The sequence below is a fragment of the Lissotriton helveticus genome, chromosome 12, assembly GCF_964261635.1.
Source record: "Lissotriton helveticus chromosome 12, aLisHel1.1, whole genome shotgun sequence".
NCBI lineage: Eukaryota > Metazoa > Chordata > Amphibia > Caudata > Salamandridae > Lissotriton > Lissotriton helveticus.
Window position 1 is genome coordinate 133,696,406 of NC_136073.1, and position 71,245 is coordinate 133,767,650.

The 71,245-nt window shown below is 46.0% G+C and overlaps 13 non-coding genes across 13 annotated transcripts; all 13 read left to right on the top strand.

The window, feature by feature from the left end:
* The first annotated feature begins 9,728 nt into the window (after nucleotides 1-9,728).
* TRNAS-AGA (transfer RNA serine (anticodon AGA)) lies at nucleotides 9,729-9,809 on the top strand. Its single transcript has one exon. It is a non-coding gene; the product is annotated as a tRNA-Ser (tRNA).
* Nucleotides 9,810-11,462: 1,653 nt separating this feature from the next.
* Nucleotides 11,463-11,544, top strand: TRNAS-AGA (transfer RNA serine (anticodon AGA)). The gene has a single exon. It is a non-coding gene; the product is annotated as a tRNA-Ser (tRNA).
* A 4,591-nt stretch (nucleotides 11,545-16,135) lies between these two features.
* TRNAS-AGA (transfer RNA serine (anticodon AGA)) lies at nucleotides 16,136-16,217 on the top strand. The gene has a single exon. It is a non-coding gene; the product is annotated as a tRNA-Ser (tRNA).
* A 1,286-nt stretch (nucleotides 16,218-17,503) lies between these two features.
* On the top strand, nucleotides 17,504-17,575 carry TRNAH-GUG (transfer RNA histidin (anticodon GUG)). Its single transcript has one exon. It is a non-coding gene; the product is annotated as a tRNA-His (tRNA).
* Nucleotides 17,576-19,073: 1,498 nt separating this feature from the next.
* On the top strand, nucleotides 19,074-19,155 carry TRNAS-AGA (transfer RNA serine (anticodon AGA)). The gene has a single exon. It is a non-coding gene; the product is annotated as a tRNA-Ser (tRNA).
* Nucleotides 19,156-20,808: 1,653 nt separating this feature from the next.
* Nucleotides 20,809-20,890, top strand: TRNAS-AGA (transfer RNA serine (anticodon AGA)). Its single transcript has one exon. It is a non-coding gene; the product is annotated as a tRNA-Ser (tRNA).
* Nucleotides 20,891-33,375: 12,485 nt separating this feature from the next.
* Nucleotides 33,376-33,447, top strand: TRNAH-GUG (transfer RNA histidin (anticodon GUG)). The gene has a single exon. It is a non-coding gene; the product is annotated as a tRNA-His (tRNA).
* A 5,350-nt stretch (nucleotides 33,448-38,797) lies between these two features.
* Nucleotides 38,798-38,879, top strand: TRNAS-AGA (transfer RNA serine (anticodon AGA)). The gene has a single exon. It is a non-coding gene; the product is annotated as a tRNA-Ser (tRNA).
* A 1,286-nt stretch (nucleotides 38,880-40,165) lies between these two features.
* On the top strand, nucleotides 40,166-40,237 carry TRNAH-GUG (transfer RNA histidin (anticodon GUG)). Its single transcript has one exon. It is a non-coding gene; the product is annotated as a tRNA-His (tRNA).
* Nucleotides 40,238-40,532: 295 nt separating this feature from the next.
* Nucleotides 40,533-40,614, top strand: TRNAS-AGA (transfer RNA serine (anticodon AGA)). The gene has a single exon. It is a non-coding gene; the product is annotated as a tRNA-Ser (tRNA).
* Nucleotides 40,615-55,608: 14,994 nt separating this feature from the next.
* TRNAS-AGA (transfer RNA serine (anticodon AGA)) lies at nucleotides 55,609-55,690 on the top strand. The gene has a single exon. It is a non-coding gene; the product is annotated as a tRNA-Ser (tRNA).
* A 4,207-nt stretch (nucleotides 55,691-59,897) lies between these two features.
* On the top strand, nucleotides 59,898-59,969 carry TRNAH-GUG (transfer RNA histidin (anticodon GUG)). The gene has a single exon. It is a non-coding gene; the product is annotated as a tRNA-His (tRNA).
* Nucleotides 59,970-60,252: 283 nt separating this feature from the next.
* On the top strand, nucleotides 60,253-60,334 carry TRNAS-AGA (transfer RNA serine (anticodon AGA)). The gene has a single exon. It is a non-coding gene; the product is annotated as a tRNA-Ser (tRNA).
* Nucleotides 60,335-71,245: the final 10,911 nt, after the last annotated feature.

Consider the following 71,245-nt stretch of genomic DNA (forward strand, 5'->3'; position numbering starts at 1 on the left):
GCTTGCCAGACTGGTGTGTGGGATTACTATCTTTGAATGGCTTGGTGTAGCATTTGAGAGCCGTCATTACAGATGCTTATGAGCCTGCTGGTAGATGCAAGGTTGGGATGCTTGCGGTGACAAGGTGGTAAACATTGCTGAATACTTTCCAGGGGTTGTTTGCAGTTGTGAAGTTATTAGTTGTGGATTTGGGGGGTGGTGCCCAGGAAAGCAACACCCACCTAAAGTAGAGCAGCTGCAGCCTAGCAGAAACACACATGCAGGGCGACTGAGCAAACGTATCCTACTCCTAAGAAAGATCCATGGGAAACTCCAGCAGGCTCCTACCCAGTTGAATCCATTCCATCTTGTTACCCTTAATCCAACAGGACTCCAGTAAACAGCAATCGCACAACCAAGTACTGTGTCATCAGACCACGCTGGATTCCGGCAATGTTCCAGATCCATACAATTGGGCAGGTGCTGTGCATACTCCCTGTTATCAAGGTTATAAAGATGGTTCTAGGCAGTGAATCATTGTTGATATACAGGGCCATCCTCTAGGGACAATAGCAGGGAGGAGGAGTGGTGGGCACTGTTAGTTTGCTTGTTGGTTTGGCCGGCCAACCTAGGACGCTCAAACCAACATGCACACTTACAGTTCTCTAACCCAGCTGTGTTGTATTCCCAGGTAGATAAGAGCCACAGACTCATATGCCTTAGTGAGCGTTAAACTAGTCCGTGCAGACCAATCCAGGTAATGCTGTCATCCTGGGTAATAGCATGAGAGCAACATCTGGACTGGGTGTGCAGTCTGGGAGCTGGACTATGCTCGCGGAAGAAGCTGGACAGCGGCAGGTAAGTCCTTTTTTCTTTTTTTAAATATCCGCTGCCCTACCACTTTCTATTGAAAGCAGCCACTACTCAAGTAGAGGCTTCTACATAGAAAGTTCTAACACCAAATATTATTGAGTTTAAATAGATGAACCAATAAAAGACGTGTGTATGCTAACTCATACTGTCCCTCAGCTGCTAGCATTCTCATTTACTTAATTATTCCTGATGGTCCTATCAGAAAGATTGGAAATGTTTACATGGGTGTGGAGTCACTCATGCTTTCATTTACACCTACAGTTTTCACATAACAAGGTCTCTCACCACTGCAGTGTCCAGTTATCCATGCACTCCCACTCCTGCTTGCTGCTCTCATGCTCTCCTGTTTCAAACCCTCTCCCAGGCGGTGTCATTCTCACCCAGTTGTCTCCTGCAGTCTACCCAAAGGACTCGCGTCCACTTCTCCCAGAACTACTAATTGGAGAACTGCTGCTGTCCACGTGAGGGTAAAAGCAAGGCAGCCTGGAGCACCATTTGGCGTCGTGACAGCAGTAAAAGCAAGGCAGCCTGGAGCACCATTTGGCGTCGTGACAGCAGTAAAAGGTAATCTAGAAAAACATTTAAGTCTCTGTGAGTGCCTGAGGGATTAGTGTTGCTCCCATTGCCAACACTGGTGATATGCTGACCCTCGCGTAATGGTTTTCCTTGGCAACTAGGTAACCATTGCATGATACCCAACCTTTGTAAAACATTGGTCCAGTCACAAAAAGGTCATTCTTAGCCGTATGTGAGCATGCATGATATGTTGGCTACCTCTGATAAAATTCTGGGTTGGGTATAATGGTAGGAATTCCTGTCCTGTTGTTGGCTACCATATAATGGTTCAGAAAAGGGGGTGGTGATGAACAGAGTGTCTGAATTAAGCAGACCACTCTTACCCAGTCCAAAGATCAGGGCTTGATCCATCACCGTTATTTATCTCACTGCCCCATTCCAGCTCAGAACCTGGCTATATGCAAATTAGTCTGTCCCTGGCCCAGTGCATCATGGGAACAGGGCAGACCAAACTACCAAGCCAATTCTTCACCAGAAAGGAGACAAGCTACCGAGGACCGGTTTCTGGCATTTCAGCCTCTTTGGCCCGGCTTGCTTGAATCCTGATGGAGCAGTGAGAAAGGGACTCATGTCTGAGTATTCCCTGCCACACCTATAGTGGCCAAAAACGATTCAGAAAAGGGGGTGGTGATGAACAGAGTGTCTGAATTAAGCAGACCACTCTTACCCAGTCCAAAGATCAGGGCTTGATCCATCACCGTTATTTATCTCACTGCCCCATCCCAGCTCAGAACCTGGCTATATGCAAATTAGTCTGTCCCTGGCCCAGTGCATCATGGGAACAGGGCAGACCAAAATACCAAGCCAATTCTTCACCAGAAAGGAGACAAGCTACCGGGGACCGGTTTCTGGCATTTCAGCCTCTTCGGCCCGGCTTGCTTGAATCCTGATGGAGCAGTGAGAAAGGGACTCATGTCTGAGTATACCCTGCCACACCTATAGTGGCCAAAAACGATTCAGAAAAGGGGGTGGTGATGAACAGAGTGTCTGAATTAAGCAGACCACTCTTACCCAGTCCAAAGATCAGGGCGTGATCCATCACCGTTATTTATCTCACTGCCCCATCCCAGCTCAGAACCTGGCTATATGCAAATTAGTCTGTCCCTGGCCCAGTGCATCATGGGAACAGGGCAGACCAAACTACCAAGCCAATTCTTCACCAGAAAGGAGACAAGCTACCGGGGACCGGTTTCTGGCATTTCAGCCTCTTCGGCCCGGCTTGCTTGAATCCTGATGGAGCAGTGAGAAAGGGACTCATGTCTGAGTATACCCTGCCACACCTATAGTGGCCAAAAACGATTCAGAAAAGGGGGTGGTGATGAACAGAGTGTCTGAATTAAGCAGACCACTCTTACCCAGTCCAAAGATCAGGGCTTGATCCATCACCGTTATTTATCTCACTGCCCCATCCCAGCTCAGAACCTGGCTATATGCAAATTAGTCTGTCCCTGGCCCAGTGCATCATGGGAACAGGGCAGACCAAACTACCAAGCCAATTCTTCACCAGAAAGGAGACAAGCTACCGGGGACCGGTTTCTGGCATTTCAGCCTCTTCGGCCCGGCTTGCTTGAATCCTGATGGAGCAGTGAGAAAGGGACTCATGTCTGAGTATACCCTGCCACACCTATAGTGGCCAAAAACGATTCAGAAAAGGGGGTGGTGATGAACAGAGTGTCTGAATTAAGCAGACCACTCTTACCCAGTCCAAAGATCAGGGCTTGATCCATCACCGTTATTTATCTCACTGCCCCATCCCAGCTCAGAACCTGGCTATATGCAAATTAGTCTGTCCCTGGCCCAGTGCATCATGGGAACAGGGCAGACCAAACTACCAAGCCAATTCTTCACCAGAAAGGAGACAAGCTACCGGGGACCGGTTTCTGGCATTTCAGCCTCTTCGGCCCGGCTTGCTTGAATCCTGATGGAGCAGTGAGAAAGGGACTCATGTCTGAGTATACCCTGCCACACCTATAGTGGCCAAAAACGATTCAGAAAAGGGGGTGGTGATGAACAGAGTGTCTGAATTAAGCAGACCACTCTTACCCAGTCCAAAGATCAGGGCTTGATCCATCACCGTTATTTATCTCACTGCCCCATCCCAGCTCAGAACCTGGCTATATGCAAATTAGTCTGTCCCTGGCCCAGTGCATCATGGGAACAGGGCAGACCAAACTACCAAGCCAATTCTTCACCAGAAAGGAGACAAGCTACCGGGGACCAGTTTCTGGCATTTCAGCCTCTTTGGCCCGGCTTGCTTGAATCCTGATGGAGCAGTGAGAAAGGGACTCATGTCTGAGTATACCCTGCCACACCTATAGTGGCCAAAAACGATTCAGAAAAGGGGGTGGTGATGAACAGAGTGTCTGAATTAAGCAGACCACTCTTACCCAGTCCAAAGATCAGGGCTTGATCCATCACCGTTATTTATCTCACTGCCCCATCCCATCTCAGAACCTGGCTATATGCAAATTAGTCTGTCCCTGGCCCAGTGCATCATGGGAACAGGGCAGACCAAACTACCAAGCCAATTCTTCACCAGAAAGGAGACAAGCTACCGGGGACCGGTTTCTGGCATTTCAGCCTCTTCGGCCCGGCTTGCTTGAATCCTGATGGAGCAGTGAGAAAGGGACTCATGTCTGAGTATACCCTGCCACACCTATAGTGGCCAAAAACGATTCAGAAAAGGGGGTGGTGATGAACAGAGTGTCTGAATTAAGCAGACCACTCTTACCCAGTCCATCACCACCCCTTGTTGTAAATAATTTTGTCCACCTTAAGCGTGGAAGGGTATACTCAGATGTGAGTCCCTTGCTCATTGCACCATCAGGATTCAAGCAAGCCGGGCCGAAGACGGCTGTAATGCCAGAAACCGGTCCCCGGAAGCTTGTTTCCTTCCCAGTGTAAGAATTGGCTTTTGTAGTCTGGTCTGCCCTGTTCCCATGATGCACTGGGCCAGGGACAGACTAATTTGCATACAGCCAGGTTCTGAAACTGGGATGGTGCAATGAGCTAAAAAACGGTGTTGGATCTAGCCCTGATCTCTTGACTGGGTGAGAGTACTCTGCTTAATTCAGAGACTCTGTCCATCACCACCCCTTGTTGTAAATCATTTTGTCCACCTTAAGCGTGGAAGGGTATACTCAGATGTGAGTCCCTTGCTCATTGCACCATCAGGATTCAAGCAAGCCGGGCCGAAGACGGTTGTAATGCCAGAAACCGGTCCCCGGAAGCTTGTTTCCTTCCCAGTGTAAGAATTGGCTTTTGTAGTCTGGTCTGCCCTGTTCCCATGATGCACTGGGCCAGGGACAGACTAATTTGCATACAGCCAGGTTCTGAAACTGGGATGGTGCAATGAGCTAAAAAACGGTGTTGGATCTAGCCCTGATCTCTTGACTGGGTGAGAGTACTCTGCTTAATTCAGAGACTCTGTCCATCACCACCCCTTGTTGTAAATAATTTTGTCCACCTTAAGCGTGGAAGGGTATACTCAGATGTGAGTCCCTTGCTCATTGCACCATCAGGATTCAAGCAAGCCGGGCCGAAGACGGCTGTAATGCCAGAAACCGGTCCCCGGAAGCTTGTTTCCTTCCCAGTGTAAGAATTGGCTTTTGTAGTCTGGTCTGCCCTGTTCCCATGATGCACTGGGCCAGGGACAGACTAATTTGCATACAGCCAGGTTCTGAAACTGGGATGGTGCAATGAGCTAAAAAACGGTGTTGGATCTAGCCCTGATCTCTTGACTGGGTGAGAGTACTCTGCTTAATTCAGAGACTCTGTCCATCACCACCCCTTGTTGTAAATAATTTTGTCCACCTTAAGCGTGGAAGGGTATACTCAGATGTGAGTCCCTTGCTCATTGCACCATCAGGATTCAAGCAAGCCGGGCCGAAGACGGCTGTAATGCCAGAAACCGGTCCCCGGAAGCTTGTTTCCTTCCCAGTGTAAGAATTGGCTTTTGTAGTCTGGTCTGCCCTGTTCCCATGATGCACTGGGCCAGGGACAGACTAATTTGCATACAGCCAGGTTCTGAAACTGGGATGGTGCAATGAGCTAAAAAACGGTGTTGGATCTAGCCCTGATCTCTTGACTGGGTGAGAGTACTCTGCTTAATTCAGAGACTCTGTCCATCACCACCCCTTGTTGTAAATAATTTTGTCCACCTTAAGCGTGGAAGGGTATACTCAGATGTGAGTCCCTTGCTCATTGCACCATCAGGATTCAAGCAAGCCGGGCCGAAGACGGCTGTAATGCCAGAAACCGGTCCCCGGAAGCTTGTTTCCTTCCCAGTGTAAGAATTGGCTTTTGTAGTCTGGTCTGCCCTGTTCCCATGATGCACTGGGCCAGGGACAGACTAATTTGCATACAGCCAGGTTCTGAAACTGGGATGGTGCAATGAGCTAAAAAACGGTGTTGGATCTAGCCCTGATCTCTTGACTGGGTGAGAGTACTCTGCTTAATTCAGAGACTCTGTCCATCACCACCCCTTGTTGTAAATACCATATGATGGTGGCTGTCTTTCGCATGTGCAAAGTGGTGATTGTCCGTAGGGTTTTGTATTTAATTTTTTCATGTTTTATTGGTACCACAGTGGCTACTGTGCTTGGTACCCTAGTACCAGGCACTGATACCGGGGTACCTGCGACCCAATCTTCTTATTTTTCAGTTTTTACCTGTTTTCAATTAAAGTGGGGTGTCGCAAAGGCATGCCTATCCTGACCCCTATGTGGCCATTGTGATTTTTTCCCTCCTTCAGGACTAGAGGATTGAGATGGCTGACCCAACATTTTTATGGCCAGCCAATCGGGGTCCACCCTTCCACTTTGAATTGGCCAATAGCAGATTATTTGGCACCAATGGCTCAGTTATTTTTAAGTTTTAACTGGTGTTTACCTTAACATGTACATTTCTAATGCACACATTCAGTGAAAATGTATCTTGTTGCTGATTAATGGATGTTTTTACCCAACTCCATGGTACTTATTTTATCAACCTCAGGATAAAAGGCTGAGTGGATTGGGATTTGAACCCGTTGCAGTGAGGTCATGTATAGACTCCTACAGTGGATGCATTAGTCCACGAAGACAGGAGAGCAGCTCATCATGATCTCCATTTGGATGCTAATTTCTAAAAAATGGCTGAAGAGATTTACACCAAATAACCAAAAACAGGTTTTCTCTATAAAGTTCTAACATTTTCCAGATCAATTTTGGTATAATTTCTGAATAACTTTCTGTGATGAAGCCAAAGTGATTGTTTTTTTTTCTTCAATCTTTTTAATGAAATAGTACCAAGGCTATTAAAGAAAGGAAATACATGTTTTTCCTATGAAAACTCTGGTCAAACTAGAACTAAACTGTGGTATCTGTGTAATAAAGTTATGATATTCACCACTCAATATGCCATAATATGGTGTATGGTTAGTGAAACTCAACCACACACGCCTGTCTGTTTATGCTTAAGAAGTTGAATACACAATGTTATGTGCCTATTTACAAAATACTTTTTAACATTAGTAAATCACTTATATCTCCTAGTCAATTATTACAGCTATTTGTCAGATTGCCCTGCTACTGGTCTGAAAAATTAGAACTTTTCAAGGTAAGAATGATTGTTAGAAAGGTACTTGACGGTCATTGCAATTAGTCTTCAGATATTGCTCACAAAGCTACCACTAATCTTCAATTAGCGGTCACAATAAATGAGACTAGCCTTAATTTTGCCCTTGAAATAGCACAATAGTGTTCAATTAACTTTCACTTTAAATTCTGCTAGTCTTACTTGAGGCTTCACAATCATTGCCGTTAGTATTCAGATATTGCTCGCAAAGAATACCACTAGTCTTCAAATAGTGGTCTGTTAGTATTCAGATATTGCTCACAAAGAATACCACTAGTCTTCAAATAGTGGTCCGTTAGTATTCATATATTGCTCACAAAGAATACCACTAGTCTTCAAATAGTGGTCCGTTAGTATTCAGATATTGCTCACAAAGAATACCACTAGTCTTCAAATAGTGGTCACAATCAATGAGACTAGCCTTCATTTTGCTCTTGAAATAGCACAAGAGCTGCAAATAAACACTAACAGAATACTACTAAGCTTCAAATACTATTCTTCTAGAATACTACTAGTCTTCTTTTAGCAATCAATTGAAGTGTTCATCATGTATTTGAAGGGTAGTTGAGTAGAACTAGTATTCCCTCATTAGCATATTTCGGCTTGTGGGCATACTACTTAGTCTTCATGCATACTAAATGAATACTATGTTTTAATGGTAAATGAATACCACTGTAAACACTGAAATCACACTAAATGAAGAGCTTCCATTTTGGTGAGGGTGATTAGCTGGGAGGAGCTCACGGCAGCATCCTCCCTATAAAAGTGTAGATGGACCGCTCCTTAACTCTTTCTTGCTTCACATACAGATGGCTTGAGGAGGTACAGGGGAGATGCAGTTCTACTAGACAGAATAGAAGATCTGCGCCAGGTGTGTTTCTCTGAATTGGTGTCCCATCACAGGCCTACAAGTGTATGTGTGATCTTTGACTCCTGGCAGTTCACAAGCAGGCGGCCAGGAAACGGTTTCAGCCTATTAACCACTGAGGAGACAAAGCCTTTGTATAAGGAATGAGGAAGCAATGAACACATTCAGCCTATCACAGGAGTTCCCTGAGTGTTCCGAATTATAAATTCTCCATGTCACTGTATGTTATTGAGCCCAAGTAGCTCGCCGTGATCGTATAGTGGTTAGTACTCTGCGTTGTGGCCGCAGCAACCTCGGTTCGTATCCGAGTCACGGCATTGTGGTTGGCAAAGTCATGGCAGTTGGGTTTTTCTGTTACAGAATTACCAAATGTACCAGTTGTTTTTGTAAAATGTCTATTAAAAACAGATCCTTTAAAATATTTAAACGATCTAACGACAAATTATTTAAACACACATGATTATAAGATGTAGCTATATTGTACCTACTGACATAAATTATCGTTCTTGAACCTATTTGCGGTGGGGGGAATGGAGCTCTCCCCCATGCCAATTAGAATGCAGATGAATGCAGTTGCAGTTGAGTGACCTGTGTTGTGGCTGTCTAGAGGGAATGCACAAATGTAGCTGTCTCGCAGCCTAATCCAGACGTCAATTGGAGACAGGTTTTCAGGCAAATAGAGCAGTAAGTGCAGAGAAATGCTCACTCTCTAAAAATGGCATTTATAAAATAGTAAAGTTAAATCCAACCTCACCAGTAAATAGGATTTATCAATAAATAAATAAAGCTTCTCCTCTCTGATATGGAATTACCCCCCAAAAAGTATAAGGGAATACCCAATGCTAACCAATGAGAGGGGCAGACCTCACAGTAGTGAAACATGTAATAGACTGTTTGGTACTACCAGGACATGCAAACTACCACAGTACATGTCTTACCTTTTACTTACATAGCATGATGCCCCTAGGACTACCTAGGGCATACCTTACGGGTTAATTATATGTAATAAAATTGGAGTTTAGGACTTGGCAAGTAGTTTTAAATGGCAAGTCGAAGTGGCAGTACACTGCAGCACAGGCACTGCAGTAGCAGGCTTGAGACAGGTTTGAAATGCTACTTCTTTGGGCGGCACAATCAGTCCCTGGGTATATGGTATACCACTTTACAAGGGGCTTTCAAGTACATTAAATCTGTCAGTCAGGTATACTCCAATTACACACATGATTAGGGAAGAAGCACGTGCACTTCAGCACTGATTAGTAGCGATACAGTGATCAGAGTCCTAAGGCCAACAAAAAGATACAGCAAAATGCGTAGGTGAAAAGCAATAAGGTAGGGTTGAGACCACCTTAAGAATGCAAGGTCTAACAAAAACGAACTAAGGATAACATGAGTAAAACATCAGGTTTCTCTACGGCATTTGGTGAGACAAGTGTGCCTTCTTTTATCTTCCATAAATGCAATCTTTCCCTGACCCCTTTATTATATAGCTCTTCAAGTAAAAAAGATAAAGCACTTACAAAGGAGCCTCAAATACTCAAAGATGGTAGACTTCTGTAATATGGGCCATAGACTAAAAGCAGCACGAAAACAGAGTGCAATAGGGTCCCAAAAACTTGAATGCCTCATGAGAGTTTGCATGAAAGCCTATCCATTTCCGAACTAGAGATATACTCATGCAATTTTTGTTTTTAGGAGAGAATGTGCCTGCTGAAAAAAACATTATTTTTAAAAAGTGCATTGCAGAATATCAGAAATTTGCTGTGGGACACCTTGAAAACTTTCATACAGATTATTTGCACAAAACTTACAGTCAGTTGTTGTGGCCGAGTGGTTAAGGCGATGGACTAGAAATCCATTGGGGTCTCCCCCGCTGGTTTGAATCCTGCCAACAACGAGAAACTTTTTAACATCGGCTACAATTTCAGAAGTTAACCTTTAGAATTTCTTCCATGTCAGTTTTATAAATAGGTGGCTTATTTTGGTGTCACTATTGCCCTTTCACATATTTATTATCGCTACCCCTTTCATATCTTTGCTATAACTCTCGTCCTACATTAGCCCTGGTGCAAACACTTCAAATTATTATACCCTGGCTCTCTCAGTCATACCATTCATGCACTTGAAACTTACTTTACCAATAAAAGAAGCAAATAGAAAAATAAAACAAAAGTGCTTGCTGGATTAGGCAAACACACTTCATAAAACTGCATTTTCTTTTCTGTTCTCGCCGTGTTACAAGCTTAACTGCTCCCTGTTTAATTTCTCTTAGCCTGCTGTCCCAGGAAGATAATTTTATCTAAAGGCTCTTTCCGTGTTTTTTTCCTAGTCTTTCTTTCCCTTTTCTTAGATTTGTAACTGTTCCTTTATGTGCTCTATTTAGGCGCCATTAATCTCATTTGAGATCCTTGTACCTGCTGCTGTTTTCTCCACACCTCATACTGCCTTTTCCCTCTTTCTCTCTTTCTCTGAGGTTGGTGGCTACTTTCCAAAGCTTCTGATGCCCCAATGTTCCTTCATCTTGTTGTCAGACGTGAATTGGAAAAGCAACCAAATTAACAAGCCTTTACCACTCATACATGGCAGAGGTTTATACTTTAATTCAATGAGGTAAGAAAAGCGTGTTGTGGGGCCCCTACGAGCCATGGTGCTTGCTTCATCATAATTAGGCACGCAGTCATTAGCCACAGCTCTGATCATGGGTCACTGAGGTCAGTTTCAATAATTCCTCAAAAACCTAACCATGCAGTCCCCCCTAACTGTGTAGTTATCTTGCTTTACTGCTGTTTGTGTGATTAGCTGGGAGGAGCTCACTGCAGCATCCTCCCTATAAAAGTGTAGATGGACCGCTCCATAACTTTTTCTTGCTTCACATACAGATGGCTTGAGGAGGTACAGGGGAGATGCAGATCTAATAGACAGAATAGAAGATCTGTGCCAGGTGTGTTTCTCTGCATTGGTGTCCCATCACAGGCCCACAAGTGTATGTGTGATCTTTGACTTCTGGCAGTTCACAAGCAGGCGGCCAGGAAACGGTTTCAGCCTATCAACCACTGAGGAGACAAAGCCTTTGTATAAGGAATGAGGAAGCAATGAACACATTCAGCCTATCACAGGAGTTCCCTGAGTGTTCCGAATTATAAATTCTCCATGTCACTGTATGTTAATGAGCCCAAGTAGCTCGCCGTGATCGTATAGTGGTTAGTACTCTGCGTTGTGGCCGCAGCAACCTCGGTTCGAATCCGAGTAACGGCATTGTGGTTGTCAATGTCACGGCAGTTGGGTTTTTCTTTTACAGAATTACCAAATGTACTAGTTGTTTTTGTAAAATGTCTATTAAAAACAGATCCTTTAAAATATTTAAACGATCTAACGACAAATTATTTAAACACACATGATTATAAGATGTAGCCTTATTTTTGTTTTTAGGAGAGAATGTGCCTGCTGAAAAAAACATTATTTTTAAAAAGTGCATTGCAGAATATCAGGAATTTGCTGTGGGACACCTTGAAAACTTTCTTACAGATTATTTGCACAAAAATTACAGTCAGGTGTTGTGGCCGAGTGGTTAAGGCGATGGACTAGAAATTCATTGGGGTCCCCCCGCGCAGGTTCGAATCCTGCCAACAACGAGAAACTTTTTAACATCGGCTACAATTTCAGAAGTTAACCTCTAGAATTTCTTCCATGTCAGTTTTATAAATAGGTGGCTTATTTTGGTGTCACTATTGCCCTTTCACATATTTATTATCGCTACCCCTTTCATATCTTTGCTATAACTCTCGTCCTACATTAGCGCTGGTGCAAACACTTCAAATTATTATACCCTGGCTCTCGCAGTCATACCATTCATGCACTTGAAACTTACTTTACCAATAAAAGAAGCAAATAGAAAAATAATACAAAAGTGCTTGCAGGATTAGGCAAACACACTTCATAAAACTGCATTTTCTTTTCTATTCTCCCCGTGTTGCAAGCTTAACTGCTCCCTGTGTAATTTCTCTTAGCCTGCTGTCCCAGGAAGAGAATTTTATCTACAGGCTCTTTCCGTGTTTTTTACTAGTCTTTCTTTCCCTTTTCTTAGATTTGTAACTGTTCCTTTACGTGCTCTATTTAGGCGCCATTAATCTCATTTGAGCTCCTTGTACCTGCTGCTGTTTTCTCCACACCTCATACTGCCTTTTCCCTCTTTCTCTCTTTCTCTGAGGTTGGTGGCTACTTTCCAAAGCTTCTGATGCCCCAATGTTCCTTCATCTTGTTGTCAGACGTGAATTGGAAAAGCAACCAAATTAACAAGCCTTTACCACTCATACATGGCAGAGGTTTATACTTTAATTCAATGAGCTAAGAAAAGCGTGTTGTGGGGCCCTACGAGCCATGGTGCTTGCTTCATCATAATTAGGCACGCAGTCATTAGCCACCGCTCTGATCATGGGTCACTGAGGTCAGTCTCAATAATTCCTCAAAAACCTAACCATGCAGTCCCCCCCTAACTGTGTAGTTATCTTGCTTTACTGCTGTTTGTGTGATTAGCTGGGAGGAGCTCACGGCAGCATCCTCCCTATAAAAGTGTAGATGGACCGCTCCTTAACTCTTTCTTGCTTCACATACAGATGGCTTGAGGAGGTACAAGGGAGATGCAGGTCTACTAGACAGAATAGAAGATCTGCGCCAGGTGTGTTTCTCTGCATTGGTGTCCCATCACAGGCCCACAAGTGTATGTGTCATCTTTGACTCCTGGCATTTCACAAGCAGGCGGCCAGGAAACGGTTTCAGCCTATCAACCACTGAAGAGACAAAGCCTTTGTATAAGGAAAGAGGAAGCAATGAACACAATCAGCCTATCAAAGGAGTTCCCTTAGTGTTCCGAATTATAAATTCTCCATGTCACTGAACGTTATTGAGCCCAAGTAGCTCGCCGTGATCGTATAGTGGTTAGTACTCTGCGTTGTGGCCGCAGCAACCTTGGTTCGAATCCGAGTCACAGCATTGTGGTTGGCAATGTCACGGCAGTTGGCTTTTTCTTTTACAGAATTACCAAATGTACCAGTTGTTTTTGTAAAATGTCTATTAAAAACAGATCCTTTAAAATATTTAAACGATCTAACGACAAATTATTTAAACACACATGATTATAAGATGTAGCTGTATTGTACCTACTGACATAAATTATCGTTCTTGAACCTATTTGCGGTGGGGGGAATGGAGCTCTCCCCCATGCCAATCAGAATGCAGATGAATGCAGTTGCAGTTGAGTGACCTGTGTTGTGGCTGTCTAGAGGGAATGCACAAATGTAGCTGTCTCGCAGCCCAATCCAGACGTCAATTGGAGACAGGTTTTCAGGCAAATAGAGCCGTAAGTGCAGAGAAATGCTCACTCTCTAAAAATGGCATTTATAAAATAGTAAAGTTAAATCCAACCTCACCAGTAAATAGGATTTATCAATAAATAAATAAAGCTTCTCCTCTCTGATATGGAATTACCCCCAAAAAAGTATAAGGGAATACCCAATGCTAACCTATAAGAGGGGCAGACCTCACAGTAGTGAAAAATGTAATAGACTGTTTGGTACTACCAGGACATGCAAACTACCACAGTTCATGTCTTACCTTTTACTTACATAGCATGATGCCCCTAGGACTACCTAGGGCCTACCTTAGGGGTTAATTATATGTAATAAAATTGGAGTTTAAGGCTTGGCAAGTAGTTTTAAATGGCAAGTCGAAGTGGCAGCACACTGCAGCACAGGCACTGCAGTAGCAGGCTTGAGACAGGTTTGAAATGCTACTTCTTTGGGCGGCACAATCAGTCCCAAGGTATATGGTATACCACTTTACAAGGGGCTTTCAAGTAAATTAAATCTGTCTGTCAGGTATACTCCAATTACACACATGATTAGGGAAGAAGCACGTGCACTTCAGCACTGATTAGTAGCGATAAAGTGATCAGAGTCCTAAAGCCAACAAAAAGATACAGCAAAATGCGTAGGTGAAAAGCAATAAGGTAGGGTTGAGGCCACCTTAAGAATGCAAGGTCTAACAAAAACAAACTAAGGATAACATGAGTAAAACATCAGGTTTCTCTACGGCATTTGGTGAGACAAGTGTGCCTTCTTTTATCTTCCATAAATGCAATCTTTCCCTGACCCCTTTATTATATAGCTCTTCAAGTAAAAAAGATAAAGCACTTACAAAGGAGCCTCAAATACTCAAAGATGGTAGACTTCTGTAATATGGGCCATAGACTAAAAGCAGCACGAAAACAGAGTGCAATAGGGTCCCAAAAACTCGAGTGCCACATGAGAGTATGCATGAAAGCCTATCCTTTTCCAAACTAGAGATATACTCATGCAATTTTTGTTTTTATGAGAGAATGTGCCTGCTGAAAAAAACATTATTTTTAAAAAGTGCATTGCAGAATACCAGGAATTTGCTGTGGGACACCTTGATAACTTTCATACAGATTATTTGCACAATACTTACAGTCAGTTGTTGTGGCCGAGTGTTTAAGGCGATGGACTAGAAATACATTGGGGTCTACCCGCGCATGTTCGAATCCTGCCAACAACGAGAAACTTTTTAACATCGGCTACAATTTCAGAAGTTAACCTTTAGAATTTCTTCCATGTCAGTTTTATAAATAGGTGGCTTATTTTGGTGTCACTATTGCCCTTTCACATATTTATTATCGCTACCCCTTTCATATAGTTGCTATAACTCTCGTCCTACATTAGCGCTGGTGCAAACACTTCAAATTATTATACCCTGGCTCTCTCAGTCATACCATTCATACACTTGAAACTTACTTTACCAATAAAAGAAGCAAATAGAAAAATAAAACAAAAGTGCTTGCTGGATTAGGGAAACACACTTCATAAAACTGCATTTTCTTTTCTATTCTCCCCGTGTTACAAGCTTAACTGCTCCCTGTGTAATTTCTCTTAGCCTGCTGTCCCAGGAAGAGAATTTTATCTACAGGCTCTTTCCGTGTTTTTTTCCTAGTCTTTCTTTCCCTTTTCTTAGATTTGTAACTGTTCCTTTACGTGCTCTATTTAGGTGCCATTAATCTCATTTGAGCTCCTTGTACCTGCTGCTGTTTTCTCCACACCTCATACTGCCTTTTCCCTCTTTCTCTCTTTCTCTGAGGTTGGTGGCTACTTTCCAAAGCTTCTGATGCCCCAATGTTCCTTCATCTTGTTGTCAGACGTGAATTGGAAAAGCAACCAAATTAACAAGCCTTTACCACTCATACATGGCAGAGGTTTATACTTTAATTCAATGAGCTAAGAAAAGCGTGTTGTGGGGCCCCTACGAGCCATGGTGCTTGCTTCATCATAATTAGGCACGCAGTCATTAGCCACAGCTCTGATCATGGGTCACTGAGGTCAGTTTCAATAATTCCTCAAAAACCTAACCATGCAGTCCCCCCTAACTGTGTAGTTATCTTGCTTTACTGCTGTTTGTGTGATTAGCTGGGAGGAGCTCACTGCCGCATCCTCCCTATAAAAGTCTAGATGGACCGCTCCTTAACTTTTTCTTGCTTCACATACAGATGGCTTGAGGAGGTACAGGGGAGATGCAGATCTAATAGACAGAATAGAAGATCTGTGCCAGGTGTGTTTCTCTGCATTGGTGTCCCATCACAGGCCCACAAGTGTATGTGTGATCTTTGACTTCTGGCAGTTCACAAGCAGGCGGCCAGGAAACGGTTTCAGCCTATCAACCACTGAGGAGACAAAGCCTTTGTATAAGGAATGAGGAAGCAATGAACACATTCAGCCTATCACAGGAGTTCCCTGAGTGTTCCGAATTATAAATTCTCCATGTCACTGTATGTTATTGAGCCCAAGTAGCTCGCCGTGATCGAATAGTGATTAGTACTCTGCGTTGTGGCTGCAGCAACCTCGGTTCGAATCCGAGTCACGGCATTGTGGTTGTCAATGTCACGGCAGTTGGGTTTTTCTTTTACAGAATTACCAAATGTACTAGTTGTTTTTGTAAAATGTCTATTAAAAACAGATCCTTTAAAATATTTAAACGATCTAACGACAAATTATTTAAACACACATGATTATAAGATGTAGCCTTATTTTTGTTTTTAGGAGAGAATGTGCCTGCTGAAAAAAACATTATTTTTAAAAAGTGCATTGCAGAATATCAGGAATTTGCTGTGGGACACCTTGAAAACTTTCTTACAGATTATTTGCACAAAAATTACAGTCAGGTGTTGTGGCCGAGTGGTTAAGGCGATGGACTAGAAATTCATTGGGGTCCCCCCGCGCAGGTTCGAATCCTGCCAACAACGAGAAACTTTTTAACATCGGCTACAATTTCAGAAGTTAACCTTTAGAATTTCTTCCATGTCAGTTTTATAAATAGGTGGCTTATTTTGGTGTCACTATTGCCCTTTCACATATTTATTATCGCTACCCCTTTCATATCTTTGCTATAACTCTCGTCCTACATTAGCGCTGGTGCAAACACTTCAAATTATTATACCCTGGCTCTCGCAGTCATACCATTCATGCACTTGAAACTTACTTTACCAATAAAAGAAGCAAATAGAAAAATAATACAAAAGTGCTTGCTGGATTAGGCAAACACACTTCATAAAACTGCATTTTCTTTTCTATTCTCCCCGTGTTGCAAGCTTAACTGCTCCCTGTGTAATTTCTCTTAGCCTGCTGTCCCAGGAAGAGAATTTTATCTACAGGCTCTTTCCGTGTTTTTTTACTAGTCTTTCCTTCCCTTTTCTTAGATTTGTAACTGTTCCTTTACGTGCTCTATTTAGGCGCCATTAATCTCATTTGAGCTCCTTGTACCTGCTGCTGTTTTCTCCACACCTCATACTGCCTTTTCCCTCTTTCTCTCTTTCTCTGAGGTTGGTGGCTACTTTCCAAAGCTTCTGATGCCCCAATGTTCCTTCATCTTGTTGTCAGACGTGAATTGGAAAAGCAACCAAATTAACAAGCCTTTACCACTCATACATGGCAGAGGTTTATACTTTAATTCAATGAGCTAAGAAAAGCGTGTTGTGGGGCCCCTACGAGCCATGGTGCTTGCTTCATCATAATTAGGCACGCAGTCATTAGCCACCGCTCTGATCATGGGTCACTGAGGTCAGTCTCAATAATTCCTCAAAAACCTAACCATGCAGTCCCCCCCTAACTGTGTAGTTATCTTGCTTTACTGCTGTTTGTGTGATTAGCTGGGAGGAGCTCACGGCAGCATCCTCCCTATAAAAGTGTAGATGGACCGCTCCTTAACTCTTTCTTGCTTCACATACAGATGGCTTGAGGAGGTACAAGGGAGATGCAGGTCTACTAGACAGTATAGAAGATCTGCGCCAGGTGTGTTTCTCTGCATTGGTTTCCCATCACAGGCCCACAAGTGTATGTGTGATCTTTGACTCCTGGCAGTTCACAAGCAGGCGCCAGGAAACAGTTTCAGCCTATCAACCACTGAGGAGACAAAGCCTTTGTATAAGGAATGAGGAAGCAATTAACACATTCAGCCTATCACAGGAGTTCCCTGAGTGTACCGAATTATAAATTCTCCATGTCACTGTACGTTATTGACCCCAAGTAGCTCGCCGTGATCGTATAGTGGTTAGTACTCTGCGTTGTGGCCGCAGCAACCTCGGTTCGAATCCGAGTCACGGCATTGTGGTTGGCAATGTCACGGCAGTTGGGTTTTTCTTTTACAGAATTACCAAATGTACCAGTTGTTTTTGTAAAATGTCTATTAAAAACAGATCCTTTAAAATATTTAAACGATCTAACGACAAATTATTTTAACACACATGATTATAAGATGTAGCTATATTGTACCTACTGACATAAATTATCGTTCTTGAACCTATTTGCGGTGGGGTAATGGAGCTCTCCCCCATGCCAATCAGAATGCAGATGAATGCAGTTGCAGTTGAGTGACCTGTATTGTGGCTGTCTAGAGGGAATGCACAAATGTAGCTGTCTCGCAGCCCAATCCAGACGTCAATTGGAGACAGGTTTTCAGGCAAATAGAGCAGTAAGTGCAGAGAAATGCTCACTCTCTAAAAATGGCATTTATAAAGTAGTAAAGTTAAATCCAACCTCACCAGTAAATAGGATTTATCAATAAATAAATAAAGCTTCTCCTCTCTGATATGGAATTACCCCCCAAAAAGTATAAGGGAATACCCAATGTTAACCTACGAGAGGGGCAGACCTCACAGTAGTGAAAAATGTAATAGACTGTTTTGTACTACCAGGACATGCAAACTACCACAGTACATGTCTTACCTTTTACTTACATAGCATGATGCCCCTAGGACTACCTAGGGCCTACCTTTTGGTTAATTATATGTAATAAAATTGGAGTTTAAGGCTTGGCAAGTAGTTTTAAATGGCAAGTCGAAGTGGCAGTACACTGCAGCACAGGCACTGCAGTAGCAGGCTTGAGACAGGTTTGAAATGATACTTTTTTGGGCGGCACAATCAGTTCCTGGGTATATGGTATACCACTTTACAAGGGGCTTTCAAGTCAATGAAATCTGTCAGTCAGGTATACTCCAATTACACACATGATTAGGGAAGAAGCACGTTCACTTCAGCACTGATTAGTAGCAATAAAGTGATCAGAGTCCTAAGGCCAACAAAAAGATACAGCAAAATGCGTAGGTGAAAAGCAATAAGGTAGGGTTGAGGCCACCTTAAGAATGCAAGGTCTAACAAAAACAAACTAAGGATAACATGAGTTAAAACATCAGGTTTCTCTACGGCATTTGGTGAGACAAGTGTGCCTTCTTTTATCTTCCATAAATGCAATCTTTCCCTGACCCCTTTATTATATAGCTCTTCAAGTAAAAAAGATAAAGCACTTACAAAGGAGCCTCAAATACTCAAAGATGGTAGACTTCTGTAATATGGGCCATAGACTAAAAGCAGCAGGAAAACAGAGTGCAATAGGGTCCCAAAAACTTGAGTGCCACATGAGAGTATGCATGAAAGCCTATCCTTTTCCAAACTAGAGATATACTCATGCAATTTTTGTTTTTAGGAGAGAATGTGCCCGCTGAAAAATACATTATTTTAAAAAAGTGCATTGCAGAATGCCAGGAATTTGCTGTGGGACACCTTGAAAACTTCAATACAGATTATTTGCACAAAACTTACGGTCAGTTGTTGTGGCCGAGTGGTTAAGGCGATGGACTAGAAATCCATTGGGGTCTCCCCGCGCAGGTTCGAATCCTGCCAACAACGAGAAACCTTTTAACATCGGCTACAATTTCAGAAGTTAACTTTTAGAATTTCTTCCATGTCAGTTTTATAAATAAGTGGCTTATTTTGGTGTCACTATTGCCCTTTCACATATTTATTATCGCTACCCCTTTCATATCTTTGCTATAACTCTCGTCCTACATTAGCGCTGGTGCAAACACTTCAAATTATTATACCCTGGCTCTCTCAGTCATACCATTCATGCACTTGAAACTTACTTTACCAATAAAAGAAGCAAATAGAAAAATAAAATAAAAGTGCTTGCTGGATTAGGCAAACACACTTCATAAAACTGCATTTTCTTTTCTATTCTCCCCGTGTTACAAGCTTAACTGCTCCCTGTGTAATTTCTCTTAGCCTGCTGTCCCAGGAAGAGAATTTTATCTACAGGCTCTTTCCGTGTTTTTTTCCTCGTCTTTCTTTCCCTTTTCTTAGATTTGTAACTGTTCCTTTATGTGCTCTATTTAGGCGCCATTAATCTCCTTTGAGCTCCTTGTACCTGCTGCTGTTTTCTCCACACCTCATACTGCCTTTTCCCTCTTTCTCTCTTTCTCTGAGGTTGGTGGCTACTTTCCAAAGCTTCTGATGCCCCAATGTTCCTTCATCTTGTTGTCAGACGTGAATTGGAAAAGCAACCAAATTAACAAGCCTTTACCACTCATACATGGCAGAGGTTTATACTTTAATTCAATGAGCTAAGAAAAGCGTGTTGTGGGGCCCCTACGAGCCATGGTGCTTGCTTCATCATAATTAGGCACGCAGTCATTAGCCACAGCTCTGATCATGGGTCACTGAGGTCAGTTTCAATAATTCCTCAAAAACCTAACCGTGCAGTCCCCCCTAACTGTATAGTTATCTTGCTTTACTGCTGTTTGTGTGATTAGCTGGGAGGAGCTCACGGCAGCATCCTCCCTATAAAAGTATAGATGGACCGCTCCTTAACTTTTTCTTGCTTCACATACAGATGGCTTGAGGAGGTACAGGGGAGATGCAGGTCTAATAGACAGAATAGAAGATCTGCGCCAGGTGTGTTTCTCTGCATTGGTGTCCCATCACAGGCCAACAAGTGTATGTGTGATCTTTGACTTCTGGCAGTTCACAAGCAGGCAACCAGGAAACGGTTTCAGCCTATCAACCACTGAGGAGACAAAGCCTTTGTATAAGGAATGAGGAAGCAATGACCACATTCAGCCTATCACTGGAGTTCCCTGAGTGTTTCGAATTATAAATTCTCCATGTCACTGTATGTTATTGAGCCCAAGTAGCTCACCGTGATCGTATAGTGGTTAGTACTCTGTGTTGTGGCTGCAGCAACCTCGGTTCGAATCTGAGTCACGGCATTGTGGTTGGCAATGTCACGGCAGTTGGGTTTCTCTTTTACAGAATTACCAAATGTACCAGTTGTTTTTGTAAAATGTCTATTAAAAACAGATCCTTTAAAATATTTAAACGATTTAACGACAAATTATTTAAACACACATGATTATAAGATGTAGCCTTATTTTTGTTTTTAGGAGAGAATGTGCCTGCTGAAAAAAACATTATTTTTAAAAAGTGCATTGCAGGATATCAGGAATTTGCTGTGGCACACCTTGAAAACTTTCATGCAGATTATTTGCACAAAACTTACAGTCAGTTGTTGTGGCCGAGTGGTTAAGGCGATGGACTAGAAATCCATTGGGGTCTCCCCGCGCAGGTTCGAATCCTGCCAACAACGAGAAACTTTTTAACATCGGCTACAATTTCAGAAGTTAACCTTTAGAATTTCTTCCATGTCAGTTTTATAAATAGGTGGCTTATTTTGGTGTCACTATTGCCCTTTCACATATTTATTATCGCTACCCCTTTCATATCTTTGCTATAACTCTCGTCCTACATTAGCGCTGGTGCAAACACTTCAAATTATTATACCCTGGCTCTCTCAGTCATACCATTCATGCACTTGAAACTTACTTTACCAATAAAAGAAGCAAATAGAAAAATAAAACAAAAGTGCTTGCTGGATTAGGCAAACACACTTCATAAAACTGCATTTTCTTTTCTATTCTCCCCGTGTTACAAGCTTAACTGCTCCCTGTGTGGAAAAGTAAATTTTGCCATGTTCTGTGTCCCTACGTGTCATCCATCATATGTTATGTGTGCATGATTAAATATGCATATGTATTCCCTATGTTCGATTCAAGACGCAATTATAGTTGTGTCCACCTCTAGTATGCCAGTTTCCAGTTCTCGTGAATACTACGAATATCAGGTCTATGTAAAGCTACGTTGCCACGTTTCTCAGTGTGCACGTTATTCCATTATAAAGTCCCCGTTTCTAGGCCTCAAAAGGGCCTGGACACCAGATTCAGCTCCTGTCTCCTGAAACCTCGCTGAGGAGTGATACAGCCCCCACCTGTATCCTCGACCCTTCACTTACTTCCTGCCTCACAGTGCCCGGTTCAGCCTGGCTCTGCCTCTGAGTCTGCCAAAAGTATGTTATGATTCCAGTTATCAGTTCAGTCCTCCTTCTCTGCATTCCTAAAGCTACTGAATCGCATCGATAGTTTCCGTCATTGTCTAGCCTTCACGTCTCCACGTTAGAGAAATACTGTATTAATGGTCATTTAATATTCTTCATCACGCACTACATGTAGAATAATGCATGGTCCAGTCTTAGAATCAAGTTAGCCTTTCCCCTCCTGACTTCTAGTTTATATCAACATGTTCTCTAAACATCAGATACTAGATACTGTTTAGGTACATGTCGCCCTGACTCTCCAGACTTCAGTCTCTGCTCCTAGCACAGAGTTCATAGCCCCCAGCTTCTCCTAGTGATACGTCATTGCTAGTTTGCGCGCACCATCAGGTTAGAGGTCCCGGCTCCTTAGGTAGCCCCCTCCATGGTTTCCGCCCCATTCATGACATATTCTGTTACGTTTGCATCACATGTCTATGTATACGCCCTGTTACACCTCTTTTCACCCTTATCTTTCGCGACTGCTACGCGTCACACCTTCTGCTCCACCCACTGCTACGCCTATTGCAATGTAATGCTATGTGTTTGCGTTATGTATATATGCTCATGCACTGTTATCAAAAAGTTGTTCCCCTTGTCCCGATCCTGTCCCCAGCAGCGCTGCTGGGCCTTACCATCCTGTTCCTGCCCTTTATGCTGTAATAAACCTGCAAACTCCTACTACCTCGAATCTTGACTCTTATTTATTGAGCTATCTGTTATTCATTTATACATTCAAAAATAGGGTATTATTTATTTATTTACCACATAATGGCGCCCGAACAGGGACTTGCCCTTTCCCCACGCGTCGGTGAAGCCACGCCGACCCCCTGACCCTCTGCAGTCGTGACGGAACTCTTCTGCGCACCGGCAGATATTTCTGCTTCAAGTATCCCTCAGGCCCACGGAGGAGACGGAGGAGGCGGTCCAGCATCCAAACGAGACGGTGGAGGAACGCGGCGAGTCCCGACCAGAGCCCAAGCCGAGAGTTCAAGGTCCGAGGTATCCGGAGGCCCACCCGTAACAGAAGTCCGAAGTTCGTCCGTCCGACGTCGAGGCAGTCCAGTCCAGTCTGAGGCTTTCCGTTCTTGCTGCCCGGTGAGTACCGTTACTGGGGTGGTATCTAGACAGGGTCAATCTAATTGACTCTGGTCCGTGGGTTGGTGGTACACAGACCCACAAACGAAGTGTCCACTTCGGTGGATGCGGGTCCTGACGTGTCTCTTTATGAGACCGGTAAGTTTCGTACTGTTTCAGCAGTGCATCTAGTTCCTGTTCTAGTCAGTTCTGTTCTCGAGAAAATTCATGTATTCTGTGTTCCGTATTCCAGGTAGTATTCTGTTCGAACTGTTATTTTTAAATGTTCTTCATGTATTTTAATGTCGTGGTATGAATGGGGAATAAGTGTCGTGTTTATTGTGTATTGTATTGTGTCTAGATTATAGTTCAGTCATGCCGCTCTTTTCGAAATTACGTCAGTTAAAAACCAGAAAGGGTCTGCTGGAAGCAGCAGTTCCAGTTCCGCCTAGGGACAGTCCAGGTCATTTTATGTATCAGAAGCATGGCATAAGCGCCGTACTGTATCTAGATTTATGGGTAGAGTATACCAAACAGTTAGAAGAAAAGTATAGATGGCCCGTATCGGGTACATGGGATGCCGAATGCATCATGCGAGTAGAAGAAGCATTATGGAAAAAGAAAGCCAGACAGTCACAGAAAGATGCCATCGAGTTATGGCGCAAAGAAGCTCATAAAAGAACTGAAAAGGAAATCAGAAAGTCAGAATTAAGTAGAGAATCCTTAGAACGAGCACAAGAAAAAGAACTAATCGAGATAGGTGAACAAGTCAAAGCCGAACAGTCAGACAGACAGAGGCATGCCCTTATTAGGGGTATGTATCCTCTCTTTGCCGAGGGCTTGCCAAAAGCGACCCCAGAGGCATCCAGTAATTTCCCGCCACCATTAGTTCCGACTAAGCTACGTCACAAACAGACCGCAGCTGATATTTTTATTTCGTCCTATTTGGACGACACAGTCCCAGAATATGCAAATCCTGTTCGCGCTCCGCCAGTCCCTGTAAATCAGGCACTTCCCGCTCCTCCAGACACCGGAGTACCTGCTACGGTCCCCCCGGTCCAGCCCGCCATACAAGTCCAGCCTGCATTTCCATTTCCCACTCTGCCAGGACGAAGAGCCTCAGTAGACGACTCTAGTTTAGGGGCCGCAGGGGGAGGTACTCCTCAAACCCCGCCGCCACCAAGCGTTTAACGACAGCCGAATTACATGCACAAGCGTCACAGCGTACGCCCAGACATCAGACTGTAGCAGAAATAAGAAAATCCCTTGCTGAATGCGGCTATGATCCAGTCCCAGGCGAGGATAATATGGTTTTATATTCATTCCGCGTAAGAAAGGTGGCCGAGTATCTAGTCACCTTACCGAATATGAAAGAAGATCTAGACAGAATATATCGTTTCATCCGTACAGGGGATGATCCAGAAAGCATTAGCGAGGCCATGTCTCAAAGGAAAGCCGAGATCCAGCTCATGATATTAAAGTTTCTGATCAATTGTCTAATAAGAGAACAAGATTACCCGTCTAAAGATCCGGCTGAAATGAGAACCCTGACAAGGTGGAGTGATAATATAGCCGAGGGTAAGCACAAGACCGTCGGTGCTATGGAGAGTATGTACAAGAAAATCCGTAAAGAAATAATAAAGTTACACGAACAGCGTAAAGCAGCACAAGTAAGCGAGAAAGAAAGTAACTCTGATCCGGAAGAGGTTGAGGACGAGAATCCCGACAGAATAGCGTATGTAGGAAAATCTAGATTTCCAGATCGCCATTTACGCCTAGAACACAAGTCTATTTTTCATTCTCCAGCACCAGAACAAGGTTCACTAGAACAAGTGTTTCAAGCTACCGATCACATTCTGAAATCACGAATCGGTTACAGTGAGTTAAGTACCATGCATGAACAAGAACTAGCCCGATCAGCAGTCCGATGGATTACTGATTCTACCACTTTTCCAGACGAAATAGTGGCACAAATGTTTCTGAAAATGCCCCCAGCCGAACAACGACTGGTGGGTATGTATATGATTCAGCACCTCATTACTTTGTATGAGGGTCAACACTCTGATCCAGGTCCGTTACATGATATCCTGAACGAGTTACTCCAGTATAGATGGAGAGGTCTAGGTACCGATTTAATTAGTGTCATTCTAGAACAGCGCCACAAATATAGAACGTTTCTGAACCCGCATTTTGTTCATGTCTCACCCCCAGAAAGTAAACCATTTTACATGGAGAGACAGAATCCGTTACGAGAAGTCCACCCAGTTAGAGGAACGGGTGGCGAAATGCAGCGAGTGTTTGTATACACTCCGATCACAAAGATGGAACTTCTGGAGATGAAGAAATTAATTCCCTGTCATGATAAAGATCCAGCAGGGTTCCATAGAGAATTAAAAGACATGCTCCGTATGGGAGAATACACGTATCCAGATATAATTAAAATGTTAAAGGTTCTGCTGCCCGCAGGGGTGTATGAAAAGCTCAAGGAAAAAGAATGGGAGGTGGGAGAGAAAAAGATCGATTGGGCAGTTCTAGAAGCTGAAGATAAGGCACGAGTACCAGGTACCGGTCTTGGAGATAAATGTAAAGAATTACCGGAATTATTAATACAAGTTTTACCCAGATTATTGACAACTAGAAAAGAAGACTGGGATGCAATCTCAGCCTGTAAACAGAAACAAGACGAAGATATTAGTGATTTTTATTCTAGATTTGAAAAATGTTTTAGCATCAACAGTGGCCTCAAGACGAGTAGTGAGTCATACCCTCACCTTTTTGTTACTAAATTAGTCGAGAATTCAAGTCCACAAATTAAAAATCGAGTTTTGAAAGTCGAAAGTACCTGGCAAGCTAATACCCCGTCCCAGATGTTGCAGATGCTTCAATACCACCAGAATAGAATCAGAGAAGAACAAGAACACGAAAGAAAACGTATGAAAGACACGAAGATGAAAGTACTAGTTGCACAATCCGTTCCTCAAGACAGTCAGAAGAGGGGTCCGAATCAAGCCAGTCATCCTGCAGCTCCCGTTAAAGGGAACTGCAATTATTGTAAACAGCCAGGTCATTTTATAAATGAGTGTGCAGTTCTGAAACACAACATAGCTACTGGTAAGACTAAAGAAAGACCACGTCCGCCTAGACAAGAACAAGTTTCACAGATTCCTCAGCCACAGAATGCACCACAGACAGTTACCGCACCGCAGCCTATTGCTGCAACACAGCACGTTACACAGCAGATGTACCAGTATGCACAGTCTGAGTATCCAGAGTATCAGCAGTATTCATGAAACAGCCTAGAGAGGGAGGTAGGCTTGCCTCTCATCGAGATACCTGTAGATCAAGAAGGTCCCTATGTTCACAGTCAAGTATTAGGGAAAGACAGAAAGTTTTTATTGATACAGGGGCAAGTAGGACCACAATTAGTCACGCCGAAGTTCCAGGGGCTCCGCTCTCAGGCTCAAGAAATGTTTCCCTTGGATTTTCAGGAAAACCTATCGTAAATGAGATTTCAAAGCCAGTTTCTCTAGAAGTAGGTCCATTGTCCCGCACTACTGATCTGTTACTTACTAAGTCATGTCCAGAAAATCTATTAGGCATTAAAACACTGAAAGAGTTAGGTGCAGTTATATGCTGTTCCCCAGAGGGAATACGATTGTTCCTACGTGACTTTAAGGGTCACTATGTATTACGAGATTTTGATTCAAGACTGACTAATGTTCCACAGCATCTATGGGCGCAAGGTCCAACTGATGTTGGTTATATGCAAATCACACCCTATCGTGTGACTCTCAAGCCAGGTGTAGTGTTACCACGAATCAGACAGTACAGATTGCCACCTGAGGCTGTAGCAGCCTTATCCAAAATTATTGACGAGCTCATGGCTCAAGGAGTGGTTGTAGAAACTGACTCCAATGTATGTAATTCTCCGATCATTCCAGTCATGAAACGTACTGATCCAAATGCACCCCCAGTATATCGATTAGTGATTGACCTACGAGAGCTTAATAAGTGTATTATTCCTCAGTACCCAGTTGTCCCAGACATCTCTTCCCTATTAACGGCCATTGATTCCGAAGCCACGTTCTTCACTGTCATAGACCTCAAGAACGCGTTTTTCAGTGTCCCTATTCATCCAGACAGCCAGTTCCTTTTCGGATTTTGTTTAAATGGAAGGAGCTATATGTTCACACGAGCTCCTTAAGGTTTCACAGAAAGTCCTAGTATTTACAGTCAAGCACTTAAGAGACAACTAGACAACATTCACATGCCAACTGACACTGCCCTGCTCCAGTATGTCGATGATCTCCTGATCACAGCCCGTTCTGAACGTGCTTGCGAGCGAGCATCCCTTACAGTCTTGTATTTCCTAGCAGAGATGGGGCACAAGGTGTCCCCTTCTAAGCTTCAATTCTGTGTCCAGCAAGTGGTCTACTTAGGACACTTACTGTCCAAGAGGGGTAGGCAGTTGACACCAGACCGTATCCAGTTAATAGCGAGTCTTCCTCAGCCAAAGACCCAGAAGGAGGTACGTGCTTTTATTGGCCTTACTTCTTACTGCAGACAATGGATTCCTCAGTATGCATTTCTAGCCAAACCACTGATACAGTTAACGACACAGGAGGCAGCCGTATCGACTGTCCTCCCTTGGACATCTGAACATACACTTAGTTTCAATGAGTTAAAGAAAGCTCTATGCCAAGCTCCAGTTCTAGCGACACCGAACTACAGTAAGCCTTTTACACTTTTCGTCACTGAACGGGAAGGTACAGCATTATCTGTTCTCACACAAGATCAAGCAGGACAATACAAGCCCTGTGCTTATTTTTCGAGCACATTAGATCCTGTAGCCCAGGCTCTGCCTGCGTGCCTCAAGTCAGTTGCAGCCACAGCACTAGCTATCAGACAAAGTGATTCCATAGTCTTAGGACACTCCTTGACAGTACAAGTTCCACATTCCGTGGAAGTTCTTTTAAACCGAACACAGACTCAGCACTTGACAATTGCACGTTTAACAGGTTATGAATTGACACTGTTCCAGCCACACATAGAAATCAGACGCTGCAACATTTTAAATCCTGCTACACTGTTACCATCAGTTACTCCGAATTCTGCCACACATGACTGTGTGGAAGTAGTTAACATTACGACAAAGCCAAGACAAGATCTGACAGATATTCCGTTACCAGACCCCGACCTGACACTTTATGTGGATGGTTCATGTATGAGAACAAGTACAGGAGAACTAGTCGCCGCGTATGCAGTGACTACTGATACTGAAGTTATTGAGACACACCGCATTGACACCCTGTCCGCTCAAGCAGCAGAGCTAGTTGCTCTGACCCAAGCCTGCATACACGCCAAGAACTTGAAAGTTAATGTTTATACAGATTCACGCTACGCATTTGGAGTTGTACACGACTTCGGAGTGCTCTGGCAGGAGAGAGGTTTCATGACTTCTCATGGAACCAAGATTCAGCATGGTCTGTTAGATGCCATACATTTACCGACATCTATTGCTATCATGAAATGTAAAGCACATACGAAAGTTACTGACATTATTTCCCAAGGTAATGATCTAGCAGATCGCACAGCCAAGTTTACAGCACAGACTCCAGACATTCCAGTTAATCAGACACATACTCCAGATCCGACCACATGTATGACAGTTAAGGACCCTACACAAGATGTCATAGACATACAGTTACATGCTACTCCTGATGAAATCAAGAAATGTTCCGAACAAGGAGGGGTCCAGACAGATCAAGGATGGTTAACGAAGGGTAGAGCCACCTTGTTTCTCCCCGACTCTATGGTTCAAGTCATTATTAATACCGCACATAGTCCAGCACATTTAGGAGAAAAAGCTATGTTAGACAGTATCCAGAACATTTGGTTCAACAAGCATTTACGAGCTGCAGCCAAGCAGAAAGTCCGTACCTGTATGATATGTTGTCAGTTTAATCCAGGTAAAAGTGTCCCGGTGGAACAAGGTGGATTCCAGCCCCCTGACCACCCTTTTGAAGTCCTCCAGATGGATTATATTCAGATGGAGCAATGTCGAGGTTTCAAGTATGTCCTTGTAGTTGTATGCGCTTTGTCCAGGTGGACAGAAGCATATCCAGTCCCAGATTACACAGCCGCGACCACTGCTAAGCAGTTGGTCCGTGAGTTCTTCCCCCGTTATGGACTCCCTAGAGTCGTATATTCTGACAACGGCCAGCCATTCTCATCTGAGTTGATGAAACATGTTTCCCTTTTGTTGGGGTACCAGTGGAAGTTCCATTGTGTACGCCATCCTGAAGCAGCCGGTCTCGTAGAGAGACATAACCAGACCCTGAAAATCCGAATTGCCAAAGTGTGTAAAGAGAAAGGTGTGGACTGGCTAGTAGCTCTGCCAGTCGCTTTATTTTATATGCGCATGGTCGCACATTCCAGATCAGGTCTGTCCCCGTATGAGGTCGTTTTCGGCCGCCCCCCTAACATGTGGGGTACTCCTAGACCCCGAAGTATTACCGATGTTTCAAGTAATATGCTGACAGATTACCTAGCTTCCTTGATGTCTGCCCTCAACTCATGTCGTTCACAGGTTGCCGCCGCATTTCCAGACAATACCGAGGTGGCACCGCATGAAATCGTTCCAGGATCCATGGTGTTGGTGAGGAATTTTGACAGATCAAGTCCGCTGGAGCCTCGCTGGAAAGAGCCCCGACAGGTCCTCCTCACCACCCGTACAGCCGTGAAGTTGGAAGGTCGCAAAGGCTGGGTGCACCTTTCTCATGTAAAACAGTTTAATGGACTGAAACCCGTCCCAAAGAACATTTCCCAGGATTTGAAGGATTGCCAAAGCATTGTTCTCAAGGACTGTCCCGCAAATGACAATGTTACTACACCCCCCCTGTTAGAGAAAACTCCGCAACAGGAGTATAAACTCAAGTTAAGGTCTAGTAAAATAAGTCAGTCAGTTTGATTGTCTAAGTCCTCCCCTAGGTGAAACGGTTAGACTGTTTCTGACATGTATAAAATAGACCCCCATAGTGAGAGAGTTAGTCAAAACTCAATCCGATGTATCATTTTTCTATGTTTCATATTATTTCTCAGTATTATGATTTCCTGCACCAGTTATGCGTTTTACCTGTACTTTCCAGTTTCTCATGTAAATATGTCTGCTAATGCTACAGTAGAGCACACGTTTAGTGATCTGCCTCCTCATGAACTCTCTTACCGCCTCGCTATGCGAAATAATTCTTTTATCCGCATGTTACATTACTCACACCAGACCAGCAATGCCACTAATTGTTGGGTGTGTGGTCGACTCCCCCCTTTCCAGACACCGAAGGGAGTTCTGCCACTTTTTCCTTATCCATTTTCATATAATGGTTCGTGCGGAGCATGGTCCACGTTAACGTCATCCTCAACAGATATGTCTTTTCTTAACAGTACATGCTTTCCAGACAAGCAAGGTCTCCCCCACAGAACAGGTTTAGATCTAGAAAATGAAGTGTATAATTTAGGTAACTATTCTTCGAATTTCATGGTCCTGAATGTTCAGTCTGATTCCACTCCAGACTTACCTGCTATTTCAGTACTGCCAGTCAGAGGTGAATTATGTGTCCGAAATAATGGTTCCGTTCACATAGGACATAGTGATTGTACTACTATTGTCAAGTATAGTGACAGTGGGAAATCTATTTTCAAAGCTTCACGTCATTCTTATTTTATTTGTGGTCAAACTGCATATGTTCGTCTGCCCCTCGATTGGGAGGGAACCTGTTACATTGCCTTCCTACTGCCACCAGTTTTCCTAGCCCCATCTGATTATCATAGAAACACACATCTAGTACACATTAGACATAGAAGGGAGTCCCCAATTGTCGATTATACTGAAACTGCTCTAGAACAGTATACAGATTTCAACAGAGGTTTCTTTTTCTTTATCGGACCTATCCAGAATAGTAAGCTAATCCGTAGGTTAACCAGAACCCTTGAAGCAGTAGTCAATGAGACTGCCTCTGCTCTAGGTAATTTAACTGAAGAGCAATCCGCTATGAGATTTGTCGTTTTACAGAATCGTCTCGTCCTTGACGTCATACTGGCCGATAGGGGCGGGGCCTGTAGAGTCATCGGATCTAGTTGCTGCATTTTCATTCCAAATAACGCACCGTCTGTTTATTCAGCTATAACCAGACTCCATAAAATTGCCCATCTGATACACCAAGATCCAGGCACCTGGACATGGTCCGGTTGGTTCTGGAATATAATTTCCGCCTGGGGATGGAAAATATTGTCCTTCCTAGGTATTGCAGTAGCGATCATATTCAGCTGCTGTCTCTGTATACAATGTGGCCCTGCGATTTGCGGCATTTGTGCTACCTCTTGTATTCCTAGTCCCAAGCCCCGTTCTAAATCCCGTTCCAGGATAATTCGAGACGAGCAAATGATACTGTATGAAATGATAGATGGTATCATGAATATTGATGTTTCCTGATGGAAACGTAGTGACAAGGAGGGAATGTGGAAAAGTAAATTTTGCCATGTTCTGTGTCCCTACGTGTCATCCATCATATGTTATGTGTGCATGATTAAATATGCATATGTATTCCCTATGTTCGATTCAAGACGCAATTATAGTTGTGTCCACCTCTAGTATGCCAGTTTCCAGTTCTCGTGAATACTACGAATATCAGGTCTATGTAAAGCTACGTTGCCACGTTTCTCAGTGTGCACGTTATTCCATTATAAAGTCCCCGTTTCTAGGCCTCAAAAGGGCCTGGACACCAGATTCAGCTCCTGTCTCCTGAAACCTCGCTGAGGAGCGATACAGCCCCCACCTGTATCCTCGACCCTTCACTTACTTCCTGCCTCACAGTGCCCGGTTCAGCCTGGCTCTGCCTCTGAGTCTGCCAAAAGTATGTTATGATTCCAGTTATCAGTTCAGTCCTCCTTCTCTGCATTCCTAAAGCTACTGAATCGCATCGATAGTTTCCGTCATTGTCTAGCCTTCACGTCTCCACGTTAGAGAAATACTGTATTAATGGTCATTTAATATTCTTCATCACGCACTACATGTAGAATAATGCATGGTCCAGTCTTAGAATCAAGTTAGCCTTTCCCCTCCTGACTTCTAGTTTATATCAACATGTTCTCTAAACATCAGATACTAGATACTGTTTAGGTACATGTCGCCCTGACTCTCCAGACTTCAGTCTCTGCTCCTAGCACAGAGTTCATAGCCCCCAGCTTCTCCTAGTGATACGTCATTGCTAGTTTGCGCGCACCATCAGGTTAGAGGTCCCGGCTCCTTAGGTAGCCCCCTCCATGGTTTCCGCCCCATTCATGACATATTCTTTTACGTTTGCATCACATGTCTATGTATACGCCCTGTTACACCTCTTTTCACCCTTATCTTTCGTGACTGCTACGCGTCACACCTTCTGCTCCACCCACTGCTACGCCTATTGCAATGTAATGCTATGTGTTTGCGTTATGTATATATGCTCATGCACTGTTATCAAAAAGTTGTTCCCCTTGTCCCGATCCTGTCCCCAGCAGCGCTGCTGGGCCTTACCATCCTGTTCCTGCCCTTTATGCTGTAATAAACCTGCAAACTCCTACTACCTCGAATCTTGACTCTTATTTATTGAGCTATCTGTTATTCATTTATACATTCAAAAATAGGGTATTATTTATTTATTTACCACACCTGTGTAATTTCTCTTAGCCTGCTGTCCCAGGAAGAGAAATTTATCTACAGGCTCTTTCCGTGTTTTTTTCCTAGTCTTTCTTTCCTTTTTCATAGATTTGTAACTGTTCCTTTACGTGCTCTATTTAGGCGCCATTAATCTCATTTGAGCTCCTTGTACCTGCTGCTGTTTTCTCCACACCTCATACTGCCTTTTCCCTCTTTCTCTCTTTCTCTGAGGTTGGTGGCTACTTTCCAAAGCTTCTGATGCCCCAATGTTCCTTCATCTTGTTGTCAGACGTGAATTGGAAAAGCAACCAAATTAACAAGCCTTTACCACTCATATATGGCAGAGGTTTATACTTTAATTGAGCTAAGAAAAGCGTGTTGTGGGGCCCCTACGAGCCATGGTGCTTGCTTCATCATAATTAGGCATGCAGTCTTTAGCCACAGCTCTGATCATGGGTCACTGAGGTCAGTTTCAATAATTCCTCAAAAACCTAACCATGCAGTCCCCCCTAACTGTGTAGTTATCTTGCTTTACTGCTGTTTGTGTGATTAGCTGGGAGGAGCTCATGGCAGCATCCTCCCTATAAAAGTGTAGATGGACCGCTCCTTAACTCTTTCTTGCTTCACATACAGATGGCTTGAGGAGGTACAGGGGAGATGCAGGTCTACTAGACAGTATAGAAGATCTGCGCCAGGTGTGTTTCTCTGCATTGGTATCCCATCACAGGCCCACAAGTGTATGTGTGATCTTTGACTCCTGGCAGTTCACAAGCAGGCGGCCAGGAAACAGTTTCAGCCTATCAACCACTGAGGAGACAAAGCCTTTGTATAAGGAATGAGGAAGCAATTAACACATTCAGCCTATCACAGGAGTTCCCTGAGTGTACCGAATTATAAATTCTCCATGTCACTGTATGTTATTGAGCCCAAGTAGCTCGCCGTGATCGTATAGTGGTTAGTACTCTGCGTTGTGGCTGCAGCAACCTCGGTTCGAATCCGAGTCACGGCATTGTGGTTGGCAATGTCACGGCAGTTGGGTTTTTCTTTTACAGAATTACAAAATGTACCAGTTGTTTTTGTAAAATGTCTATTAAAAACAGATCCTTTAAAATATTTAAACGATCTAACGACAAATTATTTTAACACACATGATTATAAGATGTAGCTATATTGTACCTACTGACATAAATTATCGAAAACAATATCCTCTGAGCACACCCACAGTTCAATCAAGTAATTCCAACGTGTATATGGCAAGTAACTCCAATCCTCAGGAGTCGGTTCAAATTAATATAATCTCCAAAGTCAATGCAAACAAAAGTCCACTTTCTGTATAAGAAGTCCTTATAATTTATTTCACAAGTTGATTACACCAGCCAACACGTGTTTCGTCGTGTATATATTGTACCTCGACTTCTTCAGGGCTGTAATCAAACAAAACATTTCCTACTATCAGTAAAAAATATTTTCATGTAACTAAAATTAGATGTGAAATAGTACCAATCGCCAACCATTAAGATAAAAGGCCTGCAGAGTGAAGAGTTTGAAGTGAGAAAAATGAAATAACAGAAAGCCATTCCAGTCTTAATAAGCACCCAGTGTAAAACGAAAGAGAAAGAACCCTATTACCAAGATATATAAGCAAGGTGGGGGTAAATAATCACCTCTGTATCTTTCCGTAATCTCTCTTTTATATTATAGTCCTCATAACACGAACAAGTCAATCAATCTGTAACAACAGAGGCGTAACATATAATATATACCTTATATCCTGTCACTTCTATCCAAAAGGCACCTGTTTGACCCACTAGTGAATCCAAACAGAAATAATATGCCAGCTAAAATTAAGCGATCACCCCCTATGTTATGAATCAATCGGGTTTACCTTCAAAATTCTCCTCGTAACTCATCCAGCAATATGTCAACAGTGTCTGTCTCTCCAAACACCTATAATTATCTACCAAAATCAAAATTAATTATGTTGCAAACCAAGTATATATTGCTGGATAGAATTAAACCTAACGCGTATCCTACAAAACTCACCCAGTAAAAATCATCTGGTGTGTTCTAATATATTATCATTTAGACTCCAAACATCCAAAGTATCCTAAACAATAGAAATAGCACATGTCACACCTCAATTCACGGTCCATATGCCATAAATGAAATTATTAAACCATCCTGTGAGTACAAACATCTGTGTCAATGTATATTCCTGTAAACAATATACCAAGTTTAAATAAACTTATTTCACATAACCCTTTTTATGTACAATGTTGCCCTAAGTCATCCCCACTATCAATATCACATTCACTTCTATGCAAGTGAGGGAGATCAGTAAGTGTCAAAACACCAAATATTAATGCGCTAATCCATTCTCTCCTCCCATAATTAAGATAGAATTACATATACTCACCAACGGTAACTATAAATTATATATTATGCACAGGGTCGTCTTCTCTTGGTCAATATACGGTTATCTGTATCAAAATAATGACTAAAGTAAGATAACCCGTATCAAGTCTCTAGTTACATAGAGTAGATAAATTTTGCCCACACTCACCAAACGTCGTTATCTTCAAATATCTCGACTGCCTGAAATATATGTAAAAGGAAACGGATATAAATATCAATACCGTTTCAGAATATAGTGTTTACCATAAAACTACCGCCAACTCGACTCGAAATATACCTGTGTTCTGCTTATAAGCATTTCCTTCTAAGTCAAACGTTCACATCCAAGTATTGGCGTCTAACTTGGGCGCCATCTTAGAGTGTCCTTAAATATGCTGTTTCAGCGCGCGCCATCTTGTAACATGTTACTATTAGTTCTAAAATCCCAAGCAAGAAATTAAATATGCACTCAAGCCAAATGAATATCAATACTCCAGAATCATACAATTACCTATAATCGTACTATATAGTATTTTAAGTACGCTAACTAAACTAAAATACGAAATCTCGGCATTACACATGGGCGCCATCTTGGAATGGGCTAAGATGCGATAGTATGTAAGCGCCATCTTTCAGTATGTTCGTAACATTATTAAGAGTAAACACACGTTACTCCATATATATTTCTGGTCTAAACTAATATCACTGATACGTTAACAGGCATCATAGTGTAATGATGCATATAATATCCATACACGTTGGCGATCCATTCAATTATCCGATTACGATCGGATTTCCAGAGTAATTCATAGATCTAATTCAGACCCTATGCTTATCAACCGTAAACTCCGGGATAATGTACTAATCCATTCATATATCTATACATACCTAAGTAGCCAGATCACAGAAATAAAACCATATTAAGTATCCATATTGTACCATGGTAGAGGGTGAGTAGAGTTAATGAAGGGTAAATGTTAGCCAGTTATCCAAACGTAAGGCAACCGAGGGTGCAATATCATCTTAACTACTCAATCACATTTCATCATCTTACATATAATATTTAGAAGGGAAGCAAAGTTAAATCCTAGGGACTGTGCGTCCCTGTACAGTCTAGTTCCAGAAATCTGCTAGGTGTCGACAGCAGTCATTAATATATTTACAGAAAATTGCAAAAGAAACAACACATAGGTCAAAGATCAGCCCAATTTCTACTCATTGCCCAAGAAGTACTGGTATTCATTATCAATATTAAGCCCATACTGGACCGATTTCAGTTTCATTATCCACAGTACCTCCCTACGTCTGAGTTTCAGAGTTCTGTTACCTCCCCTGGGATCCTGAAGTACATGCTCTATTGCATGATAACAAAATTGGTGATTTTCCTGATTATCAATGTTCTGGACATAATGAGCAGCTATTGGGTATCTAGTGTCCCCATTTTTCCAAGCCCTGATATGCTCCATCATTCTGTCTCTTAGTCTTCTTATCGTGCTGCCCACGTAAATCTGTCCACATGAACAGACTATAACATACACCACAAAGGAGGTTTCACAGTTCATGAAAGTATCTATTTCATACATTACTGAATTATTGTAGCTGAAACTCACAATCTTTTTACAGGCCCATCTGCAGCAATTACAACGCCCACATTTGTAAAATCCCTTAGTCACACTCCTGGGCCAAATTTCTCTATTTCTAATTGGATAACTTGGGCTTAAGTCACTCGCCAAGGTTCTCCCTTTCCTGAAGGTCACAGCCGGTCTCTGTCCAATGTGTTCTAATAAATCCTTATCAGAAGATAACAGGTGCCAGTGTCGATTTAGAATAGAGTACAATTTATTGGACTCTGTATTGTAATTAGTCACTAGGCGTACCTCTCGTTCTTTCTTCTCTGTAATTTCCTTATCTTTTAATGTTTGATATCGTTCAAGTTTATGGACACGTATTTTTGCCTTCTCAATAACAGCCCGTTGGTAACCCCTAGCATGAAATCTGGAAGACATATCCTGTACTGTATCCTTAAATTCATCGTCCTCCGAACAGTTCCTCCTAGCTCTGACCATCTCTCCATACGGGATGGATTTTATCTGAGAATTGGGGTGGCAACTCTTAGCGTGTAATAGTGAGTTACAACTAGTCTCCTTCCTATACATCTTGGAACACAACTTATTTCCTTTTATATATAACTCAACATCGAGAAAATAAATCCTCTCTTTATCATATTGGGTTGTGAACCTCAAATTAACATCATTACTGTTAAGGTATTCAAAAAAACACAGAAGGTCCTCCAGACTGCCGGTCCAGATCATGAGACAGTCGTCTATGAAACGACCCCAATATTGAATATATTCAGTCCACCTGACCCCACGACGACCCCAGATCCACTCCGCCTCGAACCATCCCATGAACAGGTTGGCAAAAGACGGAGCAAACCTGGAGCCCATCGCGGTCCCAAGGCGCTGTCTATACCAATTACGGTTAAACACAAATACATTGTTACTAAGCACTATCTGTGTCATATCTAGTATCATCTTTGTGTGCTCATAGTACTCAGCTGGTCTTTAAAATATTTAAACAATCTAACGACAAATTATTTTAACACACATGATTATAAGATGTAGCTATATTGTACCTACTGACATAAATTATCGTTCTTGAACCTATTTGCGGTGGGGGAATGGAGCTCTCCCCCATGCCAATCAGAATGCAGATGAATGCAGTTGCAGTTGAGTGACCTGTATTGTGGCTGTCTAGAGGGAATGCACAAATGTAGCTGTCTCGCAGCCCAATCCAGACGTCAATTGGAGACAGGTTTTCAGGCAAATAGAGCAGTAAGTGCAGAGAAATGCTCACTCTCTAAAAATGGCATTTATAAAGTAGTAAAGTTAAATCCTACCTCACCAGTAAATAGGATTTATCAATAAATAAATAAAGCTTCTCCTCTCTGATATGGAATTACTCCCCAAAAAGTATAAGGGAATACCCAATGCTAACCTACGAGAGGGGCAGACCTCACAGTAGTGAAAAATGTAATAGACTGTTTTGTACTACCAGGACATGCAAACTACCACAGTACATGTCTTACCTTTTACTTACATAGCATGATGCCCCTAGGACTACCTAGGGCCTACCTTTTGGTTAATTATATGTAATAAAATTGGAGTTTAAGGCTTGGCAAGTAGTTTTAAATGGCAAGTCGAAGTGGCAGTACACTGCAGCACAGGCACTGCAGTAGCAGGCTTGAGACAGGTTTGAAATGATACTTTTTTGGGCGGCACAATCAGTTCCTGGGTATATGGTATACCACTTTACAAGGGGCTTTCAAGTCAATGAAATCTGTCAGTCAGGTATGCTCCAATTACACACATGATTAGGGAAGAAGCACGTTCACTTCAGCACTGATTAGTAGCAATAAAGTGATCAGAGTCCTAAGGCCAACAAAAAGATACAGCAAAATGCGTAGGTGAAAAGCAATAAGGTAGGGTTGAGGCCAACTTAAGAATGCAAGGTCTAACAAAAACAAACTAAGGATAACATGAGTAAAACATCAGGTTTCTCTACGGCATTTGGTGAGACAAGTGTGCCTTCTTTTATGTTCCATAAATGCAATCTTTCCCTGACCCCTTTATTATATAGCTCTTCAAGTAAAAAAGATAAAGCACTTACAAAGGAGCCTCAAATACTCAAAGATGGTAGACTTCTGTAATATGGGCCATAGACTAAAAGCAGCACGAAAACAGAGTGCAATAGGGTCCCAAAAACTTGAGTGCCACATGAGAGTATGCATGAAAGCCTATCCTTTTCCAAACTAGAGATATACTCATGCAATTTTTGTTTTTAGGAGAGAATGTGCCTGCTGAAAAATACATTATTTTAAAAAAGTGCATAGCAGAATACCAGGAATTTGCTGTGGGACACCTTGAAAACTTTCATACAGATTATTTGCACAAAACTTACAGTCAGTTGTTGTGGCCGAGTGGTTAAGGTGATGGACTAGAAATCCATTGTGGTCTCCCCGCGCAGGTTTGAATCCTGCCAACAACGAGAAACTTTTTAACCTCGGCTACAATTTCAGAAGTTAACCTTTAGAATTTCTTCCATGTCAGTTTTATAAATAGGTGGCTTATTTTGGTGTCACTATTGCCCTTTCACATATTTATTATCGCTACCCCTTTCATATCTTTGCTATAACTCTCGTCCTACATTAGCGCTGGTGCAAACACTTCAAATTATTATACCCTGGCTCTCTCAGTCATACCATTCATGCACTTGAAACTTACTTTACCAATAAAAGAAGCAAATAGAAAAATAAAATAAAAGTGCTTGCTGGATTAGGCAAACACACTTCATAAAACTGCATTTTCTTTTCTATTCTCCCCGTGTTACAAGCTTAACTGCTCCCTGTGTAATTTCTCTTAGCCTGCTGTCCCAGGAAGAGAATTTTATCTACAGGCTCTTTCCGTGTTTTTTTCCTAGTCTTTCTTTCCCTTTTCTTAGATTTGTAACTGTTCCTTTATGTGCTCTATTTAGGCGCCATTAATCTCATTTGAGCTCCTTGTACCTGCTGCTGTTTTCTCCACACCTCATACTGCCTTTTCCCTCTTTCTCTCTTTCTCTGAGGTTGGTGGCTACTTTCCAAAGCTTCTGATGCCCCAATGTTCCTTCATCTTGTTGTCAGACGTGAATTGGAAAAGCAACCAAATTAACAAGCCTTTACCACTCATAGATGGCAGAGGTTTATACTTTAATTCAATGAGCTAAGAAAAGCGTGTTGTGGGGCCCATACGAGCCATTGTGCTTGCTTCATCATAATTGGGCGCGCAGTCATTAGCCACAGCTCTGATCATGGGTCACTGAGGTCAGTTTCAATAATTCCTCAAAAACCTAACCATGCAGTCCCCCCTAACTGTATAGTTATCTTGCTTTACTGCTGTTTGTGTGATTAGCTGGGAGGAGCTCACGGCAGCATCCTCCCTATAAAAGTATAGATGGACCGCTCCTTAATTTTTTCTTGCTTCACATACAGATGGCTTGAGGAGGTACAGGGGAGATGCAGGTCTAATAGACAGAATAGAAGATCTGCGCCAGGTGTGTTTCTCTGCATTGGTGTCCCATCACAGGCGAACAAGTGTATGTGTGATCTTTGACTTCTGGCAGTTCACAAGCAGGCAACCAGGAAACGGTTTCAGCCTATCAACCACTGAGGAGACAAAGCCTTTGTATAAGCAATGAGGAAGCAATGAACACATTCAGCCTATCACAGGAGTTCCCTGAGTGTTCCGAATTATAAATTCTCCATGTCACTGTATGTTATTGAGCCCAAGTAGCTTGCCGTGATCGTATAGTGGTTAGTACTCTGCGTTGTGGCCGCAGCAACCTCGGTTCGAATCCGAGTCACGGCATTGTGGTTGGCAATGTCACGGCAGTTGGGTTTTTCTTTTACAGAATTACCAAATGTACCAGTTGTTTTTGTAAAATGTCTATTAAACACAGATCCTTTAAAATATTTAAACGATCTTACGACAAATTATTTAAACACACATGATTATAAGATGTAGCCTTATTTTTGTTTTTAGGAGAGAATGTGCCTGCTGAAAAAAACATTATTTTTAAAAAGTGCATTGCAGGATATCAGGAATTTGCTGTGGCACACCTTGAAAACTTTCATGCAGATTATTTGCACAAAACTTACAGTCAGTTGTTGTGGCCGAGTGGTTAAGGGGATGGACTAGAAATCCATTGGGGTCTCCCCACGCAGGTTCGAATCCTGCCAACAACGAGAAACTTTTTAACATAGGCTACAATTTCAGAAGCTAACCTTTAGAATTTCTTCCATGTCAGTTTTATAAATAGGTGGCTTATTTTGGTGTCACTATTGCCCTTTCACATATTTATTATCGCTACCCCTTTCATATCTTTGCTATAACTCTCGTCCTACATTAGCGCTGGTGCAAACACTTCAAATTATTATACCCTGGCTCTCTCAGTCATACCATTCATGCACTTGAAACTTACTTTACCAATAAAAGAAGCAAATAGAAAAATAAAACAAAAGTGCTTGCTGGATTAGGCAACACACTTCATAAAACTGCATTTTCTTTTCTATTCTCCCCGTGTTACAAGCTTAACTGCTCCCTGTGTAATTTCTCTTAGCCTGCTGTCCCAGGAAGAGAATTTTATCTACAGGCTCTTTCCGTGTTTTTTTCCTAGTCTTTCTTTCCTTTTTCTTAGATTTGTAACTGTTCCTTTACGTGCTCTATTTAGGCGCCATTAATCTCATTTGAGCTCTGTAGGAAGGTAGATCCCTGACTATGGTTGCCCCCAACTTTTTGCCTGGTGTTTTGCTGGTTTTCTGACTTAGTTGACCTGGGACCCTGCTATTCAGGGCCCCAGGCCTACTGCTCTCTCTGTAAAATGGATTCCATGTACCTTAGGTACATATCTAAATTGGATACTGAGTCACCTTATCAGTCCCTGTACAGTGTACCTTAGGTACCCAGGGCATAGGTGTACCCAGGGCCTACCAGGGGCTGCAGCATGTATTATGCCACCCCTGGCTGGCCATCCAAATCTGACACAACTGGCTGCTTGACAGCTGGGGCAAGGTGGTGTAATCACCCTTTGCTTTAGATATAGTATACCTATATCTAACCCTAAAATGGACACACAGATCTCCTATCAGTCACTCCTATGGCAGGCCTTAACAATCCTGAAGGCAGAGTGCTTGGAATCGTGTGAGATGGTGCTCTGGCATGAGCTGAGCCTGTCTGCGGCTTTCGGGATCTATCCCTTAGCCGTTTCCATGATATCGCATACCATATACTCTTAAGTGCATTATAATCCTCGCGGTTATATGCCAACTCTGGTATCGCTTTATCAAAACATGTCGAGTAAGGTGTCATACGAATTGGAATACTAACCCCTCGCCAATTCTGGCGACAGGGTTAGCATTCCACCCTTCTAGAGGGACACGACATGTATGTAACCCCTAACCCCGGTTAAAGTCAAACAGAGCCTCAGCTCCACAAAATGGATGCTGCCACCGAGACACAAGTCTGCCCTCCTGCTGCTGGGAGTCCTCCCAGAGCAGGAGATAAGGACAAAGGGTTTCCTGCCAGGGGCGGTGCCAGCACCGTCCCAGACAGGGTTTTGTGTATTGTAGGTAGGCAGGGCTTTAGAGGAAGGTGACTGCACGTGGCACCCCGGTGCTCACTGTGCATAGGCTGGCTGGAACCAGTTCCAGGGTCACTCCAGACCCTGTGCTGGGGAAAAGCCCGCCAAGGAAGTGGGTGTAACCACCCCCCTCCTAGTCCCACCCCTAGGGCAGGACTTAGTCGCGTGCCAGCCCCTTTTTACAGGATAAAGGTAGGAACTGGCCCCCTTCCAAATCAGATCATCTTTGAATCCTGAAACTACTTTCCACGAAAGGAACTCAAGACTTCTTCCTAAGATTTCTCCCTTGTGACTAAGGAGTAGTCACCCTGCATCCGCAGGCACCATCTTAAGAACACTGCGGTCTGCTGCAAGTCTCTCCTCCGGATCAAGACTGCCCAGCTCGACGAGAACCGGCTTCCCTGGCACCTCTGACCTCTACCTACATCATCAGTCACGCTGAGATTCGTGGGTGTGACGAGACCTCGAGGGACCGGCCATCTTCAAGACTGCACGACTTCTGCACAGCAAGCCCGCCGAGTAATTTCCTGGTGAGTGCTTTGGGGTCCGAGAAGCCCCGACCCTGAGCAGCTCCAGCACCGAAGAGTAGCCCCCCAGCATCTCCACGATCGGCGTGTGGCCCTTCTGCTTTTTGCTGCTCACCGCGTTGTTTGGCTACTAGCCCGCTGGCTTGTGGCCTCCTGAACGACGCCCGATGACATCACTGCTGCTAGTCTGGTTGCTCCAGACTGGCCCTTGCTCCCTTCCAGAAGAGGAGCACTCCGGACCCTCCTGGTCCACTCAAGACGCCATTTTTAGTCCACCGCGTGGGCTTGAATTAGCCAAGGCTTGTTGCCCAATCCTGGGTAACTTCGACGCCGACAGCTTCATCCATCGTGGGACAGCTCGCCTCTCCATCCTGGTCACCGACAACGCCTCCTGGTCCGTGAGATCTGCAGAGCCAGCGTCGCCCACTCACCTAGTCGAGGTGACTTCGCCCGGTGCCATCCTGGTGCCCACTTAATCACTGGCTAGTGATTCAAGAACTTGGTCCCCTCTGCTTTCAGGTTTTCTTCTTCCTTGATCCAGGCTTGGATCCATCGAACTTTTCTTCACTGGTCGCCTGCCAGCAACTTCCTTCTTCCAGGCTCCTGGTCCGGCAACGAGATTCCCGACGTCTTTTCAGACCTATGCAGCTGCAGCCCCTGGGCTAGGTAACTTCGGCACTTCGGTGTCCCAGCATAGCCTCACTATCCTAGGGTCAGGATCCACTGTCGTTTTCTTCCTACCAGGTCGGGTTCGCCCGTGAACACTAACTTTAGCGTTACTAGCTTCCATAGACTTTGTCCCGCATCCCGCGTGAGAGTGCACACTCTGCACCCGAGTCCCCTAGGCCTCCTAGAAGTAATCTAACGATTCCCTAGTCAAGTCCTAGCGATTCCAAAGCCTATTAGTACTGTACTTACCTGCTAGTAATTTCGCATTCCACTTTTAGAGTATATGGTTTTTCGTGCCCCTCGGGCATTTGTGTATACTGTGCTAACTTAAGTATTTTCGTAAGAGTTTTGTTGTGTGCCTAGCACCCTGTCCTCATAAAGAGTACAGGGTTGTTGTGATTCTAATAAATACACTGTTTATTTTCATAACACTTGTGTGGTGTCCTTTCACTGGGTGTTCAAGGGGTAATGTGATGGTAAAACAGCTGGCTTAACACGCCCTCTAGAGTCTTAGCCTTAGACTGCTCGTATCCATGCTACTAGGATAGCTGGTCTATAAGGTTGACTTACAACCAATCATCAATAAGGGTTGTTTGGACTGATATATAGTGATCACTAGAATAGTGAGCACTGCACATCAGGCCAACTTCTCACATTGGTGAGCAGCGGTTGGGATTTGAGCTTGCTGTTGTTTTACCACACATGCCCTAAGAATATCTTGTGAAAGATCACATAAGTACTAAAGGTACATATAACTTAGCTTAGAATACTCTGAGTTCTACTGAACCAGCTGTTGTAGCTCCTAGGGCCTAGCACACCCTAAACTACAACTCTAGCAAGGGATCAGTAGGCAAACATATAGTGTAGGTAAGTGCACCACTTACACCTCACTAGAAAAGCATGTCTACCCAGGGAGAATCTACTGAGACTCCCCTGGTCAGTGTTGACCCTCCACAGGTCACTTCAAGATATGCAGCTCTCAGTTTCCAGGAGATGAGACAAATCTGTGTCTCCAGAAAACTGAAGCAGGGGTCTAACCCCACCATTCCCTTTCTGATAGGTCTCTTAGAGACATATGATGCCAGAAAGCTTTCTCAGTTACATGAGAACATGCCAGCCTTAGAGGGAACCTCTGGGGATCCAGATCTCCCCAACATTGCTACTGCAGTTGAGGAGGAGGATCAAGAGGAACTCTCTGGGGATGAGGTAGACAAAGGTCTTGAGGTAGTCAGAAGGCTAACTAGGGCCAACTTAGACCTACTTGGGGAAGGATCTGGGGGACCCCCAGTACTGACCCTAATGAGGCCTAACCTTGGAGTTAGGAGAGATAGATCTCCTTCTAGGGACTCCATTAGATCTCTGCACTCTAATGCCTCTTCTCAGGGGAGAAGGAACTCTCCCCAGAGGAGATTGACTTCCCCTCAGAGAAGAGAGCATGAAGCAAGGATGAGACAAGCTAAACTGAGGATTGAAAGGGAAGAACTTGCCCTGGCCAAGGAAAAGCTTGCATTTGCTAGAGAGCAGCAGATGAGTGGGTTAGCTCCCACTGGTGGCAGCAATCTCCCAAGAGATAGAGAGAAGGGTTTAGATACTAAACACCTGACTAAGATAGTGCCCCCCTTTAAACAAGGGGATGACATCCAGAAATGGATGGCTGCTTTGGAGAGGGCCTGCACTGTGCAGTGCATTCCCCAGAGTCAGTGGGCAGCTATACTGTGGCTCTCCTTTGATGGTAAAGGTAGAGATAAGCTCCTCACTACAAGAGTGGAGGATGCTAATGATTACCAGGTCCTGAAAAATGCACTGGTTGATGGGTTTGGCTTAACCACTGAGCAGTACAGGTTGCTGTTCAGAGACACCCAGAAAACTCAGTCTCAGGACTGGTCTGACTTTGTTGATTGTGCCACTAAGGCTTTGGAAGGCTGGCTACTGGGTAGCAAGGTTACTGACTTCACAGGATTGTATAATCTTATTATGAGAGAGCAAGTCTTAAATAATTGTCAGAACCAGTTATTACACCAGCACCTGGTAGACTCTGATCTGACCTCTCCACAAGAATTGGGTAAGAGGGCAGACAAATGGGTCAGAACCAGGATTAGGCCCAAGAACCAAGGTGGTGACCAGAAAAAGGAATCAACCAAGCCTCAAGAGAAGGGTGGGAATAAATCTACAGATCAAACCACATCAGGGCCCCAAAAATCCTCTGAGGGGGGTGGGTCCCAGAATCCTTCCAACAACCAGAAGAAACCTTATTGTTATCCCTGTAAACAGGTGGGTCATTTAAAAACTGACAGCAGTTGCCCAAAGAATAACAATAAGGAACACATACCCCCAAGTAACATTCCCAAACCTCCTGTTACTACTAGTAGTAATCCCCCAGGTGGTGGGAGTGCCCCCAAGAATTTGGGTGCATTTACTTTGGGAGTTCCTGGGGACTCTGGCCTAACCAGGTCCCCTGACTTAGATACTCTTGTCTGTGAGACTGGCATGGGGTTTGCCAACTTCACAACTTGTCCCAACACTTTGGGCAAGTACAGACAGGAGCCCCTCATCAATGGTATAAAAGTTGAGGCCTATAGAGATACAGGGGCTAGCATCACTATGGTGACTGAGAGTCTAGTCCCCTCAAGGCAACTTTTACCTGGTGCCACATACCAGGTGACCAATATTGATGGAGTACAGAGAGATCATCCCATGGCAGTGGTCAATCTCAGCTGGGGAGTTGTCACTGGCCACAAGAGAGTGGCAGTGTCACCAAACTTGCCTGTAGATTGCCTACTGGGGAATGATTTAGAGCTCTCAGCCTGGGCTGAAGTTGAGCAAGAAACCCATTCTAAAATGGTAAATACCCATGGTAAGGTTAGTGGGGCAGTGATAGCCACAGCCCCAGTCCAAGATGTCCTCCCTGAACAGGTCAGGAGGGTTGTACCAGTCACAACCCAATCTCAGATAACTTCCTTCCCAGAACAGGTTGTCAAGGCTGTCATGGTAACAGCCCACACCCAAACTGAGCCCCCTCCTGAAAAGGTCGGGAGAGTTGTGATGGCCACAGCTCAAACTCAGACAGATGATAGTGTTGTGAAGCCTGAAACTATGGATCACTCAACTCAGACAGAGAGCATTGAGGAGGAAGAGAAATCTCCCTCCCACCAGACTTTAGGAAAAGATCAGCCTCCTCAGGGAACTGATCTGACCCCTTGTGAAGAAACTGCCACAGAGGTAGTCAGGCCTAGCCTGGCAGAACCCCTGATGTCAGTGGACCCTTCCAAGATGGGACCCAGTCTGGAGCAGGTAACCTGCCCCTCTCTACCCTGCCTCAGTCAGCCCAGGGCGGTAGAGGTCAGGGAGGCCAGTGGTGGACCCCAAAGGGCCCCCTGTCCAAAAGAATTCCCCAATCAGCAGATTAAGGGCACTGAAGCTAGTAGTCCTAGCCAAGTGAAAATAAAACCAACTCCTGAGGGATCCCCCTTAAATTTAGTTAGGGACCTCCCACAGATGGACACTGTTGGGCACAGCCAAACCTGGGACCTGAGGGTCCCAAACCTGACCTGTCCCTCCAGTAAGCCAAACAGAGGGACCCAACCTCCAGCTGTAGGTAGCCAGAGGTTGACCCTGAGAGCCCAAAACAACTCAGTCTTGGAAAGAAAGGCCTCTATGGTGGAAAATGATTGGAGGAAGCTGAGCCCAAAATTAGTGGAGCCTCACTTCAGTACTCCATTTCAGCACCAGCCTTTTACTTTGCCAAAACACACCACAGGTAGAGATTCCCTATGGTGGAGACCCTCAGACACCCTTAGGGTGAGGGATTGCTTAGTGGACCATGAGATAGGGGGTAACCATGCCAGTGCGGGTACTTCCTTATATGGCCACTCAGGCAATATAGGCTTACCTGGCAAGGCTAGCCTTATCTCCTTTCGTTTGGGGGGGGTTATGTAGGAAGGTAGATCCCTGACTATGGTTGCCCCCAACTTTTTGCCTGGTGTTTTGCTGGTTTTCTGACTTAGTTGACCTGGGACCCTGCTATTCAGGGCCCCAGGCCTACTGCTCTCTCTGTAAAATGGATTCCATGTACCTTAGGTACATATCTAAATTGGATACTGAGTCACCTTATCAGTCCCTGTACAGTGTACCTTAGGTACCCAGGGCATAGGTGTACCCAGGGCCTACCAGGGGCTGCAGCATGTATTATGCCACCCCTGGCTGGCCATCCAAATCTGACACAACTGGCTGCTTGACAGCTGGGGCAAGGTGGTGTAATCACCCTTTGCTTTAGATATAGTATACCTATATCTAACCCTAAAATGGACACACAGATCTCCTATCAGTCACTCCTATGGCAGGCCTTAACAATCCTGAAGGCAGAGTGCTTGGAATCGTGTGAGATGGTGCTCTGGCATGAGCTGAGCCTGTCTGCGGCTTTCGGGATCTATCCCTTAGCCGTTTCCATGATATCGCATACCATATACTCTTAAGTGCATTATAATCCTCGCGGTTATATGCCAACTCTGGTATCGCTTTATCAAAACATGTCGAGTAAGGTGTCATACGAATTGGAATACTAACCCCTCGCCAATTCTGGCGACGGGGTTAGCATTCCACCCTTCTAGAGGGACACGACATGTATGTAACCCCTAACCCCGGTTAAAGTCAAACAGAGCCTCAGCTCCACAAAATGGATGCTGCCACCGAGACACAAGTCTGCCCTCCTGCTGCTGGGAGTCCTCCCAGAGCAGGAGATAAGGACAAAGGGTTTCCTGCCAGGGGCGGTGCCAGCACCGTCCCAGACAGGGTTTTGTGTATTGTAGGTAGGCAGGGCTTTAGAGGAAGGTGACTGCACGTGGCACCCCGGTGCTCACTGTGCATAGGCTGGCAGGAACCAGTTCCAGGGTCACTCCAGACCCTGTGCTGGGGAAAAGCCCACCAAGGAAGTGGGTGTAACCACCCCCCTCCTAGTCCCACCCCTAGGGCAGGACTTAGTCGCCTGCCAGCCCCTTTTTACAGGATAAAGGTAGGAACTGGCCCCCTTCCAAATCAGATCATCTTTGAATCCTGAAACTACTTTCCACGAAAGGAACTCAAGACTTCTTCCTAAGATTTCTCCCTTGTGACTAAGGAGTAGTCACCCTGCATCCGCAGGCACCATCTTAAGAACACTGCGGTCTGCTGCAAGTCTCTCCTCCGGATCAAGACTGCCCAGCTCGACGAGAACCGGCTTCCCTGGCACCTCTGACCTCTACCTACATCATCAGTCACGCTGAGATTCGTGGGTGTGACGAGACCTCGAGGGACCGGCCATCTTCAAGACTGCACGACTTCTGCACAGCAAGCCCGCCGAGTAATTTCCTGGTGAGTGCTTTGGGGTCCGAGAAGCCCCGACCCTGAGCAGCTCCAGCACCGAAGAGTAGCCCCCCAGCATCTCCACGATCGGCGTGGGGCCCTTCTGCTTTTTGCTGCTCACCGCGTTGTTTGGCTACTAGCCCGCTGGCTTGTGGCCTCCTGAACGACGCCCGACGACATCACTGCTGCTAGTCTGGTTGCTCCAGACTGGCCCTTGCTCCCTTCCAGAAGAGGAGCACTCCGGACCCTCCTGGTCCACTCAAGACGCCATTTTTAGTCCACCGCATGGGCTTGAATTAGCCAAGGCTTGTTGCCCAATCCTGGGTAACTTCGATGCCGACAGCTTCATCCATCGTGGGACAGCTCGCCTCTCCATCCTGGTCGCCGACAACGCCTCCTGGTCCGTGAGATCTGCAGAGCCAGCGTCGCCCACTCACCTAGTCGAGGTGACTTCGCCCGGTGCCATCCTGGTGCCCACTTAATCACTGGCTAGTGATACAAGAACTTGGTCCCCTCTGCTTTCAGGTTTTCTTCTTCCTTGATCCAGGCTTGTGTCCATCGAACTTTTCTTCACTGGTCGCCTGCCAGCAACTTCCTTCTTCCAGGCTCCTGGTCCGGCAACGAGATTCCCGACGTCTTTTCAGACCTATGCAGCTGCAGCCCCTGGGCTAGGTAACTTCGGCACTTCGGTGTCCCAGCATAGCCTCACTATCCTAGGGTCAGGATCCACTGTCGTTTTCTTCCTACCAGGTCGGGTTCGCCCGTGAACACTAACTTTAGCGTTACTAGCTTCCATAGACTTTGTCCCGCATCCCGCGTGAGAGTGCACACTCTGCACCCGAGTCCCCTAGGCCTCCTAGAAGTAATCTAACGATTCCCTAGTCAAGTCCTAGCGATTCCAAAGCCTATTAGTACTGTACTTACCTGCTAGTAATTTCGCATTCCACTTTTAGAGTATATGGTTTTTCGTGCCCCTCGGGCATTTGTGTATACTGTGCTAACTTAAGTATTTTCGTAAGAGTTTTGTTGTGTGCCTAGCACCCTGTCCTCATAAAGAGTACAGGGTTGTTGTGATTCTAATAAATACACTGTTTATTTTCATAACACTTGTGTGGTGTCCTTTCACTGGGTGTTCAAGGGGTAATGTGATGGTAAAACAGCTGGCTTAACACGCCCTCTAGAGTCTTAGCCTTAGACTGCTCGTATCCATGCTACTAGGATAGCTGGTCTATAAGGTTGACTTACAACCAATCATCAATAAGGGTTGTTTGGACTGATATATAGTGATCACTAGAATAGTGAGCACTGCACATCAGGCCAACTTCTCACATTGGTGAGCAGCGGTTGGGATTTGAGCTTGCTGTTGTTTTACCACACATGCCCTAAGAATATCTTGTGAAAGATCACATAAGTACTAAAGGTACATATAACTTAGCTTAGAATACTCTGAGTTCTACTGAACCAGCTGTTGTAGCTCCTAGGGCCTAGCACACCCTAAACTACAACTCTAGCAAGGGATCAGTAGGCAAACATATAGTGTAGGTAAGTGCACCACTTACACCTCACTAGAAAAGCATGTCTACCCAGGGAGAATCTACTGAGACTCCCCTGGTCAGTGTTGACCCTCCACAGGTCACTTCAAGATATGCAGCTCTCAGTTTCCAGGAGATGAGACAAATCTGTGTCTCCAGAAAACTGAAGCAGGGGTCTAACCCCACCATTCCCTTTCTGATAGGTCTCTTAGAGACATATGATGCCAGAAAGCTTTCTCAGTTACATGAGAACATGCCAGCCTTAGAGGGAACCTCTGGGGATCCAGATCTCCCCAACATTGCTACTGCAGTTGAGGAGGAGGATCAAGAGGAACTCTCTGGGGATGAGGTAGACAAAGGTCTTGAGGTAGTCAGAAGGCTAACTAGGGCCAACTTAGACCTACTTGGGGAAGGATCCGGGGGACCCCCAGTACTGACCCTAATGAGGCCTAACCTTGGAGTTAGGAGAGATAGATCTCCTTCTAGGGACTCCATTAGATCTCTGCACTCTAATGCCTCTTCTCAGGGGAGAAGGAACTCTCCCCAGAGGAGATTGACTTCCCCTCAGAGAAGAGAGCATGAAGCAAGGATGAGACAAGCTAAACTGAGGATTGAAAGGGAAGAACTTTCCCTGGCCAAGGAAAAGCTTGCATTTGCTAGAGAGCAGCAGATGAGTGGGTTAGCTCCCACTGGTGGCAGCAATCTCCCAAGAGATAGAGAGAAGGGTTTAGATACTAAACACCTGACTAAGATAGTGCCCCCCTTTAAACAAGGGGATGACATCCAGAAATGGATGGCTGCTTTGGAGAGGGCCTGCACTGTGCAGTGCATTCCCCAGAGTCAGTGGGCAGCTATACTGTGGCTCTCCTTTGATGGTAAAGGTAGAGATAAGCTCCTCACTACAAGAGTGGAGGATGCTAATGATTACCAGGTCCTGAAAAATGCACTGGTTGATGGGTTTGGCTTAACCACTGAGCAGTACAGGTTGCTGTTCAGAGACACCCTTAAAACTCAGTCTCAGAACTGGTCTGACTTTGTTGATTGTGCCACTAAGGCTTTGGAAGGCTGGCTACTGGGTAGCAAGGTTACTGACTTCACAGGATTGTATAATCTTATTATGAGAGAGCAAGTCTTAAATAATTGTCAGAACCAGTTATTACACCAGCACCTGGTAGACTCTGATCTGACCTCTCCACAAGAATTGGGTAAGAGGGCAGACAAATGGGTCAGAACCAGGATTAGGCCCAAGAACCAAGGTGGTGACCAGAAAAAGGAATCAACCAAGCCTCAAGAGAAGGGTGGGAATAAATCTACAGATCAAACCACATCAGGGCCCCAAAAATCCTCTGAGGGGGGTGGGTCCCAGAATCCTTCCAACAACCAGAAGAAACCTTATTGTTATCCCTGTAAACAGGTGGGTCATTTAAAAACTGACAGCAGTTGCCCAAAGAATAACAATAAGGACCAACTTCTCACAAGCTCCTTGTACCTGCTGCTGTTTTCTCCACACCTCATACTGCCTTTTCCCTCTTTCTCTCTTTCTCTGAGGTTGGTGGCTACTTTCCAAAGCTTCTGATGCCCCAATGTTCCTTCATCTTGTTGTCAGACGTGAATTGGAAAAGCAACCAAATTAACAAGCCTTTACCACTCATATATGGCAGAGGTTTATACTTTAATTGAGCTAAGAAAAGCGTGTTGTGGGGCCCCTAGGAGCCATGGTGCTTGCTTCATCATAATTAGGCACGCAGTCATTAGCCACAGCTCTGATCATGGGTCACTGAGGTCAGTTTCAATAATTCCTCAAAAACCTAACCATGCAGTCCCCCCTAACTGTGTAGTTATCTTGCTTTACTGCTGTTTGTGTGATTAGCTGGGAGGAGCTCATGGCAGCATCCTCCCTATAAAAGTGTAGATGGACCGCTCCTTAACTCTTTCTTGCTTAACATACAGATGGCTTGAGGAGGTACAGGGGAGATGCAGGTCTACTAGACAGTATAGAAGATCTGCGCCAGGTGTGTTTCTCTGCATTGGTATCCCATCACAGGCCCACAAGTGTATGTGTGATCTTTGACTCCTGGCAGTTCACAAGCAGGCGGCCAGGAAACAGTTTCAGCCTATCAACCACTGAGGAGACAAAGCCTTTGTATAAGGAATGAGGAAGCAATTAACACATTCAGCCTATCACAGGAGTTCCCTGAGTGTACCGAATTATAAATTCTCCATGTCACTGTATGTTATTGAGCCCAAGTAGCTCGCCGTGATCGTATAGCGGTTAGTACTCTGCGTTGTGGCCGCAGCAACCTCGGTTCGGATCCGAGGCACGGCATTGTGGTTGGCAATGTCACTGCAGTTGGGTTTTTCTTTTACAGAATTACAAAATGTACCAGTTGTTTTTGTAAAATGTCTATTAAAAACAGATCCTTTAAAATATTTAAACGATCTAACGACAAATTATTTTAACACACATTATTATAAGATGTAGCTATATTGTACCTACTGACATAAATTATCGTTCTTGAACCTATTTGCGGTGGGGGAATGGAGCTCTCCCCCATGCCAATCAGAATGCAGATGAATGCAGTTGCAGTTGAGTGACCTGTATTGTGGCTGTCTAGAGGGAATGCACAAATGTAGCTGTCTCGCAGCCCAATCCAGACGTCAATTGGAGACAGGTTTTCAGGCAAATAGAGCAGTAAGTGCAGAGAAATGCTCACTCTCTAAAAATGGCATTTATAAAGTAGTAAAGTTAAATCCAACCTCACCAGTAAATAGGTTTTATCAATAAATAAATAAAGCTTCTCCTCTCTGATATGGAATTACCCCCCAAAAAGTATAAGGGAATACCCAATGCTAACCTACGAGAGGGGCAGACCTCACAGTAGTGAAAAATGTAATAGACTGTTTTGTACTACCAGGACATGCAAACTACCACAGTACATGTCTTACCTTTTACTTACATAGCATGATGCCCCTAGGACTACCTAGGGCCTACCTTTTGGTTAATTATATGTAATAAAATTGGAGTTTAAGGCTTGGCAAGTAGTTTTAAATGGCAAGTCGAAGTGGCAGTACACTGCAGCACAGGCACTGCAGTAGCAGGCTTGAGACAGGTTTGAAATGATACTTTTTTGGGCGGCACAATCAGTTCCTGGGTATATGGTATACCACTTTACAAGGGGCTTTCAAGTCAATGAAATCTGTCAGTCAGGTATACTCCAATTACACACATGATTTGGGAAGAAGCACGTTCACTTCAGCACTGATTAGTAGCAATAAAGTGATCAGAGTCCTAAGGCCAACAAAAAGATACAGCAAAATGCATAGGTGAAAAGCAATAAGGTAGGGTTGAGGCCACCTTAAGAATGCAAGGTCTAACAAAAACAAACTAAGGATAACATGAGTAAAACATCAGGTTTCTCTACGGCATTTGGTGAGACAAGTGTGCCTTCTTTTATCTTCCATAAATGCAATCTTTCCCTGACCCCTTTATTATATAGCTCTTCAAGTAAAAAAGATAAAGCACTTACAAAGGAGCCTCAAATACTCAAAGATGGTAGACTTCTGTAATATGGGCCATAGACTAAAAGCAGCACGAAAACAGAGTGCAATAGGGTCCCAAAAACTTGAGTGCCACATGAGAGTATGCATGAAAACCTATCCTTTTCAAACCTAGAGATATACTCGTGCAATTTTTGTTTTTAGGAGAGAATGTGCCTGCTGAAAAATACATTATTTTAAAAAAGTGCATTGCAGAATACCAGGAATTTGCTGTGGGACACCTTGAAAACTTTCATACAGATTATTTGCACTAAACTTACAGTCAGTTGTTGTGGCCGAGTTGGACTATAAATCCATTGGGGTCTCCCCGCGCAGGTTCGAATCCTGCCAACAACGAGAAACTTTTTAACATCTGCTACAATTTCAGAAGTTAACCTTTAGAATTTCTTCCATGTCAGTTTTATAAATAGGTGGCTTATTTTGGTGTCACTATTGCCCTTTCACATATTTATTATCGCTACCCCTTTCATATCTTTGCTATAACTCTCGTCCTACATTAGCGCTGGTGCAAACACTTCAAATTATTATACCCTGGCTCTCTCAGTCATACCATTCATGCACTTGAAACTTACTTTACCAATAAAAGAAGCAAATAGAAAAATAAAACAAAAGTGCTTGCTGGATTAGGCAAACACACTTCATAAAACTGCATTTTCTTTTCTATTCTCCCCGTGTTATAAGCTTAACTGCTCCCTGTGTAATTTCTCTTAGCCTGCTGTCCCAGGAAGAGAATTTTATCTACAGGCTCTTTCCATGTTTTTTTCCTAGTCTTTCTTTCCCTTTTCTTAGATTCGTAACTGTTCCTTTATGTGCTCTATTTAGGCGCCATTAATCTCATTTGAGCTCCTTGTACCTGCTGCTGTTTTCTCCACACCTCATACTGCCTTTTCCCTCTTTCTCTCTTTCTCTGAGGTTGGTGGCTACTTTCCAAAGCTTCTGATGCCCCAATGTTCCTTCATCTTGTTGTCAGACGTGAATTGGAAAAGCAACCAAATTAACAAGCCTTTACCACTCATACATGGCAGAGGTTTATACTTTAATTCAATGAGCTAAGAAAAGCGTGTTGTGGGGCCCCTACGAGCCAAGGTGCTTGCTTCATCATAATTGGGCGCGCAGTCATTAGCCACAGCTCTGATCATGGGTCACTGAGGTCAGTTTCAATAATTCCTCAAAAACCTAACCATGCAGTCCCCCCTAACTGTGTAGTTATCTTGCTTTACTGCTGTTTGTGTGATTAGCTGGGAGGAGCTCACGGCAGCATCCTCCCTATAAAAGTATAGATGGACCGCTCCTTAACTTTTTCTTGCTTCACATACAGATGGCTTGAGGAGGTACAGGGGAGATGCAGGTCTAATAGACAGAATAGAAGATCTGCGCCAGGTGTGTTTCTCTGCATTGGTGTCCCATCACAGGCCAACAAGTGTATGTGTGATCTTTGACTTCTGGCAGTTCACAAGCAGGCAACCAGGAAACGGTTTCAGCCTATCAACCACTGAGGAGACAAAGCCTTTGTATAAGGAATGAGGAAGCAATGAACACATTCAGCCTATCACTGGAGTTCCCTGAGTGTTTCGAATTATAAATTCTCCATGTCACTGTATGTTATTGAGCCCAAGTAGCTCGCCGTGATCGTATAGTGTTTAGTACTCTGCGTTGTGGCTGCAGCAACCTCGGTTCGAATCCGAGTCACGGCAATGTCACGGCAGTTGGGTTTTTCTTTTACAGAATTACCAAATGTACCAGTTGTTTTTGTAAAATGTCTATTAAAAACAGATCCTTTAAAATATTTAAACGATCTAACGACAAATTATTTAAACACACATGATTATAAGATGTAGCCTTATTTTTGTTTTTAGGAGAGAATGTGCCTGCTGAAAAAAACATTATTTTTAAAAAGTGCATTGCAGGATATCAGGAATTTTCTGTGGGACACCTTGAAAACTTTCATACAGATTATTTGCACAAAACTTGCAGTCAGTTGTTGTGGCCGAGGGGTTAAGGCGATGGACTAGAAATCCATTGGGGTCCCCCCGCGCAGGTTCGAATCCTGCCAACAACGAGAAACTTTTTAACATCGGCTACACTTTCAGAAGCTAACCTTTAGAATTTCTTCCATGTCAGTTTTATAAATAGGTGGCTTATTTTGGTGTCACTATTGCCCTTTCACATATTTATTATCGCTACCCCTTTCATATCTTTGCTATAACTCTCGTCCTACATTAGCGCTGGTGCAAACACTTCAAATTATTATACCCTGGCTCTCTCAGTCATACCATTCATGCACTTGAAACTTACTTTACCAATAAAAGAAGCAAATAGAAAAATAAAACAAAAGTGCTTGCTGGATTAGGCAACACACTTCATAAAACTGCATTTTCTTTTCTATTCTCCCCGTGTTACAAGCTTAACTGCTCCCTGTGTAATTTCTCTTAGCCTGCTGTCCCAGGAAGAGAATTTTATCTACAGGCTCTTTCCGTGTTTTTTTCCTAGTCTTTCTTTCCTTTTTCTTAGATTTGTAACTGTTCCTTTACGTGCTCTATTTAGGCGCCATTAATCTCATTTGAGCTCCTTGTACCTGCTGCTGTTTTCTCCACACCTCATACTGCCTTTTCCCTCTTTCTCTCTTTCTCTGAGGTTGGTGGCTACTTTCCAAAGCTTCTGATGCCCCAATGTTCCTTCATCTTGTTGTCAGACGTGAATTGGAAAAGCAACCAAATTAACAAGCCTTTACCACTCATATATGGCAGAGGTTTATACTTTAATTGAGCTAAGAAAAGCGTGTTGTGGGGCCCCTAGGAGCCATTGTGCTTGCTTCATCATAATTAGGCACGCAGTCATTAGCCACAGCTCTGATCATGGGTCACTGAGGTCAGTTTCAATAATTCCTCAAAAACCTAACCATGCAGTCCCCCCTAACTGTGTAGTTATCTTGCTTTACTGCTGTTTGTGTGATTAGCTGGGAGGAGCTCATGGCAGCATCCTCCCTATAAAAGTGTAGATGGACCGCTCCTTAACTCTTTCTTGCTTCACATACAGATGGCTTGAGGAGGTACAGGGGAGATGCAGGTCTACTAGACAGTATAGAAGATCTGCGCCAGGTGTGTTTCTCTGCATTGGTATCCCATCACAGGCCCACAAGTGTATGTGTGATCTTTGACTCCTGGCAGTTCACAAGCAGGCGGCCAGGAAACAGTTTCAGCCTATCAACCACTGAGGAGACAAAGCCTTTGTATAAGGAATGAGGAAGCAATTAACACATTCAGCCTATCACAGGAGTTCCCTGAGTGTACCGAATTATAAATTCTCCATGTCACTGTATGTTATTGAGCCCAAGTAGCTCGCCGTGATCGTATAGCGGTTAGTACTCTGCGTTGTGGCCGCAGCAACCTCGGTTCGGATCCGAGGCACGGCATTGTGGTTGGCAATGTCACTGCAGTTGGGTTTTTCTTTTACAGAATTACAAAATGTACCAGTTGTTTTTGTAAAATGTCTATTAAAAACAGATCCTTTAAAATATTTAAACGATCTAACGACAAATTATTTTAACACACATTATTATAAGATGTAGCTATATTGTACCTACTGACATAAATTATCGTTCTTGAACCTATTTGCGGTGGGGGAATGGAGCTCTCCCCCATGCCAATCAGAAAGCAGATGAATGCAGTTGCAGTTGAGTGACCTGTATTGTGGCTGTCTAGAGGGAATGCACAAATGTAGCTGTCTCGCAGCCCAATCCAGACGTCAATTGGAGACAGGTTTTCAGGCAAATAGAGCAGTAAGTGCAGAGAAATGCTCACTCTCTAAAAATGGCATTTATAAAGTAGTAAAGTTAAATCCAACCTCACCAGTAAATAGGTTTTATCAATAAATAAATAAAGCTTCTCCTCTCTGATATGGAATTACCCCCCAAAAAGTATAAGGGAATACCCAATGCTAACCTACGAGAGGGGCAGACCTCACAGTAGTGAAAAATGTAATAGACTGTTTTGTACTACCAGGACATGCAAACTACCACAGTACATGTCTTACCTTTTACTTACATAGCATGATGCCCCTAGGACTACCTAGGGCCTACCTTTTGGTTAATTATATGTAATAAAATTGGAGTTTAAGGCTTGGCAAGTAGTTTTAAATGGCAAGTCGAAGTGGCAGTACACTGCAGCACAGGCACTGCAGTAGCAGGCTTGAGACAGGTTTGAAATGATACTTTTTTGGGCGGCACAATCAGTTCCTGGGTATATGGTATACCACTTTACAAGGGGCTTTCAAGTCAATGAAATCTGTCAGTCAGGTATACTCCAATTACACACATGATTTGGGAAGAAGCACGTTCACTTCAGCACTGATTAGTAGCAATAAAGTGATCAGAGTCCTAAGGCCAACAAAAAGATACAGCAAAATGCATAGGTGAAAAGCAATAAGGTAGGGTTGAGGCCACCTTAAGAATGCAAGGTCTAACAAAAACAAACTAAGGATAACATGAGTAAAACATCAGGTTTCTCTACGGCATTTGGTGAGACAAGTGTGCCTTCTTTTATCTTCCATAAATGCAATCTTTCCCTGACCCCTTTATTATATAGCTCTTCAAGTAAAAAAGATAAAGCACTTACAAAGGAGCCTCAAATACTCAAAGATGGTAGACTTCTGTAATATGGGCCATAGACTAAAAGCAGCACGAAAACAGAGTGCAATAGGGTCCCAAAAACTTGAGTGCCACATGAGAGTATGCATGAAAACCTATCCTTTTCAAACCTAGAGATATACTCGTGCAATTTTTGTTTTTAGGAGAGAATGTGCCTGCTGAAAAATACATTATTTTAAAAAAGTGCATTGCAGAATACCAGGAATTTGCTGTGGGACACCTTGAAAACTTTCATACAGATTATTTGCACTAAACTTACAGTCAGTTGTTGTGGCCGAGTTGGACTATAAATCCATTGGGGTCTCCCCGCGCAGGTTCGAATCCTGCCAACAACGAGAAACTTTTTAACATCTGCTACAATTTCAGAAGTTAACCTTTAGAATTTCTTCCATGTCAGTTTTATAAATAGGTGGCTTATTTTGGTGTCACTATTGCCCTTTCACATATTTATTATCGCTACCCCTTTCATATCTTTGCTATAACTCTCGTCCTACATTAGCGCTGGTGCAAACACTTCAAATTATTATACCCTGGCTCTCTCAGTCATACCATTCATGCACTTGAAACTTACTTTACCAATAAAAGAAGCAAATAGAAAAATAAAACAAAAGTGCTTGCTGGATTAGGCAAACACACTTCATAAAACTGCATTTTCTTTTCTATTCTCCCCGTGTTATAAGCTTAACTGCTCCCTGTGTAATTTCTCTTAGCCTGCTGTCCCAGGAAGAGAATTTTATCTACAGGCTCTTTCCATGTTTTTTTCCTAGTCTTTCTTTCCCTTTTCTTAGATTCGTAACTGTTCCTTTATGTGCTCTATTTAGGCGCCATTAATCTCATTTGAGCTCCTTGTACCTGCTGCTGTTTTCTCCACACCTCATACTGCCTTTTCCCTCTTTCTCTCTTTCTCTGAGGTTGGTGGCTACTTTCCAAAGCTTCTGATGCCCCAATGTTCCTTCATCTTGTTGTCAGACGTGAATTGGAAAAGCAACCAAATTAACAAGCCTTTACCACTCATACATGGCAGAGGTTTATACTTTAATTCAATGAGCTAAGAAAAGCGTGTTGTGGGGCCCCTACGAGCCAAGGTGCTTGCTTCATCATAATTGGGCGCGCAGTCATTAGCCACAGCTCTGATCATGGGTCACTGAGGTCAGTTTCAATAATTCCTCAAAAACCTAACCATGCAGTCCCCCCTAACTGTGTAGTTATCTTGCTTTACTGCTGTTTGTGTGATTAGCTGGGAGGAGCTCACGGCAGCATCCTCCCTATAAAAGTATAGATGGACCGCTCCTTAACTTTTTCTTGCTTCACATACAGATGGCTTGAGGAGGTACAGGGGAGATGCAGGTCTAATAGACAGAATAGAAGATCTGCGCCAGGTGTGTTTCTCTGCATTGGTGTCCCATCACAGGCCAACAAGTGTATGTGTGATCTTTGACTTCTGGCAGTTCACAAGCAGGCAACCAGGAAACGGTTTCAGCCTATCAACCACTGAGGAGACAAAGCCTTTGTATAAGGAATGAGGAAGCAATGAACACATTCAGCCTATCACTGGAGTTCCCTGAGTGTTTCGAATTATAAATTCTCCATGTCACTGTATGTTATTGAGCCCAAGTAGCTCGCCGTGATCGTATAGTGGTTAGTACTCTGCGTTGTGGCTGCAGCAACCTCGGTTCGAATCCGAGTCACGGCAATGTCACGGCAGTTGGGTTTTTCTTTTACAGAATTACCAAATGTACCAGTTGTTTTTGTAAAATGTCTATTAAAAACAGATCCTTTAAAATATTTAAACGATCTAACGACAAATTATTTAAACACACATGATTATAAGATGTAGCCTTATTTTTGTTTTTAGGAGAGAATGTGCCTGCTGAAAAAAACATTATTTTTAAAAAGTGCATTGCAGGATATCAGGAATTTTCTGTGGGACACCTTGAAAACTTTCATACAGATTATTTGCACAAAACTTGCAGTCAGTTGTTGTGGCCGAGGGGTTAAGGCGATGGACTAGAAATCCATTGGGGTCCCCCCGCGCAGGTTCGAATCCTGCCAACAACGAGAAACTTTTTAACATCGGCTACACTTTCAGAAGCTAACCTTTAGAATTTCTTCCATGTCAGTTTTATAAATAGGTGGCTTATTTTGGTGTCACTATTGCCCTTTCACATATTTATTATCGCTACCCCTTTCATATCTTTGCTATAACTCTCGTCCTACATTAGCGCTGGTGCAAACACTTCAAATTATTATACCCTGGCTCTCTCAGTCATACCATTCATGCACTTGAAACTTACTTTACCAATAAAAGAAGCAAATAGAAAAATAAAACAAAAGTGCTTGCTGGATTAGGCAACACACTTCATAAAACTGCATTTTCTTTTCTATTCTCCCCGTGTTACAAGCTTAACTGCTCCCTGTGTAATTTCTCTTAGCCTGCTGTCCCAGGAAGAGAATTTTATCTACAGGCTCTTTCCGTGTTTTTTTCCTAGTCTTTCTTTCCTTTTTCTTAGATTTGTAACTGTTCCTTTACGTGCTCTATTTAGGCGCCATTAATCTCATTTGAGCTCCTTGTACCTGCTGCTGTTTTCTCCACACCTCATACTGCCTTTTCCCTCTTTCTCTCTTTCTCTGAGGTTGGTGGCTACTTTCCAAAGCTTCTGATGCCCCAATGTTCCTTCATCTTGTTGTCAGACGTGAATTGGAAAAGCAACCAAATTAACAAGCCTTTACCACTCATATATGGCAGAGGTTTATACTTTAATTGAGCTAAGAAAAGCGTGTTGTGGGGCCCCTAGGAGCCATGGTGCTTGCTTCATCATAATTAGGCACGCAGTCATTAGCCACAGCTCTGATCATGGGTCACTGAGGTCAGTTTCAATAATTCCTCAAAAACCTAACCATGCAGTCCCCCCTAACTGTGTAGTTATCTTGCTTTACTGCTGTTTGTGTGATTAGCTGGGAGGAGCTCATGGCAGCATCCTCCCTATAAAAGTGTAGATGGACCGCTCCTTAACTCTTTCTTGCTTCACATACAGATGGCTTGAGGAGGTACAGGGGAGATGCAGGTCTACTAGACAGTATAGAAGATCTGCGCCAGGTGTGTTTCTCTGCATTGGTATCCCATCACAGGCCCACAAGTGTATGTGTGATCTTTGACTCCTGGCAGTTCACAAGCAGGCGGCCAGGAAACAGTTTCAGCCTATCAACCACTGAGGAGACAAAGCATTTGTATAAGGAATGAGGAAGCAATTAACACATTCAGCCTATCACAGGAGTTCCCTGAGTGTACCGAATTATAAATTCTCCATGTCACTGTATGTTATTGAGCCCAAGTAGCTCGCCGTGATCGTATAGCGGTTAGTACTCTGCGTTGTGGCCGCAGCAACCTCGGTTCGGATCCGAGGCACGGCATTGTGGTTGGCAATGTCACTGCAGTTGGGTTTTTCTTTTACAGAATTACAAAATGTACCAGTTGTTTTTGTAAAATGTCTATTAAAAACAGATCCTTTAAAATATTTAAACGATCTAACGACAAATTATTTTAACACACATTATTATAAGATGTAGCTATATTGTACCTACTGACATAAATTATCGTTCTTGAACCTATTCGCGGTGGGGGAATGGAGCTCTCCCCCATGCCAATCAGAAAGCAGATGAATGCAGTTGCAGTTGAGTGACCTGTATTGTGGCTGTCTAGAGGGAATGCACAAATGTAGCTGTCTCGCAGCCCAATCCAGACGTCAATTGGAGACAGGTTTTCAGGCAAATAGAGCAGTAAGTGCAGAGAAATGCTCACTCTCTAAAAATGGCATTTATAAAGTAGTAAAGTTAAATCCAACCTCACCAGTAAATAGGTTTTATCAATAAATAAATAAAGCTTCTCCTCTCTGATATGGAATTACCCCCCAAAAAGTATAAGGGAATACCCAATGCTAACCTACGAGAGGGGCAGACCTAACAGTAGTGAAAAATGTAATAGACTGTTTTGTACTACCAGGACATGCAAACTACCACAGTACATGTCTTACCTTTTACTTACATAGCATGATGCCCCTAGGACTACCTAGGGCCTACCTTTTGGTTAATTATATGTAATAAAATTGGAGTTTAAGGCTTGGCAAGTAGTTTTAAATGGTAAGTCGAAGTGGCAGTACACTGCAGCACAGGCACTGCAGTAGCAGGCTTGAGACAGGTTTGAAATGATACTTTTTTGGGCGGCACAATCAGTTCCTGGGTATATGGTATACCACTTTACAAGGGGCTTTCAAGTCAATGAAATCTGTCAGTCAGGTATACTCCAATTACACACATGATTTGGGAAGAAGCACGTTCACTTCAGCACTGATTAGTAGCAATAAAGTGATCAGAGTCCTAAGGCCAACAAAAAGATACAGCAAAATGCATAGGTGAAAAGCAATAAGGTAGGGTTGAGGCCACCTTAAGAATGCAAGGTCTAACAAAAACAAACTAAGGATAACATGAGTAAAACATCAGGTTTCTCTACGGCATTTGGTGAGACAAGTGTGCCTTCTTTTATCTTCCATAAATGCAATCTTTCCCTGACCCCTTTATTATATAGCTCTTCAAGTAAAAAAGATAAAGCACTTACAAAGGAGCCTCAAATACTCAAAGATGGTAGACTTCTGTAATATGGGCCATAGACTAAAAGCAGCACGAAAACAGAGTGCAATAGGGTCCCAAAAACTTGAGTGCCACATGAGAGTATGCATGAAAACCTATCCTTTTCAAACCTAGAGATATACTCGTGCAATTTTTGTTTTTAGGAGAGAATGTGCCTGCTGAAAAATACATTATTTTAAAAAAGTGCATTGCAGAATACCAGGAATTTGCTGTGGGACACCTTGAAAACTTTCATACAGATTATTTGCACTAAACTTACAGTCAGTTGTTGTGGCCGAGTTGGACTATAAATCCATTGGGGTCTCCCCGCGCAGGTTCGAATCCTGCCAACAACGAGAAACTTTTTAACATCGGCTACAATTTCAGAAGTTAACCTTTAGAATTTCTTCCATGTCAGTTTTATAAATAGGTGGCTTATTTTGGTGTCACTATTGCCCTTTCACATATTTATTATCGCTACCCCTTTCATATCTTTGCTATAACTCTCGTCCTACATTAGCGCTGGTGCAAACACTTCAAATTATTATACCCTGGCTCTCTCAGTCATACCATTCATGCACTTGAAACTTACTTTACCAATAAAAGAAGCAAATAGAAAAATAAAATAAAAGTGCTTGCTGGATTAGGCAAACACACTTCATAAAACTGCATTTTCTTTTCTATTCTCCCCGTGTTACAAGCTTAACTGCTCCCTGTGTAATTTCTCTTAGCCTGCTGTCCCAGGAAGAGAATTTTATCTACAGGCTCTTTCCGTGTTTTTTTCCTAGTCTTTCTTTCCCTTTTCTTAGATTTGTAACTGTTCCTTTATGTGCTCTATTTAGGCGCCATTAATCTCATTTGAGCTCCTTGTACCTGCTGCTGTTTTCTCCACACCTCATACTGCCTTTTCCCTCTTTCTCTCTTTCTCTGAGGTTGGTGGCTACTTTCCAAAGCTTCTGATGCCCCAATGTTCCTTCATCTTGTTGTCAGACGTGAATTGGAAAAGCAACCAAATTAACAAGCCTTTACCACTCATACATGGCAGAGGTTTATACTTTAATTCAATGAGCTAAGAAAAGCGTGTTGTGGGGCCCCTACGAGCCATGGTGCTTGCTTCATCATAATTGGGTGCGCAGTCATTAGCCACAGCTCTGATCATGGGTCACTGAGGTCAGTTTCAATAATTCCTCAAAAACCTAACCATGCAGTCCCCCCTAACTGTATAGTTATCTTGCTTTACTGCTGTTTGTGTGATTAGCTGGGAGGAGCTCACGGCAGCATCCTCCCTATAAAAGTATAGATGGACCGCTCCTTAACTTTTTCTTGCTTCACATACAGATGGCTTGAGGAGGTACAGGGGAGATGCAGGTCTAATAGACAGAATAGAAGATCTGCGCCAGGTGTGTTTCTCTGCATTGGTGTCCCATCACAGGCCAACAAGTGTATGTGTGATCTTTGACTTCTGGCAGTTCACAAGCAGGCAACCAGGAAACGGTTTCAGCCTATCAACCACTGAGGAGACAAAGCCTTTGTATAAGGAATGAGGAAGCAATGAACACATTCAGACTATCACTGGAGTTCCCTGAGTGTTTCGAATTATAAATTCTCCATGTCACTATATGTTATTGAGCCCAAGTAGCTCGCCGTGATCGTATAGTGCAGGGGTGCCCAAACCTGTCCTGGCGGGCCGTATCCATGCCAGATTTTTGGGATATCCCCATCTGGTGATCACGGTTCGATCCCCGGCGCCGGCGGCAGATCAGAGTGCCCAGGACGGGGTCCATGTGACCCGGGCAGTCCTATCCCCTGGGTGTACGTGGTTGTCCGACATGTCGGTCGGATGTGCTTTTACGTACCGGATCGGAATCGGCCCCCATAAAATCGTACGTAAAGTATATAGCAAATCAACCTGAAATCTGCTGGGTCAGAAAGGGCTCGATTCCGATCCGTGTCGGAAGGTTAGGAGTCCGTACGAATTTGTAGGGACGGCATGGCAGAGTGCCCGGGATGGGCTCCATGGCTCTTGGGCAGTCGTCCCCCGGGCGTCCGGGGCTCCATCCGGGCCGACGGCATCGCAGAGTGCCTGGGACGGGCTCCATGTGTCCCGGGCCTTCGTCCCCCGGGCGTCCGGGGCTCCATCCAGGCTGACAGCATGGCAGAGTGCCCGGGTCGGGCTCCATGGTTTTCAGGGTGGTCCTCCCCTGGGTGTCGGGGCGCTCCAGGCCGAAGGCATGGAAAAGTGCCCAGGACGGGCTCCATGCGTCCCGGGCATTCGTCCCCCGGGCGTCCGGGGCTCCATCCAGGCTGACGGTATGGCAGAGTGCCCGGGTCGGGCTCCATGGCTTTCACGGTGGTCCTCCCCTGGGTGTCTGGGGGCTCCAGGCCGAAGGCATGGAAAAGTGCCCAGGACGGGCTCCATGCGTCCCGGGCACGGGCACGGGGACGGGGACAGGGTCGGGAGAGTCCAGGCGGCTTCACTTCCGTGTCCAGGCATCTGATCGCCCAGATTCCCTCGGCCATCTGGTCGCCCGGATCCCCCCGGGCATCTGGTCGCCCGCAACGCTTTCCTATGGGGCGACTAGATGGCCGAACTTCCCTGGAAGTCCCGATGAGGTGCTATTCGCTGCCCGGATCCCAGCGAGGGCTCCAGGAGGTCGGGTACATTCGCGCCTTGGGTCCCCTCTGTCACCTCGCGTGCACAGATTACAAGAAAAGGGGGTAATTTTCCTCCGGATTACTAGGGAGAAGGGTACGCCCGGACACCCCTCCGAGGCTGGTGGTTCTCTGCCATGGGGACCAGATGGGCTATGCCTGGGCAACACCTCCCTAGGCCACCCGGGGCTTCCTTCCTCCAGGCCAACTGCATGTCAAATTGCCCAGGACGGGCTCCATGGCTCCTGGGTAGTCGTCCCCCGGGCGTCCGGGGCTCCATCCAGGCTGACGGCATAGAAAAGTGCCCAGGACGGGCTCCATGCGTCCCGGGCATTCGTCCCCTGGGCGTCCGGGGCTCCATCTAGGCTGACGGTATGGCAGAGTGCCCGGGTCGGGCTCCATGGTTTTCACGGTGGTCCTCCCCTGGGTGTCTGGGGGCTCCAGGCCGAAGGCACGGAAAAGTGCCCAGGACGGGCTCCATGCGTCCCGGGCATTCGTCCCCCGGGCTTCCGGGGCTCCATCCAGGCTGACGGCATGACAGAGTGCCCGGGTCGGGCTCCATGGGTCCCGTGCAGCCCTCCCCCGGGCGTCCGGGGCTCCCACCGCCAGGCCGACGGCATGTCAAAGTGCCCAGGACGGGCTCCATGAGTCCAGGACAGTCCTCCCCCGGGCGCCCGGGACACCCATCTCCAGGAGGCCAACGGCATTGGCAAAGTACCCAGGACGGGCTCCATGGGTCCCGGGCAGACCTCCCTCGGGCGTCCGGGGCACCCATCTCCATGAGGCCAACGGCATTGGCAAAGTACCCAGGACGGGCTCCATGGGTCCCAGGTAGACCTCCCCCGGGCGTCCGGGGCACCCATCTCCACGAGGCCAACGGCATTGGCAAAGTACCCGGGAAGGGCTCCATGGGTCCCTGGTAGACCTCCCCCGGGCGTCCGGGGCACCCATCTCCATGAGGCCAACGGCATTGGCAAAGTACCCAGGACGGGCTCCATGGGTCCCGGGCAGCTTCCCCCGGGCGTCCGGGGCACCCACCTCCAGGCCGACGGCATGTCAAAGTACCCAGGACGGGCTCCACGGGTCCCGGGCATTCCTCCCCCAGGTCGTCCGGGCCCTAGAGCTCCGGTGGTCCAACCTGCGCCTGAGGCCCAGCCGGGGTCCAAGAGCCCTGCCTTGCGTGGGCAGGCAGTCAGGAACCCTACCGCGAAGGCTTGGGATGGATGGGGAGCTGGGAGTCCTTTCGATCCCGGCCCTCTGGTCGCCCGCGATGCTTTCCAATGGGGCGACCAGATGGCCGGGCTTCCCTGGAAGTCCCGATGAGGTGCCATTCGGCTCCTGGATCCCAGCTAGGGCTCCATGAGGTCGGGTTCTTTTACGCCTTGGGTCCCCTCTGTCACCTCGCATGCACGGATTGCAAGAAAGGGGGGTAATTTCCCTCCGGATTACTAGGGGCAGGGTATGCCCGGACACCTCTCCAGGGCTGGTGGTTCTCTGCCCGGGGGGACCAGATGAGATATGCCTGGGCAACACCTCCCCCGGGCGTCTGGGGGCTCCATTCTCCGGGCCAACGGCATGGCTCAATGCCCAGGACGGGCTCCACGTGTCCCGGACAGACCTCCCCTGGGCGTCCGGGGCACCCATCTCCAGGAGGCCAACGGGATGGCAAAGTACCCGGGAAGGGCTCCACGGGTCCCGGGCAGCCTTCCCCCGGGCGTCCGGGGCTCCCACCTCCAGGCCGACGGCATGTCACAGTGCCCAGGACGGGCTCCATGGGCCCCGGACAGCCCTCCCCCCGGGCGTTCGGGGCACACATCTCCAGGAGGCCAACAGCGTTGCAAAGTACCCGGAAAGGACTCCACGGGTACCGGGCAGTCCTCCCCCGGGCGTCCAGGGCACCCACCTCCAGGCCGACGGCATGTAAAAGTGCCCAGGACGGGCTCCATGGGTCCCGGGCAGCCCACCCCCGGGCATCTGGGGCACCCATCTCCAGGAGGCCAACGGAGTTGCAAAGTACCCGGGAAGGGCTCCACGGGTACCGGGCAGTCCTCCCCCGGGCGTCCGGGGGCTCCCTTCTCCAGGCCGACGGCATGGTTCAATGCCCAGGACGGGACGTCAAGTGGCCAGGACGGGCTCCATGCGTCCCGGGCATTCGTCCCGGGACGGGGACGGGGTGGGGAAGAGTCCAGGCGGCTTCACCTCCATGCCCGGCCATCTGGTCGCCCGGATTCCCTCGGCCATCTGGTCGCCCGGATCCCCTCGGGCATCTGGTCGCCCGCAACGCTTTCCTATGGGGGGGACCAGATGGCCGAACTTCCCTGGAAGTCTTAATGAGGTGCCATTCGCCTCCCGGATCCCAGCGAGGGCTCCATGAGGTCGGGTTCTTTCACGCCTTGGGTCCCCTCTGTCACCTCGCGTGCACAGATTGCAAGAAAGGGGGGTAATTTGCCTCCGGATTACTATGGGGCAGGGTATGCCCGGACACCCCTCCAGGGTTGGTGGTTCTCTGCCATGGGGACCAGATGGGATATGCCGGGCAACACCTCCCTAGTCCACCCGGAGCTTCCTTCCTCCAGGCCAACTGCATGTCAAATTGCCCAGGACGGGCTCCATGGCTCTTGGGCAGTCGTCCCCCGGGCGTCCGGTGCTCCATCCAGGCCGACGGCATGGCAGAGTGCCCGGGACAGGCTCCATGCGTCCCGGGCCTTCGTCCCCCCGGGCGTCCGGGGCTCCATCCAGGCTGACTGCATGGCAGAGTGCCTGGGACGGGCTCCACGGGCCCCGGGCGTCCGGGGCTCCCTTCCCCGGGCCAGCGGCATGTCAGAGTGCCCAGGACGGGCTCCACGGGCCCCGGTCATCCGGGGCACCCTTCCCCGGGCCAGCGGCATGTCAGAGTGCCCAGGACCAGTTCCACGGGTCCCGGGCAGTCCTCCCCCGGGCGTCCGGGGCTCCCTTCCCCGGGCCAAAGCATTTCAGAGTGCCCAGGACGGGCTCCACGGGTTCCGGGCGTCCAGGTCTCCCTTCCCCGGGCCAACGGCTTGTCAGAGTGCCCAGGACGGACTCCACAGGCCCCGGGCGTCCGGGGCACCCTTCCCCGGGCCAGCGGCATGTCAGAGTGCCCAGGACGAGTTCCACGGGTCCCGGGCAGTCCTCCCCCCGGGTGTCCGGGGCTCCCTTCCCCGGGCCAAAGCATTTCAGAGTGCCCAGGACGGGCTCCACGGGTCCCGGACGTCCGGGGCTCCCTTCCCCGGGCCAACGGCATACAGGAGTGCCCAGGACGGGCTCCACAGGTCCCGGTCATCTGGGGCTCCCTTCCCCGGGCCAACGGCATACAGGAGTGCCAAGGACGGGCTCCACGGGTCCCGGTCGTCTGGGGTCCCTCCCCCGGGCCAACAGCAGGTCAGAGTGCCCAGGACGGGCTCCACGGGTCCCGGGCAGCCCGCCCCCCGGGCGTTCGGGGCACCCATCTCCAGGAGGCCAACGGCGTTGCAAAGTACCCGGGAAGGGCTCCACGGGTACCGGGCAGTCCTCCCCCGGGCGTCCGGGGCTCCCTTCTCCAGGCCAACGGCATGGTTCAATGCCCAGGACGGGCTCCATGTGTCCCGGACAGACCTCCCCCGGGCGTCCGGGGCACCCATCTCCAGGCCAACGGCATGGCTCAATGCCCAGGACGGGCTCCATGGGTCCGGGGAGGCGTCCCATGCGCCTCCGGGCTTGGGAGCCCCGGCTGGGTCCAGGGGCCCGGGCGGGCCCCGGGTCGGGTGCTCCGGCCCTGGTCCCTGTCTCCCAGCCTACCGCACTGCCAAGGGCCTAGGAATGGGTTCCGTTGTTCCCGGGGAGCCTCCCCTTGCTTGGCTGGGTTCAGGAGCAGTGGCTAGGGCCCCTGAGGGCCCGGGGAGGGCGGCCTCCCCACCCCGGGCTCTGTCCTTGGTCCTGCTGCATGGCAGGGTGCCCGGGACGGGGTCCGGAGGGACCAGGGAGGCGTCCCATGCACCTCCGGGCTTGGGAGCCCCGGCTGGGTCCAGGGGCCCGGGAGGGCCCCGGGTCGGGTGCTCCGGCCCTGGGCCCTGTCTCCCAGCCTGCCGCACGGCCAAGGGCCCGGGAAGGGGTTCCGATGTGCCCGGGGAGCCTCCCCTTGCTTGGCTGGGTTCAGGAGCAGTGGCTAGGGCCCCTGAGAGCCCGGGGAGGGCGGCCTCCCCACCGCGGGCTCTGTCCTTGGTCCTGCTGCGTGGCAGGGTGCCCGGGACGGGGTCCGGAGGGACCGGGGAGGCGTCCCATGCACCTCCGGGCTTGGGAGCCCCAGCTGGGTCCAGGGGCCCGGGCGGGCCCCGGGTCGGGTGCTCCAGCCCTGGGCCCTGTCTCCCAGCCTGCCGCACGGCCAAGGGCCCGGGAAGGGGTTCCGATGTGCCCGGGGAGCCTCCCCTTGCTTGGCTGGGTTCAGGAGCAGTGGCTAGGGCCCCTGAGGGCCCGGGGAGGGCGGCCTCCCCACCCCGGGCTCTGTCCTTGGTCCTGCTGCGTGGCAGGGTGCCCGGGACGTGGTCCGGAGGGACCGGGGAGGCGTCCCATGCACCTCCGGGCTTGGGAGCCCCAGCTGCGTCCAGGGGCCCGGCCGGGCCCCGGGTCGGGTGCTCCGGCCCTGGGCCCTGTCTCCCAGCCTGCCGCACTGCCAAGGGCCCGGGAAGGGGTTCCGATGTGCCCGGGGAGCCTCCCCTTGCTTGGCTGGGTTCAGGAGCAGTGGCTAGGGCCCCTGAGGGCCCGGGGAGGGCGGCCTCCCCACCCCGGGCTCTGTCCTTGGTCCTGCTGCGTGGCAGGGTGCCCGGGACGGGGTCCGGAGGGACCGGGGAGGCGTCCCATGCGCCTCCGGGCTTGGGAGCCCCAGCTGGGTCCAGGGGCCCGGGCGGGCCCCGGGTCGGGTGCTCAGGCCCTGGGCCCTGTCTCCCAGCCTGCCGCACTGCCAAGGGCCCGGAAAGGGGTTCCGATGTGCCCGGGGAGCCTCCCCTTGCTTGTCTGTGTTCAGGAGCTCCATCCGGGGCCCCTGAGGGCCCCGGGGAGGGTGGCCTCCCCACCCCGGGCTCCGTCCTGGGTCCTGCCGCGGGGCAGGGTGCCCGGGACGGGGTCCGGCGGGCCCGGGGAGGCTTCCCCTGTGCCTCCGGGCCTGGGAGCCCCGGCTGGGTCCAGGGGCCCGGTCGGGCGCTCCGACAGGGGTCCGTCGGTCCCTTACAGGCCTCCCCTGCTTGTCAAGGTGTAAGCGGGCCCCGGGTCGGAGGGCCCGCCGGCCCCTGGCAGCCTCCATGGCTGTGGCCCGGCTGGGGCCCCGGGCCTCTGGCCCGGCATGCCCCGGGTGCCCGCTCCCTCCTTCGTGGGGGCACGGGGCGACCGGATGGCGTCCCTTTCGTGCCCGGCCATCTGGTCACCCGGATCCCCTCGGCCATCTGGTCTCCCGGATCCCCTCGGCCATCTGGTCGCCCCTATCCCCTCGGCCATCTGGTCTCCCGGATCGCCTCGGCCATCTGGTCGCCCGCAATGCTTTCCAATGGGGGCGACCAGATGGCCGAACTTCCCTGGAAGTCCCGATGAGGTGCCATTTGCCTCCCGGATCCCAGCGAGGGCTCCAGGAGGTCGGGTACTTTCGCGCCTTGGGTCCCCTCTGTCACCTCTAGTGCACGGATTACAAGAAAGGGGGGTAATTTTCCT